General features: G+C 47.1%; 2 protein-coding genes across 2 annotated transcripts; one reads left to right on the forward strand and one right to left on the reverse strand.

The window, feature by feature from the left end:
- Positions 1-9,201: 9,201 nt before the first annotated feature.
- LOC128327465 (regenerating islet-derived protein 4-like) lies at positions 9,202-30,424 on the reverse strand. The gene is made up of 4 exons (XM_053256261.1): positions 30,349-30,424; positions 18,733-18,827; positions 16,609-16,749; positions 9,202-9,264 (listed from the first exon to the last, which is right to left on the reverse strand). The coding sequence occupies exons 1-4, from the start codon at positions 30,422-30,424 to the stop codon at positions 9,202-9,204; spliced, it is 375 nt and encodes a 124-aa protein (XP_053112236.1).
- Positions 30,425-37,871: 7,447 nt separating this feature from the next.
- LOC128327466 (C-type lectin-like) lies at positions 37,872-41,922 on the forward strand. Its single transcript, XM_053256262.1, has 3 exons — positions 37,872-38,012; positions 38,297-38,411; positions 41,844-41,922. The coding sequence occupies exons 1-3, from the start codon at positions 37,872-37,874 to the stop codon at positions 41,909-41,911; spliced, it is 324 nt and encodes a 107-aa protein (XP_053112237.1). The 3' UTR covers positions 41,912-41,922.
- Positions 41,923-71,494: the final 29,572 nt, after the last annotated feature.

Genomic DNA, 71,494 nt, shown 5'->3' on the forward strand with positions numbered 1-71,494 from the left:
TTGAGCTGGATGCTGGTGGTGGTGAGGAGAGTATTTAATCATATTCCTATCTGTCCGGGTGCTGACGTTTGGGCATGTTTCATGAATGGTTCTTCCTCTCAAATTCTAAATATGATTTTTATTCCTGTCCTATTAAGACCACCCCTTCCACAACCTCAGCCACATAAGGCAGAGGCAACTTAACCCCTTCTCCCCTCATTCAGGACGATTCTGTATAGTTGCTTGGTTTGATGAGATGGGGATTACTCTTTACTTTCCTGGGATCTATCCTCAGTAGAGAGATTGCTCTGATCCCAATTTAGGAGCATGCTGCTCCTTTGAGGTAGGATACCACTAGTTGAAGACTGATCTAAAGCCACTGACCAGGCTTAGACACGGCTTCAACAACCTAGAACTGTCTGGTTTGGGACTTACAGGCACTGTGCAGCCAGACACAAACCAGCTCTAGGCAGACAGTAGAGGTGAACCTCCATATTCACAGGGGTTCCATTCTCAGCAATTCCTGTGGATAAGGAAACTGCTAATACTGGGTTATTAGCAGGCCTCTAACCAGCCTCAAAAATTTTTGGGGGGAGGATTTCAGAAGTCAGGGGAGGCAGGTTATAATATGATCAGTGAAAACAGTCAGTGAGGCTGGGGAGGAAAGAGAATTTTTTGGTGTGGCAGGTACACACCATACCACCAGCTAGCTATGGGCCTGGTTATCAGGTCTATGAGATCACAGGGCTTACGTTCCCGGAACCATGAAAATCATGGGGAAGACGGCCAAAAAACTTTAAAACAGGCAAAATAGAGTTCCATGTCATGCTCTGTGGGCCCAGCAATGCCCCCCAGAAGTCCAAATTGCTGCATTTTCCCATGATTTTTCATGGGAAATAAAGGGGATTTTTTTGTCCCAAATGAGCCGCAAAATGGCTCCTCTTCATAAAATGGTGGCCAGAAATGACCTTGGAAGTCATTTCCATCCATCTCTAAACTGTGGATATGCAAAATTAAACCCATTTTGGCTTGTTATATTTCATGTATGCCAAGGTCGGGTGTCAGTCACCCAACACTAGATACACAAAACCTTGGATGGTGAGTTCGAGGATATTGAGGTTCACCTGTATATTAATCTAAAGATAATTCATCAGTAGTGCATGACCTTATTGTTGGAAATTCTCTGTGGTGAGAGAATTCCTTTTCATTATAGCAGAGTGCACAGAGGCACAACACAGCAGAATTTGCTTAGGCATGCGTGTATGTCTTTCCAATTGGCCAATTATACTGCTATATCTGGGGGGTATGCTTAGGAACAGAGCTTCCAGCTTCTGACTCTCTGTAAATTCCTCCCCTGATGCTTTAAATTGAAAAAAGAAATCCTCCAGAAATCCCATATATGTAGCAAAACAGTCCCCATCTTTATACTGGAGAGCCTGCATTTTCTTTCTCAAGTTAAAGGTGTGTGCCCACCCCTTCTTCATATGCAAGGAATCTAGCTTGCTTAGCATTTCCCTTGAGGTTCCAAGATCACATATTGTGTAAAGGTAATTTTTACTCACAGAAGCTACGATCAAAGCTCCAGCTTTAGAATCCTTGAGTAGCCATTTTTCTTTGGCAGTCTTCTCAGCAGCTGTGGTTCCATCGGGGGTGGGTGGGGTGGGTGGGTGTTCCTCCTTAGTAACTTTTTTTAGTCCTTCAGCTTTCAGTGCAAGCCTCAATCTGGTTTTCTATTCCAAATAATTGTCTGCATTCAGGATAGTCAGCCTGAGTTTTCCCTCTAGGTAAGTAGCCATCCTCACTGGCTCCAAAAGGCAGTTGCTGCAGGTTAGCAATTCAAAGTGTCCATGCTAGAACTCACTGGATTTCCTGGAACAAACCTAACTCTCTAGTTGCAGTACACGCAGCTCAAAATACTGGGCCCCCATAACCTGTTGGAAATTCTCTGTGGTGAGAGAATCCCTTTTCATTATAGCAGAGTGCACAGAGGCACAACACAGCGGAATTTGCTTAGGCATGCATGTATGCTGAGAGGAAAATAACTTGGAGCCAATTCATAGTTTCAAATCAATATATAAGGCATTTATTAAGGAACTCCATTCTATATAGGAAAGTGAGGAGTTAGGATCTCTAATCTATCTATCTAGCTGGATGCAGATGGATTCTGCATTTTCTCTGCACACATGGTGCAGGGAGAGGAGCTTGCCATGTTGCAAGGTAGACGGGCAGGTAGGGAAGAGAGAGAGGAAGGAAGTTAATCCCTGAGATTAGCAATCTACATTTCAAAGGCATAGTATCAGAGCAGTGGAGAAGGGATGACCAATGTCTTGACCCTCTAGCCCTCTGACTTACTAGTCTGTCCTCCACTGTCTGAGACAAGAGACAGCGCGAAGTCCTTTAACTTCCAACACTTATGAGGCACACAGGGAAGAGTTTTTTGCACGTAACCTCCAAAACCTTTTAAACCTGACTGAAGCCGCTTCTCAGTATATGAAATTTATTAAGAAATAAGGTTTGCACACAGAATAGGGAATTGGGGGAATTTATAGTAAAGAAAGGCACACAGGAATTCAAAAGAAAAAACAAAAACATTAACCAGCCAACTAGCCCTGAGTTTTACCTTAGTCTAGCAGTAGGTAGATCCTGGCTGAAAGAGCATTAATCTCTGCAGTTTCTCCCTTTCTGGGCACTAGTAGCAGCTGGTGACATGGTGCCTGGTTGCTGGCAACCCATGACTGTACTGGTGACAAAGTGGTGGGGTTCTCGGCTGCTATTTTATAGTGATTAAAGAGAGGGAAGGGTTTTCCATTCTTCCAGAGATAGACAGCTCTGGGATCCAGTGGAAAGAGCCAGCACATCTAGGATGTAACGCATGCCTTAGCCAATCCAGGGTTGAGGTTTTTCCCTCAAAACTGGAGACTCCTCCTCCTTAATGGGTCCGAACCTGCATCTCTAAAGGCAGATCTGGTTTGAGCTGGTCTCCTTTTGTGAAAAGGATTTAAGGCTATAACTTGATGGCTCTGTCTCTTCAATGAGAAAAGCAAGGATTGTCCTCATGCAGTGAGAAAAGGCAGGAATGTCCCCCCCTTCAGAGCACTCACAGTGGAGTGAAGTATCAGGCATTCTTGAGCCAAGGTGGAGATCTGCATTTTGTCACACTTTGGGGAAAACTGAATAACTGCTCAGCATCTATCCAAGACAGCTACCTATTTTTAGCCTACTTTCCAGTAGGCTTATGAGATCACCCAGCCTTCTGTGTGTGTCTGTCTGCCTGTGTGTGTCCCCCGCCCCATCAACTTTGCAATGCTTGGACCAATATGAACCAAATCAGGTACAGATTAGGGACACATAGATGCCTCAACGGCATAGTTTGTGATGATGTCATCCGCCCCGTTCAAGATGGCAGACATGTGAAGGTTTGAGGCGCAAGTGGACTAACATTGTGGTCTGGCTAAACTATTTGAACCAAATTTGGTACAGTTGTAGTGAGTGACACATAGGGACAGCTCAATGGCATAGTTTGTAATGATGTCATCCATCCCGGTCCAAGATGGTGAACTCATGAACGTTTGAGGTGCAAGTGGGAACCCATTTTGACCAAATTTGGTACAGTTGTAGGGACACATAGGGACACCTCAAACAAATAGTTTGTGATAACATCATTCACCATAATTCAAGATAGCGGACTCATGAACATTTGAGGAGTAAGTGGGCTAACTTGTGAACTGCCTAACCAATTTGGACCAAATTTAGTTTAGTTGCAGGGATAGTGAAAGGAAAGTAGGTATATTAGTTATTACCAGCACTTGTTCCTACTATTAAAATAAATTCAACACCACCAAAAGTTTAATGGGCATTTGTCTGCTCCTTGCAGGTGAATCTTTTCCTAATTCAGTTGAGAAGGTGTGGCCAAGTTCCCATTTTAAAATTTTATTGGCTTTTACAATAGCTTAACAATCCAACTACATTCATGTGGCCAAGTTCCAATACCTGATACGGTGCTTCTGTTTTCTTTTAGGGCACCATCAATTCAGTGATGAAGACTGTGGTGTTACACAGGCCTACTTGTGCAAGACCTCCCGCTTTGGGGACAGTGCTTAGTCGGGGCTTACACAGGCCCAGCACCTTGGAGGATGGGATGGAAAGAGAGGCCCTTCCCTTTCAAGTTCCTTCTGTCAACTACATTCCACTGCTCTAGTCTCTTAGACTGGGTATGGATCAGACTTGCTGTTTTTTTAACCTGTGATGCAAATACACTCTCTTCCAAATATAGAAACATGTCTCTGCCTTTGTCTCTTTCTCCCCTAATCCCTCTATAGGGGTTGCTACCTCGATGTTTGTGGTAGCAAGCATGAATTGTCCCCCTTTGCCAAGCAGGGCCTGCCCTGGTTTGCCTTTGAATTGGGAGACTATGGAGTTCTTCTCACAATCAATGAGAAGAGCTCCTTTGAGGTCTGCAGGGAAAGCGGGTTTTGCTCACCCTCCCCACAGATGATCACTTACCCATCACTGGGCGGGCGGATCGCCCACCCAGATGAGCGGTGGCTTCCCCTATGGCTCGCCCAGCAGCTGCAGGGGTTGGGTGCAGGGAAGCGCCGCCGTGTGGTGCCCTGCCCCCCCCCGAGCCCCAATAATGCACCGTGTGGGTGGGCTGCACATTACGGGGATCCGCCTCCCCCCTGAGTGTGCCTGCCATGGCTGCAAGCAGCCGCAGCAGACACACAATCAAGAAAATGCAGTTAAGAGGGTGCTCGATCCTGGTGGTTCACATGAGCATGCAAAACCAGGCTAGGCTCCCTTAGCCCAGTTTTGCACGCTTGTGTGAATAGCCTCTATATGTGTGAGCACTGTGAGATAGTCCCCTTAGGGGATTGGGCCACTCTGGGAAGAGCACCTTGCATGCAGAAGGGTTCAAGTTCTCTCTCTGGCAGGACCCCCAAGATAGGACTGAGAGAGAGAGAGAGAGAGAGAGAGAGAGAGAGAGAGAGAGAGACTCCTGCCTGCAACCTTGGAGAAGCCGCTGCCAGTGAGTGTAGACAATACTGAGATAGATTGGCCAAAGGCCTTGACTTGGTATAAGTCAGCTTCCTAGGTTCCTATCTTCTTTGGCAAGAGTTTACCAGTGCAGGTGCCTTGGCAGAAAAGGTCCCTTGAGAATTTCATCTGGGCACACAATGGAAACTGGTCGTGCGGGGCTTCTCCAGTGGTTTTCTACTACATGTGGATGCTTTTAAACACTATGCACAATATCCAGGGGCAACAAACAAACAAACCTGTTGGATTTGGGGGGATTTTGTGTAACATCTTACATTCCCTTGAGATGTTTATCTAAATACACATACAGTATAGGGCAGGGCAGGGTGGTCTTCCAGTTTTAATACAAGCAGCTAACTTATAGGGACAGTGGCCGACATGCAGAGCGAGGATGCACCAGTGCCCCGAGAGAGCAGCCTAGCAGGCCTTCCCAACTGACTGCACCTGCATTTTCAATGCCCTCCCCTTCCACAAGAAATCCAGGGGAAATATGGTCCTGAAGGTTGTGCTACCTGAAAATATGTCTCTGAAGGTTATGCAGGTCGCATTCACAGGACTATGGTTTCCAAGTCCCGATAAGTAATAGTTCCCATTTATTCTGCATGGTACAGTGCCCAGAGAGAGCAGACAATCCATTCTCTCTGCAATGACAGAAATAGATCTAGTGGGCATAAGTTACAAGGTAGATTTCAGCTGAAAAGCAGAAACTTCTTAATGGGAAGTGGTTTGAAAATGGGACCAATGAGCTGTGGGGTGGCAGAGGTGATTCTATCTCCTTCACTGGAGATCCTCAAGCAGAGGCTGGCGATCCATCCACTGGGAATGACCAAGCTTTGGATGTCCTGAACCAAATAGGGGGTTGGATAACGCATCCTCCAACTCTGTTTCTTTGGTTGTTTCTATCAGCAAAAGCTCCAACCACTGGAAATTTGTAACTCCACTGGCAGGTAAGTTCCTGACAGCTAGGCAGGCATTCCTGCACTGGTTTTGAAGGGCTTCCCAAGCCCGGCAGCGCCTTTAAGCATGGGTGTTCGGAGGGGATTTTCTTGGGAGTCGGGAGGTTGACGTCTGTTCTCAGGGGGTCTTGCAATGTGTGCGTTTGTTGGAGACCTGCTCTTTGAGTGGGACTATTAAAGTTACGGCTGCAAAAGGCCCTGCAGCTTCTGATGGGGGCATGGTGCTTAGTTTTGGAGGTGCTCTGAATGGTTGCTGGGAAGGAACCCCTGTTGGGGTTCTGGTGAGGGTGGTGTGGAAATGGGTTGTTGCTCAGGGGAGACGAGGGTGCTACTTGGGGGTCCTGCAGCTAGGAGACCCTCATCGGAGGACATGCCCGCTTTCTGTGCCTGGTCCTTGCTGGTCTTAGAGCTGGGATCAGTGTGGAGCCTGACACCTCCCCAGACCAATCCTGAGCTGAAAGGCCAAGGCATGGACCCTCAACTCTACAGCTGCATATGAGATGCAAGATATGCATGTGGTTAAATTTTTTACCACTTATATGATGTGGCAGTTATGACGGGCACCTTTAATTTGCCTTAAACACACACATTTAATTTGCCTTTTAAATGCACACATTGCAAGACCTTTAATTTGCAATTCCTGTGCATTTTAGAGCATTAGTGAAAATTCATGCTGGCTAAGTGGAGCCTCCAAATTCATAGGCAGTATATTGTTATAAAACCAACAAATAGTTCATGTTCAAAGATGGTCTGCTACCGCCTTGTGTGCTCTTGCAAGGTCCCTGGCCAACTCACCCCCTCTGGGGCGTAGGGAGCTTTGCTGAGGCCGGAGGACAGATGTCATTAGCACATGGACGGAGTCCGAGGAAGAAGAAGAAGAAGAAGAGACGGAAGGTATGGCAGCAGAGGTGGGAGTGCAAGGTCCAGAACTTGCAGAGGAGAGCGGGACCAGCCCATGGGAGGCTGGAGAAGAGTTAGAGCCTGTTGCAGCAGCTGCTCCTATGGAAGAAGGACAGCTGGTCTCAGCAGTGGAGAGGTGTTGCTCAAAGAGACAGCAGGAGATAAAGGACCACATGCACAGAACAGCTAGACTAACAAGCAAGGCTGCTGAGTCAGAGATCCATGATCAACAGCACATGGTTTCAGCCTTTATTAGCCGGCTTTGCCACATCTGCTGTGCTGGTATCAACGTTGTTCTTCACTGAGATACTTGGCTGTGTTCTTGTTTGCTGTGCCTGTGTGTTGACCTTGGACCGTTGGGCTTCTGTTTGTGGATTACGGTTTGGACTCTGTTCGACGCAGTGGTGATATTATGACTTGGACTGGCTCTGGTCTGAAGAAACTGCTTACTGCCTGGCTTTGTTGTTTGACTTCTGCCCCTGTCTGTTTCACTCTCTGGTGGCTGATATTTATAGCTCCAGATTAGTGGGACAGGTTTACGACAACAGAGGCCTCCTGTGGCTGCCCCACCCCTTAGGTTTTATCATAATGTGTATGAAGCGTGTGCATGCCCAGGCCGTGCCCCTGCATCTCAAGGCAGGGAAAGGAGCTTCCTGTCAGTGATTCCACAGACCGCTGACCGGAGAAGGGAAGCTCTGCTGGGGCTGCTGGGCCCCATTCGTGGCACTGGCACCTCCCCTAGTGTCTGACATCATATGCAGCAGCGGGGCCAATACCCCGGAGAGGCTCTATCCAGACCCTCTCCCATCCCTCCCCAGTCAGCATTTCAGTGCCTCACACGCCCAGCTGGCAAGTGATTTGTGGGAGAAGGCAAGGGGGTGCCCTGGCCTAGGTGCCCTGCCCCCTTAAAAAGGTCTCTAGGGGGAGTCAGGAGATTAGTTCAATTTCTGTCCCAGGACAATGGTTGGGAAACGTAATGGAAGGCAGCACCTTTGAGAGCACCTTTGAGAGCCGTTTGCTGAAGAAATGTTTTATAAATAAATCAAATAGGAGTGACAGTTTCATGAGTCTATCTATCTATCTATCTATCTATCTATCTATCTATCTATCTATCTGTCTATCTATCTAAAAATACATTTCTCAAATCAGTACTGTAAGTTAAAACACTCTGTTTCATGTTTTGTAAATCCCACCCCCCATGAGTTAGGAACATAGGAAGCTGCCATATACCGAGTCAGACCATTAGTCCACTCACTCAGGGTTGTCTACACAGACTGGCAGCAGCATCTCCAAGGTTGCAAAGAGGAGTCTCCCTCAGCCTTATCTTGGAGATGCTGCCAGGGAGGGAACCTGGAACCTAGATGCTCTTCCCAGAGAGGACCCATCCCCTAAGGGGGATATCACCTAGAGACTTCGCAAACCGCCAAGAGACTTTGGTAGCGGTCAGTCTACAAATATTTATTTATTTTATTTTTACATTTATATTCTGCTTTTCGTCCAAGGAGCCCAGGGCGAGGTACATAGCTATGTTTCTCCTCACAACAACCCTGGTAGGTTAAATATGCTAAAATAATTAATAGATAAATATCTCGCGGTGCTCACAGTGTTGTATCCCATTCAAATGCAAACTAGGATGGACCCTGCTTAGTAAAGAGGAAAATTTATGTTTGCTTCCACGAGACCAGCTCTCCTCACTTCGGAAAGGAATACCTCTTGTGGGTATTTTGCAGGGAAAGTGTTTGTTCACTAGCAGCTGTGGGACAGCCGTGAGGGCTGGAGAACACAGCCTATCCTTGGAGGATGCCAAAGAACACTTCTGTGTGGCAGTGACTTCATAGAAAACATTTAGAGATGCTTCTTGCGCAGAACCTCCCATTCTGCCCGTGATTGTTCCCATTAGTGCCCACCAGGGAAGTCTGGGGTGGAGGCCCATCAGGCATGGGGAGGCATGTTATGGACAGTGTGTTTGTGTACCTGAGCGGCTGTCTCAAAGCAAATCTCCTTTGCTGGAATTATCATCCACACCTTCGACTGCAATTTGCAATATCCCATGGAGCAGCTTTTAAATGGGGCATTCCAGCATATATAATCCATCGGTTTTGCATGTAGCTGCTTTTAGACACATGACAGAAATGGACAAATATATCACAGGAGAGGAAGAAAGAGAAACCCAGGACTCATTGGGGTTTTTACAATGGTTTATTGCTGTCAGAGCCAAAGAAAGTTGAGTCCGTTGACACCATACACAGCAGTAGGACTCTGCATGAGAGTGGATGGGGAGACTTGAGGGTGGTTCACGAGATGATCACTAGTTCAGCTCACATGATGATTGCTAGGCTAGGAGAAGCCTCATGTCATCACTGGAGAGCTGCGTGAGCTCCCGATATTTGATCGTCTGCAAGGGGAAACAGGGGTGGGAGCTACTGCTGTGATTGTTTGGTGAGGAGCAGCTGAGTCAAAGGGCTCCCTCCTACCCAACAGATGTTCACGGCTGAAGAATGAAGTGGGAGGAAACGCCCTCCGCCCCAGCTGCTACTTACCACACGGTCGTGGAAGGAGCCTCCTCAGATCTTGTCCTCCCTTTGCAGACGATCCGTTATCAGGAGCACGCACAGCTCTTGGGGAAGGGTCAGAGGCTTTGCCCACCTTGTAATCACCCTGTGAACTGCCCTACTGTATATCAAAAGAAAAGAGCCCCCCAGTCACTCTGAGATGCTGAGCTTGTTGACCTGGAGGAACACCAGCTCTCAGGAGGCTGAGAACTTGCATAGGTAGGCGGAACTCCAATCACAGTCAACGTCATCCCATTCCAAATAACCTAGGAGGAAGCAAAGAAACCATGTCAGAAATCCCTGCCCCTCCAAGCCTTTCGCACAGAAGTTCCTGCCCTTCATTAAGAGACGTGCTGCTCCTGCCCATTCCTGGGGTGGCTCCGAGTGCTCTCCTCGGGATACTACCTTCCAGATGGATGGGTGGCACTGCTCTGTCTCCAGCCCCATGGAGGACAGAGGCCCTAGCAGGTGCTCCATCTGGGGTTGTCACACTTTGTTCAGTCCTCTTAGTTGAATGGAATGAGCCAGGAACAGGAACGTAAGAGCAGCCCTGCTGGATCAGGCCCAAGGAAGCCTATCAAGTCCAGCATCCTGTTCCACACAGTGGCCCACAAGAGGCCTGCAGGGCCTGAGACAAGTATTCCGCCTAAGGAGAAGGCATCTCTCGCTGTCATATTCCTGTCACATATTTGATGGTGCTCATTGCGATGAAACGCTCCTAATTGAACTCTCTCCATCTCCCATGCAAAGAATGCTCTTGGGGGAAATGCATGAAGGAGCTGCCAAGCTCCACTGACAAACAGTCTTTCCAGTCCTGGCCACAAGGTTGTGAGGGCTGTGTCCAGAAATTCCCCCTGATAAAAGTAGCATTCCTATCTATGGTCCAAACACACACTTATTCATAAGAAAGAGGCGTTTGCTTGATCTTGACTCTCTGCTGTGCATTCCCTAAGCTGTTCTGGTGGCATGCCCTCAACTGGGTGGAGTGTGAATGGCATCCTTTGTTTCCCAGTTAAGGGCTGAGGTGCCTCAGCCAAAAGGCCCCGGCCAAGGCTTTCATCTCTGCCTTTTCAAACAAGGCAGAGGGTCCCATGGCATTAGCAGCCCCTCTGAAAGCTGCAGACCATTTTCTGCATGCTCTGGCCATGCTGTGATCTCAGATCACAACAAGATTCCACACTGAATTGGACACCTAGTGCTGGGTCACGGTCTAAGAACATAAGGACAGCCCTGCTGGATCAGGCCCAAGGAGACCCATCCAGTCCAGCATCCTGTTTCACACAGTGGCCCACCAGATGCCTCTGGGAAGCAGCCCTCAGGCAAGAGGTATGTGCATGCCCTCCCTCCTGCTGTTGCTCCCCTGCAACTGGTATTCAGAGGCATCTTGCCTCTGAGGCTGGAGGTAACATATAACCATCAAGACATTTAGCCATTGATAGACCTGTCCTCCATGGATTTGCCAAGCCCATTTAAAGCATCCAAGCTAGTGGCCATCATCACATCCCCTGGCAGAGAATTCCACAAGTTAATTATGCGCTGTGTGAGAAAGTCCTTCCTTTTGTCAGTCCTAAATGTCTTGGCAATTTCATGGGATGACCCCTGGTTCTAGTGTTTTGTGAGAGGGACAGGACCTCGACTGCGCCAGTGAGGGGCTCTGTCTCTTTTTCTCAGCCTCCTTCATGGGGAAGAGGGGGATTTCTGGCTTGCGCAATCTTGGCACATACAGGGCTAGCAGAATGCCACTAGCTGTTGCAACAGGCAGCTAGGGGTGTGCACAAAACTGGTTGGCCTGGTTCAGTTCAAGTCCAAACTGGACCTGAAGAGGGCCGGTTTGGTTCTGCACCCCCTTGAACTCCCCCCAGTTTTTTGGGGGGGGGTGGTTCCACGATTTTCTTTTAAAATTTTTTACTCACCTCCCGCGGGGGGGGGGGGCTTCTCCGAGGCCATGGGGGTGGGGCCTCTGGAGGTTTCTCCTCCTCCCTCCGGCCTCCATTATGTGGCAAATCACCCCGTTTGGGCAGTCTTGGGTCTGTTCTGGGCCTCACCCCTGTGGCAGTGGCCGTTTTGGAGGCCAAATGGGCCTCTGCATGGCTGGGTAGGGGGAGAGGCTGCTATGGGGGTGAAGCCCAGAATGGCCTGAAGGCTTCCTGAATGGGGCAATGTGCCACATAATGGAGGCTGGCGGGGGGGGGGGGGGACGACGGTGGTGGTGGTTCAGTATTATACCAAACCATTAAACCAAATAGGTTTGATGTCGAACCTCTTTGACATCGAACCTGTTTGTACACCCCTACAGGCAGCCGCTGCAAGTGGGAAAGCACCCCAGTGTTGCTTAGGCACCTCCTCTCCTTCCACTTGCTGATCCCGGCCTTGCGATGCAGGCAGGCTGCACACGTGGGACACTCCACAACTCCCCTGCGGTGCTCCGAAGTGATGCTGCTGCTGCTACATTTGTGTGGCGAGGGGCCGGCCTTTCCCTCGCTGTGAGCCCCAGCCTGCTTCGGCACTGCCAGCTCAGCCCAAGCAGGGCCTGCCTGTGCCTGTGCCTCCCCCTCCCCCCCTCTACACAGGCCGCAGGCAGGAGAGCTTGGCCTAGGGGAGCTGTGGGGGCTGGGGTGCAGAACACCAGAGTCCCCTTTTGCTCTAAGGAGATTCTGCTCCAATGCAGGAATGCCTAGAGTAGGAAGCTCCAGCACCCCCCTCTTGGCAGCCCCACTTGTACCTGCCATGACAGGGGTGAAAACAGAAGAGGAGTCTGTGTGTGTGTGTGGGGGGTGGCCTCTAGAGTGGGCGCACTGAGTGTCGCTGCTCTTTTCACCCTCAGAACTGCCCGTGCCAGCAGCAGGGAGAAACGCTGCAGGGTGCAACTGGGAGGCTGCGGAGGAGACACTTCTGCCTCTCCTCTGCCCTCGCCTCCCTTCCTTGCCAGGACCTTTCCCCGGATCCACAGGAAATACATCTCAGATTTTACTTCTTAGTATTTTGGGAAAGACACATGTTGTGCTTTTGCATACTGTGGGAAATGTGGGTTTGGAGAACAGATGTGCTGTTTGTGTGACTGCACAACACCCACACCTGAGACTCACACATTTGGGGTTGGGGGGAGAACCTGAATAGGATAGGCACAGACACAGAGAACCAATTGGAAGCACACGGATGGCTATAGAATGAAACAACTAGCAAAAGGAATCTTGGAATATGAAATGAATTAAAAATTAAAAAGACCAAACATAAGAAGAAACAGACTAATACTAAAAGTCATCAGGAATACAATAATCAATACATCAAATAAATCAGAACCAATAAATCAAATCTGTGTATGTGTGTGTGGGGGGGGGCAAAGCACCTTTGCAGGAGAGCTGCTGGTAGCAAGCATGAATTGCCCCCTTTGCTAAGCAGGGCCCACCCTGCTTTCCATTTGAATGGGCAGCCATATGTGAGCACTATCCCCTGAGGGGATGGGGCTGCTCTGGGAAGAGCCCCTGCCTTCTTGCATGCAGAAGGTTCCAAGTTCCCTCCCTGGCATCATCCCCAAGACAGGGCTGAGAGAGATTCCTGCCTGCAACCTTGGAGAAGCTGCTGCCAGTCTGTGAAGGCAATACTGAGCTAGATAGACTCAGTAGAAGGCAGCTTCCTATGTTCCAGTGTGTTCCTCTAACGACAGGGTCACTCACAAGGGTGGGGTTTGGGCCTGAGATGCCTTGTGGGATACAAATCTATGTTCTGCCCCACAAGCCCTGTGATTGGAAGGTAAATGAACCAATTGCAGCATGCTATGAGCAGCTGCAATCCCAAGAGACTGAAGCAGAGATGTCAATCGTCTCCTCCCCACTCCGCACTTTTCATACTTGGCACATCATCAGTTCTGACAACAAGCAAGTTTTGTGACATCTTCAGTTCAGCAACAGAGAAAAGCACAAAAACAGCATGTGACCATTGGCTGGAGTTCCATACAGTACGATGCAGGAAGTATCGTATTGGGTTGTGCTCAATTTTGCAGTGAAAAGAATTCGAAAACAAGACCCCTGCTTGCTGACAGAGGCTGCATCAGATTGGATCGGAGCATTGTTCCGATGTGATGCACCGCCCTGCTCGTTGTTGCTAAACGACAGGATAAGTTACAGTACCTCTCGCCAATGTATTGTAAGCTGTTCCGAGATGTATGTATTTATTGAAAACATTTCTATCCCATCCCTCCAGTGCGATGCTGCTGGGGGTGGCTAGGTCTGCCACTAGATCCTGATGGGTCTTCTGCCTGTCTCCTTTCTGTCCCTCTTCTTACCTTTAAAGTCTATCAGGTGGACACAGAACTTTGACAGCGTAAACCAAGTCGGCTCCCCGTCAGTCCATGCTTTGTATTCGAAAGGGGACTTGTCTGTCCAGCTCCACCGTCTGAACTGCAGAAGTTAAAAAAAAGTGTGTGGGGGGAGGGACTCTGCTGAGGATGAAGTAGCTGCCACCCCCCAACACACTCGTTCCCTCAAGGCTGAGGGTCACAACCATGTAAATGTGGAAGGTGAGCCCTTACCAGGCATCCGAACATTCTGAGGTACCAGGACAATTCACAAGACTTTTGGAACTGGTCCTGAATGCTAAGCATGAGATTTCCTATCTCTATTTGCAAAAGAACTGTAAATAGTAGGGTCCTTAAACCAGAGCACTTGTGGGCAAGTGGGGGGTACTGGTAGACTCACAGTCAGATACATTGGCGTTCAAAAGATCTGAAGAGGGGGGAAATGAAGAGGGCCCCAAACACTCAAATGGCCCTCATGTTAGTCAATGGGATGGAATGTATGTGGGTTCAGAGTACAATTAACAGACAAGCAGGTGGATTGAGCAAACAGATCTCAGTTGCAAGGGGAGAAGAGAAGAGGGCTGGAACAAAAAGAGCAGGACATTTCTCATCTGGAAGGATACTCCTCAAGATATGCACAAGCCCTTCTGTTTCTGAAGGGGAAAGGTGACTAAAACGCTTTTGTTTTTCTCACCAGTCATTTCACAGCTTTGTGTTTCTGAGGGTGACGTAGTTTGAAAAGGAGCAGGGACTGAGCCCCAGTGCCCACCCCCCAAATAACACCCAGTAAACAGGGTGTGTGTGTGTGTGTGTGTGTGTGATGTATATGAAGTAAGCCCCAAATCGCAGCAGGGACTCTTGACTTTGAGGCTAGCGTTTGCTTTGCTCCCAGGCTCAGGTGACACCTGCCCAGCAGGGATCTACAGCAACGTCCACACTTGTGAAGCTCATTGCTCTGATTGACACTGAAGATGAAGATGATGAATCTGTCTATACAGGAGGGCCTCGGTATTTGCGGGGCTTCCGTTCTCAGCTAAGTGGCGGGGAGACTGGAACCGCAAATACTGAGGCATTGGGGCAAAGGGAAATCTGGAGGGGAGGTCCCTGGATGCTTGGAAAATGGCTGGAAACGGCCCTAAAAACAGCTTTAATGCTCCCTACCGTGCTCCGCGGGTCCCCCGCTTTCCAGCAATGCCCCCCTTAAAGTGCCGAGATCAGGTTTTTTGTAGTGAAAAAACTATCTTTTCAGACTTCTTTGTGAAAATAAGCCATAAAATGGCTCCCGATCTCCTTGGAACACAAAATGGCAGCCGGAAATGACCTCCACAGTCATTTCTGTCTGCCTCCGATCTGCAGATATGCAGATTTAACCATTTCCCCGCCAGGTTTTCCTCATTTGTATCGAGGTTGGAATAGCCTCCTAATGGCGCAGTGGGAAAATGACTTGACTAGCAAGCCAGGGGTTGCCGGTTCGAATCCCCGCTGGTCTGTTTCCCAGACTTTGGGAAACCCCTATACTGGGCAGCAGCGATATAGGAAGGTGCTGAAAGGCATCACCTCAGACTGCGCGGGAGATGGCAATGGTAAACCCCTCTTATATGCTACCAAAGACAACCACAGGGCTCTGTGGTTGCCAGAAGTCGACACCGACTCGACGGCACACTTTACCTTTACTGAGGTTGGTTGCCAATTACCCAGCCACAGATATGTGAAACCACGAGTGCCGGACCCCTGATTAATGCGGTCCTACTGTACCACTTTTCAACAACAGTGCTTTACATAGATATAAATAAATGAATTTGTATTTTATGTTAGGGCCAGAACATGTTGTGTGAGACTCTGTGAGCTGAGAGGGTATTGGATTCTTGAGACCTCAGACTCAGGAGAGTATGAAGAACTAAAAAAGCACAGGAGTGCAGCCCTGATCCTGCTCTGGACTAAATGCCCAGGTGAATACACTCCACCCGGGTTACATAGGAGCACAGGAAGCCCGTCTACTATTCATCCATCTAGCTCAGTCTTGCCCACACTGACTGGCAGCAGCTCTCCAAGATTTCAGGCAGGGGGTCTTTCCCAGCCCTACCTGGAGATCCTGGCTGGGGCTGGACCTGGGAGGGACCCACCTTCCGCATGCCAAGCAGATGCTCTTCCACCGAGTTAGGGCCCCATCCCCTAAGGGGACGACCTGAAGCAGAGAGTGCTCACAGGATGTCACCCATCCAAATGCACACCAAGATGAATGCTGCTTAGCAAAGGGGACCATTCCTGCTCACTGCAGCAAGACCGATGCTCTGCCTCTTTGTGATGGGCGAGATCCAGACGAATTAGTCATTGTTTTGAGCCAAGTGAGACATGACTGGCTTGGTTTCCATTGCATTTCAGGGATTCCACCTGGGGCCTTCTGCAAGCAAAGGGCATGCTCTGCTACTGAACTATGCCTGGTCGGGTACATGGGTCTCCCATCCAGGCACTGACCAAGACCTACGTAGCTTTAGCAAGGTGGCTGTATTGTGTGCCCTTAGACCGTGCTCTGGGACTGTTGGGGGCGATGTGGGGAGAGGGGAGGCCACCAGTGCATTGAACACGGGCCCCCTCTCCCCTCTCCATTCCCCCAGAGGGAAGGGGAGAGGAAAGCACAAGCTGTTGCTCAGCTGGGGGGCTCCCTCTCCCTCAGAGGCTCAGGGACAATTCCCCCCCCCCACCGCCCCCATTCAATTACAGCGATGCCCCTGCTGTTAGGAAGGAGAAGGAGAAGGAGAAGGAGAAGGAGAAGGAGAAGGAGAAGGAGAAGGAGAAGGAGAAGAAGAAGAAGAAGAAGAAGAAGAAGAAGAAGAAGAAGAAGAAGAAGAAGAAGAAGAAGAAGAAGAAGAAGAAGAAATAATTGGATAGTCACCATCCAGGGGTCTTTCAACCCAATCCAGACAGGTCCAATGTTTTTATGGAAGCTGGTAATGTAGCTGGCCACCACGTCCGTTTCTGCCCAGTTGAGGACGGAGGCAAGATGGCCATTGTGGCCATAGCTCTGGCATTCCTCCTGAGGGAAGCAAAGAGGAAGGGCTGTTTCCACAAGAAGCAGAGGAGGGAGCAGGATACGGCCAGGAGTCGGCTTCCATCCCCTGCTGTGGTGCTGCTGAGTCTCTTGCTGGCTACATTTATGGCTGCGGAGCCACAAAGCCAATGCCCGGCCCTTGGAGGGACTCTGGCTCCAATGTTTTCCCAGAACCGATGACTTGATCACTACACAACACTGCAATGGAGCCAGGGCGGATGGGCAGGGGGAGGGGTTCACTCCATTTTCCTGAGCCTTTATTGCGACTGACTATTCCCACAATCACTGGGAAGCAGACAAAGGGAGCTTAGCCCGCTTGCCAGTGATCGTGGGAACCACAGGGCCTCTAGGCGAGCCCGGTGCTCCCAAGGCGGCTAGCCCGCCTAGTGCCCCCTCCCCTCAAATGAGGTAAATGGAGCAAGCACTCAGTTAACCTCATTTCTTTGCTCGTGTGACACATGAGTAGACCCCTGACCGGGAGGCTGCAGCCAGCCTCACAGGCTTGGGGGGTCTCTCCAGGACTTGCGCGGGGCATCCTGGGACTTCCGGAGTCCCCACGGCTCCCGATCCCCGCAGCCCCCTCCGGCTCGGTGACAGAGCCGGCAGTCGTGTGGGTGGCCGATCCGACTGCTTCAGGGCTGCTCTTTGCAGGAAGGGAGGGCTAAGCCCTCCCTCCCTACAGACCCGACAGGAACTCTTCTCATGGATCACGAGAAGAGCTCCACTGTGTCCAATTGAAGCCAACAGAGGGCCAACACGGAAAGGTCCAGAGTTCCAGCTGCTTCTGGCCTAGTTAATGTTATTCCCCAACTACCAAACGGGGGCGGGGAGCTTTGCACATCTCTTTTGAAAGGGCGAATGTGCACTTGCAAGGATAGCATTTGGATAAGCACCCATTGTTATGGCCAACATGCTTGGCCCGGTGATGCATGCCCCAAAGGCAAGACCCAGGCCAGTCTGACCCTGCCAGCATGGCTAGAGTGCTGGACGGACCGGGGAGACCTTAGTTCAAATCCCCATTCAGCCATGAGACTTGCTGGGTGACTCTGGGCCAGTCACTTCTCTCTCAACCTAGCCTACTTCACAGGGTTGTTGTGAGGAGAAACTGAAGTATGTAGTACACCGCTCTCGGCTTCTTGGAGGAAGAGCGGGATATAAATGTAAATAATAATAATAAATAATAATATTGAGAGAGAGTAATCAGTGCTGGACTATGAGTGAATTGTACTAAGTAGGAGAAACTGATTGAAACCTGTTTGTTTCATGCTCAAGGCTTCGGACCTTGATAGAAGTGGAAAAGAATGAGTTTGAATGACTGCTGGCCTTGTTATGTTCATGCATTTCTTCCTTGCCAAATGCAATCACTATATTTGCTTCCGACGACAATAAGAAAGCTGACCACAAAACTGTCACCCTTGAGGAGACAGGAATATTTTAGTACACTGAGAGAGAAACAGTTCCGCCTGCAGTCCGATGGAAGACCAAAGGTTATGAGGAGCCTAAGGTCCTCCCCAGTAGACTGGCTACTCCGCTGGCGGCAAGCCGTAATGGGGACATGAGTGTGGTTTAGTCTGCTTTGCTGGGGTGAGCCCTCGCAAGATCATTCTTGGTCAGACCCCAGGATCCTTTGCCATAAGCACATAATCCTGAGATCTTTTGTAAGGTAGGATTCAAAGCTGCATTAGGAGAAGGTGGTGCAGAGGCAGCTGATTATTTAATTTATTTTAATTACTAAAATGGGAGGTGCCAGGCTTCTGCCTCTCCGCAAGTTACACCTTCTAAATGAGAAATGAATCCCCTAGTACCCCACAAGTGGGCAAGTGTATGTGGTCACCATGTAGGGTTATGATGTTACAACAGGAATACAACATGTATTCCTCTATGGAATACATTTAGCATGTATTCCATAGAGGTAAAAAGCATCCTTGTGCTTTGGGTTTGAGAATGAGATACAGAATTACTTCTTACCTCTGCATCGTTCCAGGATAACCTTTCATAAAAGAGTCCATAGCAGTTACTTTGGTAAGCTATCCAGCCTCCAGGACAAGTCGCGGCACCTGTGTCTGTCCGAGGAGAGGAAAGGCATGGTCAGGAATGAAGCACGGAGTGGCACATTGAGAAAGGCCCGTCTGGATGCAGATATTTATATGAGCAAAGGATGGAGGAAGTGGAGAATTGGGTAGGGAAGGGCTGCAGGGGAAATCCTCCTGCATTCCCCCATATATAGGCAGAATGTCACATCTCCAAAGCTCTGTTCAGAGAATGAAGAGGGATGTTGTTCTCATGGGCAGCATTTCAGATGCACTGAGAAGGTGTTTCTCTGAAGAGGCAAACATGGTAAGCCTGTTGTCAGTTGCTAGCGTGATCAGAATGTGGGAGCACCCCAGCTTTCTGATCCCGGAAAATCATGCTTACAGCCGGAAAATCATGCTTACTGTAAGCATGATGATCCCGGCCATCATGCTTACAGTGTTTGCCCCTGGACGCCGTCAATGTGGAGAGTGCAAGGTGGGTGATGCTTCTCAGCAAGTCAGCACTGAGGCGAGACTTCCAGGTGCACTGCCAGGAGACTGTGCACTTGTCAAGAACCCCCTCCCCCCTTTTTTGACTGTCTAAAGTAGGGGTGTGCATGGAAACAGTTTGGCTGGTTCGGTTCAAATCCAACTTCAGACTGGAGGCAAATGGTCTCCATGTGTGCAGAGGCCTGCACCAGGCCACACTGGTGCATTTGGGAGGTCAGGTGGAGGCTTGGAGGAACATAGGAAGCTGCCATATACTGAGTCAGACCCTTGGTCCATCTAGCTCAGTATTGTCTACACAGACTGGCAGCAACTTCTCCAAGGTTGCAGGCAGGAGTCTCTCTCATCCCTGTCTTGGAGATGCTGCCAGGGAGGGAACTTGGAACCTAGATGCTCTTCCCAGAGTGGCTCCATCCCCTGAGGGAAATAGCTAATAGTGCTCACATGTGGTCTCCCTTTCATATGCACCTAGGGAGGACCCTGCTTAGCTAGGGGAACAAGTCATGCTTGCTACCACAAGACCAGCTCTCCTCTCCAAGCCCCTGCCCACCGCCATCAATATCTCCACCACCTCTGCTGCGGCTACTGCTAAAGTACTCTTTCTCTCCCTCGCCCGCCACCCAGCAGCCTTTAGGATAGGGACTAGGTAATGTCCCTGATGCCAATCCTCACCAGATTCCCTTTTACAAGTATGCATGAACCAAACCATGAACCATTTCTTAGAACCGGGACCAGTCTGGTTTGCACTCGGACCAGCACCCCTCTTTGGTGGACTGGTCTGGTTCAAACTCAGACCGTTTGAATCAGGCCAGTTCAATTTGAGCTGTGGATCGGATCGAGCCTGCTCGCACACCCCTGGTCTAAAGAGGGCTCAGATCAGGCTGATTTCAAGGAGAAGCAGTCAGAACTGTGAGGAGGAAAGAAAGAGCAGGAGTTCAAGCTGATCTGTGCCATAAGGCAAGGGAGTCTCAAACTTGGGGTCACCAGACGTTGTTGCACTACAATCCCCATCAGGCCCAGCTCCAATGGGCAGCCCTGTTTGCGTAGACCCGGAGCTGTGGGAGAAAGCTCTGTTGGCCTCTGCACAAAGTGAGTTGGAGGTCTTGTAGCACTCCCTTGAAATGGGGAGCAAAGCCAGTCTTCTTGCAGGCCTCTGCTCTGTTAATAGCCCAGCCAGGGACTTGCCTTGCAGAAAGAAGCTGACAGCCAACAGGAGAAGAAGCGGGGGACGGAAATGGGAGATGGGCCACATTTGCTCCTGGGGAGAGAGAAGAAAATGCATTTGCTCCTGGGGAGAGAGAAGGAAAAGTGGCTCAGAGGCCCCCTTGGAACCAGTTTCTTGTTGCACTTCCAAATGTATTGCTGAAACTCTGCTTGGGTTTAAAACAGAGAATGCCAAAGGTACGGCCAGAGGGGTTCTCCCACACATTTATTTATTTATTTATTTATTTATTTATTTATTTATTTATTTATTTGAAACATTTGATATACCACCCACTCCGAAGACTCTGGGCGCTGTACAAAAACATGCAAAACAAGACAGCATTAAAATTACATTCTAAATAAAACTAAAGTAACGAACAGAAAAGAAAAAAGCAAATAGGTAAACTACAGGGTAGAAGCCTGGTGAAAAAGAAAAGTCTTCAATAAATGTCCTCCCAAGAATTCCATTGTAACTTAACACCAGCATTTGGGGAGTGCTGTAATTCTTATGATCGTGGTGTGTTTACTCATGCTTGATATAACACTGGAAAAGCGACAAAGGGTGAAAGCTCCAGTTTCTTACACTTTGAAATAGGGATGTGCACAAAACAGATTTTGTGTTCTGAGTTCGGAACAAAACGCAAAAGCCCTAGAAACCCCATTTCGAGTCAGAAAGTTCTGAGAGCCATTTTGGATTCCAGATAATGCCTCTGCATATGCACAGCAGCCATTTGTGTGGTGGTGCTGACCATGCAGGTGGCTTCCGTGCACGCACAGAGGCCAGAAGAGCGCCATTTTGGAATCCAAAATGGCACTCAGAACTCAGAATGTTCCAACTCAGAGCAGGGTCATTCCAGTCCAAACTTGGAACAGGCCCTTCATTTGAAGGGCATTCTGTTCCAAGCTCGAAACACACGAAATGGCCCATTTTGAGTTGGAATGTTCTGACCGCAGAATGTTCTGCACATTCCTACTTTGAAAATTCCTCCTGAATTTGGCCAAGGGATCCAAACAGAAATGTTCTGAAATTAATTCCCCAAGTATTTTCCAAGCAAAAACTTCCCCAAAGATGCCTGCACCAGTAGAAGGAACAGGACATGAATTGTCCGCTTTGCTAAGCAGGGTTCACCTTGGCTTCCATTTGAATGGGAGACTACATGTGAGCAATGTAAGATATTCCCCTTAGGGTGTGGGGTTGCTCTGGGAAGAGCATCTGCATGCTTGCATGCAGAAGGTTCCATGTTCCCTCCCTGGCACTTCCCGATAGGGCTGAGAGAGATTCCTGCCTGAAAGCTTGGAGAACCTACTGCCAGTCTGTGTAGACAATACTGAGCTAGATCGACCAATGGTCTGACTCTGTATATGGCAGCTTCCTATGTTCCTCCTCTCAAATGGCCATAAGGATGCATTGAATTTCCAAATGGCCAATGGCCATTTGGAAATTCCATGCATTCCTATAGCCCTTTGGAAGGAACCAGGGCTTTTCAGAGGGCATTCTCTGTCATTCATATCAGTACGTTTTTAAAATAACTGCTTCCCTCATAAACACAAAGTAATCTTAGGTAGACGTGACTGGAATTTCATTCAGAACAAACTCCATTTTTTCCTTCTCCGTTCCCTCCCTTGTCTTTCTGACTCCACCCTGCTGTCGCCACCCCCCCCCCACAGTCTCTACAGGATCCCCACTGGGACAAACATCCAAACAACACAACACAAAAGATTACTAGACAGAATACAACGCATTCCCCAGAGCATCTGCTTTGCATGCAGAAGGTTCCCAGTTCCCTCCTTGGCAGCATCTCCAGACGGGGCTGGGAGTGACTCCTGCTTGCAGCCTCTGAGAAGCTGCTGCCAGTCTGTGCAGACAATACTGAACCAGATGGATCAAAGGTCTGATTCGGTAGAAGGCTGCTTTCTATGGTCCTATGTAAGCATCTGGGAGCACTTTACTCTGAGGCCCTGTCTGCGTTTTGGGATTGGTACCTTTCTCTGGGAAGTTCAAAAGCTGTACAGATTTCCAGGCAGGGCTCCAGGTGTACAAATCCTTGGATAGTTCTAACGGCAGCATGCAGGCACCTTTTTTAAATGTGCTCCCCGTCCTTCCTCTGCTGTCCTGATTAAGTGTCCTGCATATGTCCATCACCAGAGATGAAAGAACAACAGGTCACATAGGAAGCTGCCTTACTGAATCAGTCCAGGATGGTCTACATTGACTGGCAGCGACTTTCCAGGGTTTCAGGCAGTGATTCTTCTGAGCCTTACCTGGAGATGTCAGGAACTGAACCTGGGACTTTCTGCATGCAAAGCAGATGCTCTTCCACTGAGCTACGGTCCTTCCCCACAGTTTATTGATTTTATTGATTTTATATTTATATCCCACTCTTCCTCCAAGGAGCCCAGAGTGGTGTACATGGTTATGTTTCTCCTCACAACAACCTTGTGAGGCAGGTTAGGCTGAGAGAGAAGTGACTGGCCCAGAGTCGCCCAGTGAGTTTCATGGCTGAATGGGGATTTGAACCCGGGTCTCCCCGGTCTTATTCCTACCACTACGCTGCACTGGCTCCCAAAGTCTTAGACCAACACTCTAACCACTACACCACCTTGTTTCACAAAAGTGTGCCCCTCCTCCACTCCAAAGGCTTGTCTGGGAGTTGAACCCAGGACCTTTTGTCCCCACTAGAGGGAGAATGATACCCCTAAACCAACAAGCCAGCTCAAGATTTTAACCGACAGGGAAAAGCCAGATACTCTGGGGGAACTAACACCTTTTGCGGATTTTAAGTGTGCTGGGTTAATACTGAAATTAATTTGAGGAATAAATTCTCAAAGAACACCCCCCCCTTCAGATTTGCCTAGAGTTCCCCCTCTTAGCCAAATTTTATGTGGCCATTTCCCTTAAAAACAGCATTATGGGAATTACTGACCTCTAAGCACCTAATGGCGCAGCAGGGAAATGACTTGGCTAGCAAGCCAGAGGTTGCCGGTTCGAATCCCTGCTAGTCTGTTTCCCAGACTATGGGAAACTCTTATATCGGGCAGCAGCAATATAGGAAGATGCTGAAAGGCATCATCTCCTACTGTGCAGGAGGAGGCCATGGCAAACCCCTCTTGTATTCTACCAAAGACAACCACAGGGCTCTGTGGCCACTGGGAGCCGACACCAACTCGATGGCACACTTTACTTTACCTTTAAGCAGCTATCAAATGGCTGACAGGGGGAGTTCAGAAGAAACCAAGCAGTGAAGATTACCTACCTCTCAATCCGTCCTTCTCTCTCTGTCGCTCTGTGTGTCTAGCCGGAAGAGTTGGAAATGCTGGCTCCTCCTGTGAAAAAAGCCAGTCACCCTGGGGCACTTCTTGTTCAACAGGTGGAGAGCGGAGCATGTGTGAGAAAACACTGTACAGCAACTGCTTGATTGAAAAGCAAATGCAGAACCTTTTGTCTCTAGGGTGGCTTAGCAAGCAAGGATCCAGCCATCAGGAAGCACAAGCAAGCCATGGCTCACTGGGAGGCAATAGGGGAAACCACCCCCCTCACACACACACACCCTGCCCCGATGAGCCTGATCAGTGAACCAGCTTCCTGTGAAGACAGGCTATCGGGAATATCCCAAGCAGATGTTTGTACTGCTTGATATGGAAACCAGCAACTAGGAATCAGATTCCACACCCTTCATCAGCAGCTTAGCAAGTTCTTCATATTTAACCAGACAAATTCCCGCACACAATTCCACTCAGTTGCTTCTTCCCCGAAGAAGGCAGGGCAAAGTGTGCTCTCCCTCTTTCTCCTGACACCAGCATAGTTAATATGAGGGCTGTTCACACAACTGAAGTGGTAATTCTCTTTATTGAGTAGGGGGAGAGCAACTGGCCCTATCCATCTCCAGCACAGCATCCTTCCAGGTGCTGTTGCTGGTGTCTATCTTAAGTTTCTTTTTTAGTTGGGAAGTCCTTTGGGACAGGGAGCCATTTTATTTATTTATGTCTATGTATCTATCCCACAGTCCAGACAGAACATGGTAAAACAGACTGGTTCCAGATCGGCAAAGGAGTAAGACAAGGCAGTCTACTTTCTCCTTTTTTATTCAACTGATATGCTGAACATATACTGAGAGAAACTGGATTGGAAGAAGATGAGCGTGGTTTTAAAGTTGGAGGAAGAAACCTCAATAACCTGCTCTATGCTGATGACACTCCTCTGATAGCTGAGAATGTGGATGATCTGCAACCTCTAGTAATGAAAGTCAAGGAGCACAGTGAAAAAATGGGACTATGAGTAAATGTGAAGAAGACTAAACTAATGACGATGGGTACAGCAACCAGCCTCTGAACTGACAATGACGACATTGAAGTGGTGTATAGCTTCTGCCTTTTAGGATTGGCCGTCAACAGTAAAGGATCCATCAGTCAAGAAATATGCCACAGACTAACACTTGGTAGGGTCGCAATGAAGGCCATGGAAAGGATATTTGGATGCCATGATGTGTCTACACCTACAGAGATTAGAATTGTTTGGACAATGGTCTTCCCTGTAACACTCTATGGATGCAAAATCTGAACTTTGAAGAAGCAAGATAGAAAAAGCATTGACCCTTTTGAACTCTGGTGCTGGAGAAGACTTTTGAAGATATCATGGACAGCCAGGAAAACAAACAAATGGACCAGAGAACAAATAAATCTAGAATTTCCACTTGAGGCACAAATGACCAGGCTCAAACTATCATACTTTGGGCACATTATGTGAAAACCCAGCTCCCTTGAGAAGCCCATAATGCTGGGGGAAGTTGAAGGAAAGAGAAGAAGAGGACAACCAGCAACAAGGTGGATGGACTCGATCACGACAGCAATGAATGCACGACTGAGAGACCTTAAAGGCCAAGCAGAAGACAGATCCTCCTGGAGAGAATCTATCTATGTGGTCACTAAGAGTCAACAACTTGACAGTACGCCATCCATCCATCCATCCATCCATCCATCCATCCATCCATCCATCCAATTCTTCTTTGAACTTTTGTTGAAAAGTGATATATAAATATTTGTTGTATTCATATTCGATTGAGAACTGGGTAAAACAAGCACCCTCCTCAGCTTCAGGAGCTGTGGACACTGCCCGTTTTCAGCTGTGTGTGAGCAAACAACTAAGGAGGAGTGCGGGGGGAGTGATGGAGTTGGGATGGCCGGCTTTTCCTCCTGCCTTGTTAAAATGCTGGGCATGAGAGCTGGGAAGGAAGGCATTGCCTTCCAGCTCCTCTTTCACAGAATATCACTCTTCCCCTTCTCTTCCCTTGATTTTTGTTAGCACAAGATCGAAAACTGGTAGCGCACACACAGCTCCCAGAGTTGGGTAGGATGCTTGTCCTACTTAGTTTTCAATTGGGTGGACTACCTTATTCGTTTAGTTGAACATACTTGGCTGTCCCATCTGTTTTTCCTTCTAGGACCTGACCTCTAGGTCTTTCATCAACTTTGTAACTCTCCCCGAAATCATTTCCAGATTGGAATTCTCCTTGGATGATGGTGCCTAGAACCAGATGCAGGATTCTATGCTGCACTTTATCAAGGCTGAGTAGAGAGTGAATGGCCAACATCCAGTGCAGCAGAGCACAGGCAGGGCCCCTCCACCCACACTGCTGTAGTGAGCTTGCAGCACAGCGCCAGAAGGCTTGCACTGTCGCACAAGAGAGCAAGTACTTCAGGCAGCACACCTGCAGTTTGGAAGCACTTCTTAGGCTGGAAATATGCTGCCTTACCATCAGCAATGTGTTTATGGTCTCAGTTGGGCTTCCATAGCACAGATGTGCTGCTTCAAGAGCTTGCTGTCTTGTGCCAAAGGGCAAGGCAGCCAGTGCTACACTACAAGCCCATGGCAGCATGGCTGGATTGGCCCTGCCTGCACTCTGCTGTGCAGGATGTCAGCCGATAGGATGCAGTTCATCCGGCGATTTTTCACTCATCAAAGGCTTGAGAGTGTTCTTTCCCTCGTCCTCAGACTTGGGGGAAGGAGACCTGGGGCTTTTTAGTTTAGAAAAAAGATGACTGCGGGGAGACATGAGAGAGGTTGATAAAATCATGCATGGTGTGGAGAAAGTGGAGAGAGAGAAATTCCTTTCCCTCTCCCATAACACTAGAACCAGGGGTCATCCCATGAAACTGATTGCCAGGAAACTGAGGACCAACAAATGGAAGTACTTTTTCACACAACACATAATCAACTTGTGGAATTCTCTGCCATGAGATGCAGTGACAGCCAAAAACTTCAATGGCTTGAAGAGGGGTTTGGATAACTTCATGGAGGAGAGGTCTATTGATGGATACTAGTTGGAGGGCTGTAGGCCACTTCCAGCCGCAAAGGCAGGATGCCTCTGAGTACCAGTTGCAGGGGAGTAAGAGCAGGAAAGAGGGCATGTCCTCAACTCCTGCCTGTAGGCAGGAGTGGGCCACTGTGCAAAACAGGATGCTGGACTAGATGGGCCTCCTTGGGCCTGATCCAGCAGGGCTGTTCTTATGTTCTTATGAAACCATTCTAATGGGCAGGGGGAGAAACATGCTTAGGTTATGTGCTTCCAATTAAAACCAACCCCAGCCTCCTCTTCGTTCTCCTTGATCTTCCTACTCTGCTTGCTAGAGACAGTGGCGAGATCACTGTCATAGCCAGGGGGATGGGGGCCCATGTTTGTCCTCATCTCTGCAGCCCTTCTGGGTGCACACAGTTCACACACCAGTGATACCCCTTGCGTGTGATGTCACACACAAGGGGGCTTGACTACAGCCTTGGAAGGACCGCATGACCGCGTATCCCCCCTCAGAGGCAGGATGGGAGGAGAAGTGGGCAGGCAATTGGTTACTTCAGTGCTGGTCAGCCCCTCCCCCCCACCTAGATTCAGTTCTGTAGACCACATTTTGAGAACCATGGATCTATATATTTTTAAATCAAGTAAATGTTTTCATGCATGTTTCTTGGGTTAGTTCCTCCACCAAGTTAATGGCCTGTTTTTATTTTAAGAGGTTTAAAAACTTACTTATGGCCTCTGGAGCATGGAGAAATTTCCTTAAGAAATAAAATGCTTGAACAATGAGAACAAGATGGGGAGATAAATGGTAGCATTTTCGGGAATCTGATTGCAATAAACAGGACAGTCTCAAGAGTCATCAGCTTGACCCTGGGGCAAAAACATACAAAGTAGTGTGAGGCTATGTGCCATTCACAAGATTCAGAAAATAATATGGACATTTTATGGAATACAGGTAGCGCAGCAAGGAAATAGAGAGCTGGTCTGGTGGTAGCAAGCATGACTTGTCCCCTTAGCTAAGCAGGATCCACCCTGGTTGCATATGAATGGGAGACTAGAAGTGTTAGCACTGTTAGGGGATGGAGCCACTCTGGGAAGAGCAGAAGGTTCCCAGTTCCCTCCCTGGCAGCATCTCCAAGATAGGGCTGAGAGAGATTCCTGCCTGCAAGCTTGGAGAAGTCACTGCCAGCCTGCTAAGACAATACTGAGCTAGATAGACCAATGGTCTGACTCAGTATATGGCAGCTTCCTATGTTCCTATGAAATGCTTGACAAACAAGCAGAAGGTTGCCAGTTCAAATCCCCATTGCTACTATACCAGGCAGCAGCGATGTAGGAAGATACTGAAAGACATCATCTCAAAGAGGAGGCAATGGTAAACCCCTCCTGTATTCTACCAAAGAAAACCACAGGGCTCTGTGGATGCCAGGAGTCGAAATCGACTTGATGGCACACTTTACCTTTACAGGTTATTATGAGTTCACTTGGAATCCTCTCTTCAATTCTGAATTGAAGAAAGATGCTGAAAGGATGGAAAGTGGGCAAACAGCTATAAAAATAGAAGGGAGAAGGGGGAAAGTGAATCCTTTGCATCCTTTATTGTCTCCTTGCATTTCTTTTGCCAGAACTTATGTCCCTTTCTGTTTTCTTCCTTTGGACAGGACTTCCATTTTCTGAAGGATTTCTTCTTCTCTTTTATAGCTGTTCCCAGACAATCTGTGTTTGGGGGTAGCACAGAAAAGCACCTCTCTATGTGCATGGGATAACAGTCTCCATTTTGGATGCTTCAGTTCATGGGACCATGAACTTTTCCCCTGCCTATATATAGCAAGACTTATAGCTGGTTGCTCAGCATGAGCAAAGCATGAGGCAATGTGCCCCCAAGGTCAGAATAGCAAAGACTGGATGGAATAACTCCACTCCTCTCTCCCTTTCAAAATAGAAGATATTGAGTCAAGCAAGCAGACCTTAATTCAAAAGATATAGCAATCAAGGAAGTTATCCTCCATTCCACAAGAGATAACAGCAAAGTACTCCTTGAGAGTCACACAGATAAGCGGTGCATTTCCTAACCAACCTTTGAATTAACAATCTAGCTGGCAAGGACTCAGGGAGGTGAGTGCATCAAAATTGGAAGTAACTAATCTATCCACCTAAAGGCATCCTCCTGTTGGATAAGCAGCTCAGGAATTCTTTATTCAGACACATCCAGGAGTATTTACATAGCTTCCTCTTGTCTTTGTCAGGCAAGATCCTCAACAGATTACGCTCAATTAGCAATACACTCTTTTGTCTTTCATGGAATCTTCAGGGTGTAGAATGGCTTGTAAACTGCCCCAGGGCATGTTTCAAGCTATAAGTACATCTAGCCAAAGCACATGGGCTTGGGATCTGTTTGGATCACTATCCTATGGACTCTCATACCGGTGGGTTGTAGCCCTTTGCTCCTCACTGTGCTTTCCCCACCTTTCTGCCCATTTTCCCCATGAGGAGACCTACAAGTGCCATGAACGCACCACCGGACCAAGGACAGGTAAACTAGACCTCTCTGAGTCTCCTTGCCCCCTTGTTTTCCTTTCTTCCCACCCTCAAGCAGTTTCCAGGGCAAGCCTTAAGCCAGGTTTCCGTCAAGCACCTTAGCCATTATTTATTATTTTCATTTATTTATTCAATTTATATACCACCCTTCCCAAATGGCTCAGGGCGGTTTACAACAGGATGAAAACAAAACCAGTTAACAATTAAAATCAGAACTATAAAAACAGAATAAAACCAATTTAAACATTCAAACAGCTAAAAACCCTGGGAAACCAGGGAAACCATTTAAAACAATTTTAAACAGTTTACAGTAGTTTAAAAACCCTGGAAGGCCAGGTCAAACAGAGAGGTTTTAAGGGCTCTCCTGAAAGATAGTAATGAACGCAAATTACGGATTTCTGCTGGGAGTGCATTCCACAGCCCAGAAGCAGCTACAGAGAAGGCCCGCCTCTGAGTCGCCACCAGACGAACCGGTGGTAACTGGAGATGGACCTCCTCAGATGACCTTAACATGCAGTGGGGATCATGCAGAAGAAGGCGCTCTCTAAGATATACAATTAGGACTCTAAGCTAAACTAAATATGATAGATAAATAAATAAATAAATAAATAAATAAATAAATAAATAAACTCTCTCCAGAATATAAGCTAAGATTTATTGCCTTGCCTAACTGTACCCCCATTTATCCTTAATAAAACTGTTGCATTGCATCTTTGCCTCCTCATCATTTCCAAAACACAAAACCTGTTCAAATTGATACTGGAGCCACACTGCTCCCTCTAGCCATGCTAATTCCCCATGCTAAGCCAAAGCATAGCTGGAGTGTCCAGCCAGCACTCCTGGGCATTTCTAGTAACACTAGCAATTTTCAGCCCGTTAGATTAACGGGCGCTAGTAGACCACCCCCACCCCCCCGAGTCCGGCCGCCAGCGGGCCCAGTCCTTCCCAGTCCGCCCCGCCACCTTCGGCCTCCTCTTTCTGGCTTCCCCCGCCAGTCGGGGCCAGTCGGCCCGCCGCGGCCGCCGCGGCCATACCCGCACTTTTGCCGTGGCAGCGGCCGCCGCCATTGGGGTCAGTCGCCCACTGCGGCCACCGCCGCCTCACCCGCATTCTCACTGTGGCGGCCGCGGCGGCCACCGCCACCTCTGGCTGAGGCCACGGCTCTGCCGCCGCCTCACCAGCACTCTTCTCCCGTTGGCGGCGGCCGCTTCTCCTAGGCGGCCGCTTCTCCTGCTCCAACATGGCCGCCCATGTCTGGGCGGCCGTATCTTTTTGGGCCGATCTGGGCATGCGCGGAGCGCATGCCCAGAACGGCCCAAAAAGACACGGGCAGCACGGCCGCACACTGAAGGCTTTTATGGTATAGGATAGCTTCCCTGCCTCTGTTAGCCACACTGGCGTCCTCCTGTACCTGGTGGTACCTTTCCTCCTTCTTGGTATACATTCCAACTAAGCTTATATGATTGTGGTTTTGAATAAGTTCCATGCTTTGCCCCCAACCCCTCAAACTACAGCAGAGGACAGGAGAAAAACATCTGTTCATCCTCCTTGCTCCTAGCCATGAAGGAGAAAGCCATTGCCTTTGGTGCCTTGACTTTTTAAAAGGTCATCACTGCAGCCTCTGAAAAAACTACAAAGCCCAGGAGCGCCCATGCCATTCCTCAGACTCCATGGGAAAGCGGAAAAAGTCTTTTTATAATCCAAGCTGCAGGAGGTGGCTGTTAGCTACCTTGTGGTGGGGAACGGGGCAGAATAGGGGCTTTCCTCCTGGCCTCTGCTGGTCTTGGGGGATGTGAAACTCTGTTGCCAGATTTGGCTTTTTTAAAGCCAAATTTTGGGTTACAGCCCATTTGACTCACGAGTATACCCCTTAGGTTCTGGCCACAGTGGAAAGTGTGAGAAGCAGGGGGCCTGAAGTGAAGCTTCAAGGGGCCAAAGGGTTCTGCTCGAAGCAAAGCAGGCCCCCCTTGAAGCAGGGCCCAAAGGGGCCAAGGCGAATAGGGGGCCCTTTGGAAGCCTGAAGCAAAACAGGACTGCAATATAAGCCTGCTAGCTGTCACCACCACGTTAGGACAATGACACAGGTAAGAAGAACTACACACTTCCTGGTGCTGGTTGCTGTTCCGCCACAGAGCTTTTAAATGAATGTGATTACTGAATTGTTCAGCAATTGTCATTGTGTTTGATGTCTGCATCACGCACACACACCACTCCCCACAAGGTAGTCTATAAATAGCCCAAGAATGTTAATATCCTGCACAGAAGGAACAAAAGCTGCCATTACTGGAGACCAAGCAGCCAACAGGGCAGACAGACAGACAGACAGACAAGTAAGTAGCCTTCACAGTTCGGTCCCTTTTTGGTGCTCAGCAGCATCAAATTCCCACAGACACTCTGAAAGGGAATATGGATGAACTTCCATTGGAGAAAGGGAACTAAATATGGCTGTATTTGGACAGTTGTTCACTTCTTTTGGAAGACTGCCCCAAATGACCCCTTCCCTCTAAAGCTTACATGTTTCCAGTAAATGTAAACTGATGATTAGTATTATCTTGCCAAGCTCAATTCTGTCATTTCTAATCCCCTAAATTCAACCGAAGACGAGTGCCTTCTGCCAGCTTCAAAAGGAAGTGGAGATTCCAGCTTCAGAGAGAGAAGGGAAGCTTGCAAATAATCGTGTGTCTCCTGCAACGGAGCAAATTAGGGCCAAATCTGAGCTTCTCTAAAGCTTTGCTTCCAGTTCAACCCACTTGGTCGGTCATCCGGACAGAACAGGCTGGTCACTTGCCTATAGGGCTGAGTAGAAATGTTGAGGTTTCCGTCCCTAAATCTGCTGCAGGATAGGAGGCCTTTTCTCTGCTTTTGTGCTTTGTTCTGTCCTATTGGTTCAATAATTGGTTGGATTTGGATGTAGGCCCTACTCATTTCACTAGATTACCAATATCAGGTTCAGTGAGGGTTGAAGGAAAGAACAGCAGACAACCATGGAGACCCCTTAGGTACTGGGCAGTTGAATGGTGGCTTATCAAGAAGCATGTACTTGGAGCCTGATGGCCAGGATGACTTCCAGTGCTCATTGGCCAGGGGCTGATACGAGGCTGTGGTTGCTGCCTCCATTGCTGGAGGACAGTCGCAAAGGGAGGCTATTGTGCCCGTGTCCTGCCTGTGGGCTTTTAAATGGCATCTGGCCACTCTGGGGAGGAGGATGCTGGGCTAGATGGAATTTTGGCCTGTTCTTATGTACTGATATAGCTGGAACCAGGTTGAGATTGCCCAGAGAAGGCAAGTAGCAGAGGGTCCAATCTTTCACTTTGTCAGTAAGGTGAGCTGCACTGAGGAAGGGGCAGTGTGCTTCATTGATAAGGTGGAGATCAGACCAATCTCTGGTGGCTCTTTAATAGCTTTTGGTGGGGGGTGGGGTGGCCAATGCCTGGGGTCCGCTCTATAGGAACATGGGGTTTTGCTTCTTGTGAGCAAATGTCAGTAGAATCTTGATTCTGTTAGCAATAATTAAATGAATTTATCAGCTAATTAATCTACTGAAGCTTGTATAATTAATAATCACCAGTGATGTGTCAATTATATATAGTCAGAATAATATACACATAACCAAATAAATTGTGTGAAGTTTGACTTTTTATTATTATCATTTCGGGTGTTTGCAGCCATTGGTCCTACTGGCAAAGAGGGCTGATTCATCTGGTGCAAACCAGAGATTCATGAAGAGTGTGGGTTTAGACGTAGCGTGGACCTCAGGGAGAGAAGCACTTGGTTTGGCAAGCCAACTTCACTTCTGGGGTTCTCACCCCAGGAAACATCTGCTTCCTGTCATAGGGTGGGTTCACATGATCATGGACAACTGGGTAACCGAGACTGCAAGTAGGTTCTGCAAAGTAGCCGAGACTGCAAAGGGGCACACCCTCAGCTCCTGCCTGTGGTCTTCCAGCGGCATCTGGTGGGTCACTGTGTGAAACAGGATGCTGGACTAGATGGGCCTCCTTGGGCCTGATCCAGCTGGGCTGTTCCTATGTTCTGCATTATGTGTGAATCCACCCCCACTTCTTCCTCTCTCTCTTTTTGTTCTGTCCCCAAAGGTGTAAATGGGGCCAGTCTCCTACCTCCACTTCTCCTTTTTTGGCCTCCAGGTCACCAACATCTTGTTAAAAGGTGAGTCCCTGCTGGACTTCTCAGAGTTCAGCTTCTCTTGCTCAAAGCAGCCACGGCGTGTCTTGAGTCCAGCTTCTGGGAGTAGATCCACCCCTCCCCCCGCTGCTTCTTCTAGGCTCACTGTTCCCTTTCTACAAGGTCCATGATGAAAATGGACATTATGGAGACTCTGGCAAATATTTTGCCACTGTATTTCTAGAAGAGTGCTCATAGATCATAAGATGAGTTGGAGTCAAGTTTTTTTTAAAATCACTTTCAACCTTCTATGCACAGCTTATAGCCAACAGGAGATCCCGTTGCTCCATGTTGATCAATCAAAAGAAATCTGCCATTACCTGGGTCCAGTTGTACATAATGAGGTCCTTCACACTATCAAAAACTGAGTTCTACCTGGGTTTGGGAGCTGTGTATGCTCCCAATTTTCAGCTGTGTGGAAGCAAGGTAAGGAAAACTTGGGTAGAAGTTATTGTATGGAGCCTCTGCTAAATGGGCAAAGGGGCAACTTTTTAACATGGTGAAGAGCATAGGGGGGAGAGCAACTGGCCCTATCTGCCCCCAGCACAGCATCCCTCCAGTGACTGTTGCTGGTGTCTATCTTATGTTTCTTTTTAGAAACATAAAGCCCTTGGGGGACAGGGAGCCATTTTATTTATTTATTTATTATTTCTCTATGTAAACCAGTTTGGAAACTTTGGTTGAAAAGCGGTATATAAATATTTGTTGTTGTTGTTGTAAGCAAGGTAGGAGGAAAAGCTACCCAGGTTTTCCTCCTACCTTGCTTCCACACAATCACTTCTACCCAAGTATTCCTCCTACCTTGCTTCTACACATCTGAAAACTGGGAGCACACACAGCTCCCAAACCAAGACTGAACAAAGATTGTGTGAAGGACCCCAGTTTATCTTCTGGCTTCCTCAGCTGAATCTCCCCCAGGAGAAAAGTTGTTAGCCACTTTGAGTGGCCCATGGCTGCCCATTGCCCTACCATCCAGTAAGGAAGGTGGCATCTGACTAGGTTCAAAAGGGCCACAGCTTTATTAAATAGCAAATCCAAATCTTCAGTGGGTTTGGTCTTGCTTGGCTGTCCTCCACCCCATCTACAGTGTGGGCATCTGCAATATATTCTGGAAGAAAGCCAGGAGGGCAACAGACATCCTTCACTCAATCTTGTTGAGCAAGATTGCTCCTGGTTTCTATCAGCAAATCAGGCACAGTCTGGTTCCTGCTCCTTCCTATTGCAAAAGCCCCAATCAATTTTTCTTTAAGCACTGGGAACATACCTCAGAAATAAGAATTAAATTCACTGCTACTTGGTTGGCAGTGAATTGCTACTTGGAGATTTATGCACAAGTGTCCAGATTTTCTAACATTTCTTACTATCTTTTAAAACACGCCAGAGAATTACAGTTTCAGTTGACTCATCTGTTCAGCTGGACAATCTCAACATCGCATCCCCTACAGAGCCTGGCACACGTGACTTCTCTAATCCCTCAGTTGCTCATGCTGCCTGCCTTCCTCTGTCATGCCAAAGACTGCATGGTTTCTGATGAGGCTTTCCTATTCCTGGACAGGCACTAAAGCTTCAACGTGTCCCTCTCACTGGTCAAAAGTTGGAAATAAATGCTTTGGAGTCTTTACTCAAAGTCTACCATGGTCAAAAGCAGAGGTAAGAAGTCCTTCTTGGGGCCTGGCAGTGAGGCCCACCAGTCATCCACCCTCTGGCTGCAGATAGTAGGGCTCACCCTTGGTCAACCAGGGAGCCCCATTTGCACTGGATTTCACTGCTTTTGGATTTCACTGCTCAGTCTCCAGGGAACAAGAGTGCATTTCCGCTCCATTAGATGCCCCCCCCCGGCTTTCCAAAAGGTCCCCTCAAGACAAGGAACTGGAAACTGACACCAGGTCTGATCTTTTAGGGAATGGACTACATGCCTATGGTGCTGCACCTTAAGTGCTGTCACTCTGGTGGATGGAAAGGATGGAAGTGAGGAAGGTCACAGATCTTCTTATGCACAGCTGTATGGAGAAGACAAGGCTGTGGTCTTGCCGTGTAGGCAAAAGACAAGGCTGCCCTCCACACCACCCACAAGAAGTTCTCCTTGTCATGTGTAATGACAGGCTACGTTGAAGGAAGAGTGTGGCTGGACTCTCCTCTCCTGTAGCCTGCTCCTTGGGACAGCTCCTCCCAGGCGGGTGCTCCGGAAGGCTTGAGGGAAGAAGAGGGTGGCAGGGAAGCCCAGGTTGCAGAAGGAGGCCCTGGACAGGGCCACAGGGGAGGGGGGATTTGTGACAACTCTGGGGATTGGGCTCTGTATCCGCCTCTCTAGGGACAGAGGGGAGAAGGAGAGGTTGGCTGTTGGGGGAAGCACCGGGGGAGAAGGTGGCAGCAAGAGAGCCAGCTGGGGAGAGGCTTAGCAAGCTGACTTGGGAGAGCAAGGAATTCCAGTGGAGAGCAAAACGGAGGGACCTGGAAAAGAGGGAAGGAGAGGCTCCCTGGCATCAGTCACTAAGGGATGCCTCTGCCCCTGCCAAGGGAAGAGAGCAAATGAAGGAGGAGACGGAGGGAGTGGGGAACTGGGGGGGCGGGGGAAGAGCAGCAGGAGGATGCCGAGTGATGGCCAGTGGAGTACATGGGAGCCATGGCTGTAGGGAAAGATGTAACAATACCCTTATTCTCTGCATGAACCCAAGAGCCACGTCTCCTCTCTTGCTCCTCAACCTGAGAGAAGGGATGGAGCATGAGTGGCTGTCCTGTCCCAGCAACAACAGCTGCCATGGCCATGCATTGTTCTCCTCTTGGGTTTGTGTCCGAAGCCTGCCCAGAAATGGCAGCTGAAGCCAAGTGCTGCTATCAGTCTCATGGTGGGTGTCAGCAGACAAGAGCAAAGAGTATTCATCTTCAATCAGTTGCACTGGGTATGATTCAGTGTGCCAGTTTTCAAACTGACTGGCTTTTGTCTCGTGTACCTCTGGGAGCTACTGCTGTTCCCACCTGACTCTGCTGTTGAGAGCATCAGGAGCAGGTCGGCTTTGCATCTCATCTAATCAGGAGGTTAGGTTGACAGGGATGCAGGAGGCCAGAGCCTTTTCATTGATGGCCCCTGTTCTGTACAAGTCTCGTTTTCCGGTTAGCTAGCTTTGCATGGTTTTAGGCAGTAAAAAAGGTGTGTTTGGGTAACTTGAATTTAACCAGTAAACTGGCTTTAAGTCTCTCTTCTGCGATAATTAAGCATAAAATTGTATAGTTTGGTTGCTACCACTGTATTGTTTTTATATTTATTTTTCAAATATGTGCAAAGTTTTTGAAAAATCGTGGGACATACTGTGAAAGAAATCAACTTGTCAGCAATTGGTTTGCCCATGTGGAATGCACATTTCTCATGTACAAACCACACCGAGTTCTGCAATTCATGGACAAAATAGGGAGCTCCAGCGATTCCACCCCCAAAGTCTGGCAATGAAGCCACCATATGCAGTTAAGTCACTGGGGAGGTAGCTTAGCGATATGGCATGTGCCAGAGAGCAGTAACCTAGGCCACGTTCTCATGACCAGGACAATCACAGTTAAATAGTTAACTGTGGTCAGAAAGGCTCCTGTGCTCCCACACAGCAGGTTGTAAGAACCTGGACTTTCTGGGCAATCCCAGTTAAATAGTTATGGTTAACCAGCATTTAACTGGGACCACTGACCAGGATTGGCTCCTGGTTGTTTATCCCAGTTAAATGCTGATTAACTGCTGTGATTTAACCGGGATTGTCCAGAAATGTCAAGTTCTCACAATCCACTCCGTGTCATGTGTGGCTCACCAGTTGTGGTTAGCTATTTACAGCTGTGATCATTCTGGTTGTGAGAAAACACCCTTAGTGGCAGAAGATATGCTTTGCATGCAGAACGTTCCAGGTTCAGTCCTTGGTAGCATCTCCAGGTAGGGCTCAGAAAGCCCTAGTTCAGAATTCCTGGAGAGCCACTAGGCCCATTCACACATTATGTTCAACACTCATACAATGAATGTACAGTGTATGCAGGTACAGAGCTGTACACTGGTACTGTTATTCATATGTTAGGTTGAACACAGGTACAGAAGTGCACTTCCTCTCTGTTCCATGCATTTGAAAGGTCTGTATCCAGGTTCACTTTTAAAACGAACACAGGTACAGTCATTCACACAAACACAAGTATGAGTATACAGACATCTGTACACTTGTACAGCATAATGTCTGAATCTGGCTACTGTCAGTCAGTGTAAACAAGATAGACCATGAGGGACCAATTATCTGACTGAGTAGAAAGCAAGTTCATATGATATAAGCTCACATTACTAGACCATGAAATACAGGAGACTGATTGATTGATTGATTGATTGATTGATTGATTTATCTATCTCATTCAGATGAAATGCCAGAGCTTTGGCAGCAGTAGCCACCTCGCCTCCTTTCTCAGTTCAAAAGAGAGTGAGATTGTGGCTGGAAACATTCTTGATGAATACCCAACTATGAAAGATGCCTGGATTGGACTGCATGATGCCAAAAAGGTGAGCTCTTGGTTCCCTTCTTTCTCTGCATGGGACCCCAGCGCCATCCTGGAGGAAGGAGCAGCAGACCCTTGTGAGTGGCAGCAGCGTGGTGGGAGTGAGTGGGCCTGAGACCAAGGAAGTATCTGGATAAAGGAGAGGGAGGAGGCAAAGAGCTGGGCTGAAAGGGTTCCTTGATGTTTGCTTGGAATGGATCCTGCTCACGCCTTACAAGACAAGGGTAGAATTGTAGTCATCATGTTTAATTTGCCACGCTTGATGTCTTCTTATGCCTGGTGTCTCAGACAAGGAGGTGGAGATGGACTGATTCCTCAACCACCAACTTCAGACCTTGGAACCGTGGGGAACCCAACAACCAAGGGGGGGAAGAATTCTGTGTCTATCTGTCAGCCTCAGCAGGTGAGGAGCAACTCAGGCAACCTGGGAACAGAAATCAGTGACATGTGAGATCTCTTAACTCATGCTACCTACCTAACTGGTAGCCTTAGAGGGAGAAGGGCCTGCTGCCTGCCTGGCAGCTTCCTGATCTGATCAGTATCCCTCTCGTGGCAGATTTCAAAGTCAGTAAAAGAGCTTGACCTGATCCTGATGCTAGGCTTTTGGGTAGAGGGGATGATATAACCCCTGACCTGATCTTTTAGAGCATGGATTATCAGACATGAGTAGACTCTCTGGCATGAGTGGTGAAAGTGGCAGCACTCAGTCACCCCATTCGCATGACCTCGTATACCTGGGTACAGCCTCTGACCTGGGTTTGCATGATTGTGTGAATGGGCATGTGTGTACGTACACACACACACACACACACAACCATGCATACCCAGGTTCAGAGGCTGTACACATGTATATATAGTCGTATGAATGGGGTGAGTATCTTTTGTTCTTACATGAATCACTGTGTCTTAGGGAGTGACAGCAGTGGCAGAACTTGAAGCTCTGCCACTGTTCTCAGAATATTATTTATTTATTTATTTATTTATTTAGCGCAACCCAAGGTCTCAGGGCGGTTCACAACAAACAAAAACAAAACATTAAAATCAATTAAATACTAAAAACAGTTTAAAACAAATCAATAAATAATCCAAAGTTTAAAAAGTTACAAAGTTAAAAGTTAGAATACAGAATACACTTGGGGTGGGTATCATTCCCAGCACATTACACACACACACACCCCAGCCAGAAGAGCCAGCGGGTAGGAAGTGCAACCACACCTCAAATGACTCACAGCAGTATGGCACTCCCACATCTTCAAAATGTTGATAGAATTTTGGGCGCCCTCCATCTGAACAAGGAAGGTCCACACACAAAATGGAAAATTGGAGTGGGCTGTTTGGATCAGGCCTAAAATCGTAGATTTTTAGATCGTGAGCCCTTTGGGGGTTCATTTTTCTATGTAAACCGCTTTGAGGATTTTGATGAAGAGCAGTATATAAATATTCGTAGTAGTTGTAGTAATACACACAACCAAATTTGCGGGTGGGGTGGAGGGCAAGCACTTTTGGCCTCTCGAGACTTTGCTGCTTGCCTGAGACACGATTGGTGCTGCAGCGAGTGGCAGAACAGGGAGCTGGAGGAGGAAGTCAATGCCGGGAGAGTGGGGGCATGGGGGGGGGGGGTCCTCTGCCCAGCTCTGTGAGCGTGCAGGCTGTCTGGCTCCAAGCCCTGGCTGCCTGGGGTTAGGGTCACATTCCCAACAGTCTCATATTATAAGGGAAGTCCCCTATCTGAGGCAAAAATCTCTTGTCCCGAATGGGATGCTGTCCCCCCACCCCGCCCACCCGCCATTATTGGCAGAGCCTGGGGCTCTCCCTCATCCCTCAAGGCACCTGCATTGGGCCCTTTGAAGTCTGGGTAAAGACCAAATCATAATGTAAAAGAAACAACAAAGTTCACAAAAGAAGCTCCAGTTGCTCTGCAAACTTGCAGGAGCCATGGCCTGCGTTTATTTGCATCTGGCAAGTGGCTAATCATTTACTTATCAAATGTAAATAGACCCACAGACTCCAGCTAACTGACTCACCACTTTCGGCAGGTACAAAAAGCCTTTCAGTGAGGCTTTCAGTGGGGAAGGTGCAGGGGTGGGGTGTGTGTGTGTGTGTGTGTGTGTGTGTGTGTGTGTAAACCTAGGAGATTCTCTTCATTTTTCACCTGACATTTGCTCTATGTCTACGTGTCTATGTGTAAACAAGAAGCTTTGTGAAATCACAGGGCTTGTTTTGTTGTTGTTTTAAAAATGCATTGCTACTCAGGCTTCTAGGGTGACCCCACTCACAGATGACCCCCCGCCCGACACCCCCCCCACCCATTTGTGTCACAGGGCTCTGTGATCACCAGAAGTCGACACCAACTCCACGGCACAACTTTACCCTTAGATTCAAAGGAAATGCTTCAGACATCACACCTGAGCGATAAACTTAATGCTGCCAGGGGGCCAGTCTTTCAGCCACAGTTTGTGAGTGTGGCACATTCCTAATATCCCACCCCTAACAGAGTTCCAGTGGTGCAAAGTCCACCTTAAATAAAAATAGGCTTTACAGATCCAGATCTTCAGACACCTCCTGTACATTAAGTGTTGCAAATAATTCTGAGGGCAGAAGCTGCTTCTGGAATAATGTTGTCTCATATGTGACTAGTAAATGTTTATCAAAAACACATTCAGAATCTTGACTCCCAAGCCCCAAACGTATCTACCTGTTCAGCCTCTGCAGAGCTGAATATTGTACCATTTAAATAGGGGGCACAGCCACCCCCCACCAGTAATGCACCAGGAAAAAGGCTCATTGCTTCCTGGTGCGTTATAGGGTGCGGTAAAACAAGACAAAGTGGCAGCCGATTTCTTCAGAGAAGCTGGATCTTCATTGAAAGGTAAGCCTCCCAATCCTATACGATTTGGTGTTGTATCAAATTGTCTGCTGATATCAGAGACATTTTCCTCGGAATCCTTTCTAATGAACACTGCCCTGATGGGGTGGGCATCACCTCTGACCAGTGTGATGCACAGCCATTATATCTTTCCCTAAAAGCTGCATATTTTCCATCCTGGGCAATTTTGTCAATGACTTCTGTTCATCATTACGGCAATATGCTGCCTCCAGGATCAAAAGAAATACGTTCACCCAAAAAACCTTTGTTGGAAGATGAGAGTTAAGATGCTTTAAGTTTCCATGCTTTTCAGAGCACAAATGATAATGAAAAGCATCTTAACTAAAGGTTTTTGGATGCACAGAGTCAGTTAGATTTTACCTCCGGCTTTGGTTATATGATCAATAGAATGTTCAGGGATTATAATGGTAGAAAGTTGAAACAACTCATTTTAACTATGCTTGCACTACATTTCCAGTAAAATATGCCTTCAAATACACTACCCTTTACTAGAAAGCATAAGAAGAGCCCTGCTGGATCAGGCCCAAGGAGGCCCATCTAGTCCAGCATCCTGTTTCACACAGTGGCACACCTGATGCCCTGGAGAAGCCTATAAAGAGCTGAGGGCATGCCCTCTCTCCTACTGCTATTCCCCTGCAACTGGTATTGAGAGGCATCTTGCCTCTGAGGCTGGAGGTGACCTATAGCCCTCAGTCTAGTAGGCATTGATAGACCTGTCCTCCATCAATCTAACTAACTTCAGGAGAAAGCCATTTGCTTCTGTGCTTCTGTTGTGAGCTTAACCACTGTGGGAGAGAGGAGGCCGGGGGATTGGATGGGCTTCTTATTCTCCTCTGAGGAGCACACAGGATTTTGAAAGAAATCTTTCTTGGAGAAATAAAACCGTGTAAAGATCTGGACCTCTCTGACTCTTTCAGCCTCTCTGACTCTTTCCCTCTTGTCTTTTAGGGTTCCAGAAATGGAATGATGGCGACTGCAGAACAGAAATGAGCTATATCTGCAAGTTCAGCCTCTAATAAGGATAGCAGCCCATCTGCCCCTGTAAGAAGGGGTATGTCGGAATGTATGGTCCGTATTCCTGAATAAAGTGTTCCTGGTTCAAACTCCAAATCCATACTATGTCTAAGGCGGGGGGTAGGTTGGTTTCAATTCCAAAACTTCCAAGCCACAATTGCTCCCTAACTCTGCCCTTTCCTGGCCTGGCAGCCAATCAACTACTGCCTGCCCCCACCTGCCTCATGACTCATTCAAACTGAGGCTGAGGCATACAAGCCACACCAGGACTGAGGACACCCCTCAGAGAGGAGCCAGGAGAGGGCTGGCAGGCGGAGCGTCTGGCCCACGTCACAAATGACAAGGTGTGCCACTGACATAGATTCTCTCTTGCCCTCACCTTCTTCTGACACCTCCCTTGTGTCAATATCTAGACTGTAACTCCCTCAGGGAAGGGACCTTTCCTTTCTGTCCATGTAAAGTACCCTCCATGTGTTTGGATGGTGCTATGTAAGGAAGCAAGGCTGACGATGTGCAGCGTTAAGTCTCCAGAACGCTGCCTGGTGGGGCTGCTGTGCCCTTCAAGGACCGCATCAGGATTGTGCCCATGAGGTGGTTGTGCAGGCAGCACTTCTGCAGATTTCCCCATTTGGGACAAAGGGCGGGGGGGGGCGGGGGCAGTCTGTGGGAACACTGGCCCATTGGCAGCACCCCAGTGCTGCCAGTGAAGGCTACGGCGACCCTGAAGCCCATCAGGATGGTGACAGAACACTCTACATCATCTCAGCTAAAGCAGCGAGCGAGCGAGCGAGCGAGTACATGACTCACTAATTGTAACTCTAGTGAAGTCATATACATCATCGGATCTGAATATGAACCAATCTGGAACAAGAGATATCAGTTCCAGATCCTTTGGACCCTTCAGAATTCAGGCCTCAGATTCAGTACCTGATTTTTGGAAGGAAATCCAATACCAAATCAGAGACTGGATCCCCCCCCCCCCCGCCTTCCCTGATGGAAAATCCCCATAGAAGTCCATGGAGAAAGGTTTTTTTAAATACCTGAAAGAAACAGGCGACATGGGAAGCAATGAAAGTTGGCACAAAAGGGCGTAAGGGCAGCAGGACGGTGTATTTAATCACAAGAGAATCCAACCAGCCATTGTTTTTTAAATTGTTTATTTAAAGCAACCTGGAAATTGTGCTCAGATCAGAGAACTGCAGAAGAAAATGTGATGTAACACTAGAGAATCTCAAGGGAAGCAATGTAACATCCGATAATCTTCCACTTTTATCTTTTAATTTTTAAGTAGATTAGTCAGCTAAATGAATGCATGCATGCATGGACAGGCAGCTAGATGGCAGGATATATTTTTCCCCCAGCTGTGATGCGGGGGGTGGACCCCCATTTGGTATTTCTGCCACCATTTGGAGCTCTGGAATCCTAATCGTTTTCTGGAGATGCTCCCGAAATTCCCAAACCACATCAGATAATTCCAGACAAAAATAGGCTTCACTGTTTCAGATCCAGTTTATCTCCAGTACCCTCTGGAATGCCCTCTACACTGAGATCTGATATTGCATATCCTTAATGATTGTTATATTTGGTATCTGCAAAATCAGACATCAGAATTAAAGATATACCTCTAGTGAGCAGACAATGAGCATATTGTAAAAGAGTTCAGATTGCTGGAGTTTATTCACACTTGGCTTCAGGGTAAATGTTGAGCGAAGGACACTCGCAGCATTGAGGGAAGCAGCCCCTCCCCTCTGCTCTCAGTTTTCTTTGGAAACAAGTCCCCATGGCAGGCATCAGTGTTTTCCTTCCTAGCCAATGGGAGGGGGGGAGAGTTCCCTGCAGATTTAGATCTGCATTTCTGAAGAGACCATGTCTCTTATCATGCTAATGATTCTACGTCAGTGCCTCTCCCTGTTTGCTCCGGGTTTTCAGAAAAAGTAGCTTAAAACCAGCATTTAAAAAACCCCAAAATACATCGAGATAAGCTAGAATTTGCATCACAAAGCCCGACTTGTGTGTGGAGAGGGTCCAAGGATCTCGAAGGGACTTCAGGGTAAGTGTGGCTGGTGTGTGTGTGAATGCATACACTCTCTCGCGAAGGAGATTTGAGACAGAAGCCCTGTGTGTAATACCTCCTGGTGGAGATTTTATGGAAATGAATCCAGTGTCTGATTACTTATTTGTCATCAGCACTGAGTTTGGTTTTCATTGAATAGTTTGCCTACCGTGTCTATTTATTCTATGGCAAAAGTCAAATTTACCATATGCACATTTTGTGTTTTTGTAGCACAATTATTCCTGTAATCCTTTACATTATATCCTCATATACTGTTAAAAAAATTGACTATTCTAATATTGTACCTAATTAAAAAATCATTTGCTGTTGTCTCTTGACTCAAGCAGGCCACGTGGAGTATGTTATGCCCATTCTTGTCACTTATTTAAATTTCAGTTTGCATATCACTTCTCAGACCTTAAATGACCTGGTAAACTTTGGTCTTCTACATGCACCTGGACATTCTCTGAGGTTGCTTTGTAAGACATGTCTCTAGGTACCATCTGTTAGAGAGATTAGATCTGCAGGTTAATAATAATAATAATAATAATAATAATAATAATAATAATAATAGCAATAAGAGCAAAAGTAGAAAAATCAACAACAAAAGCAAGTGCCGCCTTTGTAAAGAAGCAGATGAAACAGTGGACCACCTAATCAGCTGTTGTAAAAAGATCACACAGACTGACTACAAAGGCATGACAAGGTAGCAGGGATGATACACTGGAACATCTGCAAAAAATACAAGCTACCTGTAGCCAAGAATTGGTGGGACCATAACATTGAAAAGGTTGTAGAAAATGAAGATGCAAAAATATTATGGGACTTCCGACTACAAACAGACAAACATCTGCCACACAATACACCAGATATCACTGTAGTCGAGAAGAAAGAAAAACAAGTCGAAATAATCGACATAGCAATACCAGGGGATAGCAGAATAGAAGAAAAAGAAATAGAAAAAATCACCAAATACAAAGATCTACAAATTGAAATGGAAAGGCTGTGGCAGAAGAAGACCAAAATAACCCCAGTGGTAATTGGCGCCCTGGGTGTAGTTCCAAAAGACCTTGAAGAGCACCTCAACACCAGAGGGGCCACAGAAATCACCATCAGCCAATTACAAAAAGCAACTTTACTGGGAACAGCCTATATTCTGCGACAATATCTATAACAGCAACAACATTGACAATAAAATTCAGCCATCCCAGGTCGTTCAGAAGGACTCAATGTCTGGATAAAACAAACCTGTTTTATCACCCTGTATCAATAACACCTGTCTGACTGTGTAAGCAAATACTAATATTTAAAAAACAAACTTTATTTGTTAGCCACCCCATAACAAATTGTTCTCTGGGCAGCTCACAACAGAGGATTGAAACATACAATAAAAACACATACCACATTAAATCATAACAGACAAAACAAGATGAAAAGAAAATACAAGCGACAATACAAAGCAAATTAAAAACTCATTTTACAATTAGTTAAAAATCAGATCAAATCTGAAAACTTGGATTTAAAAGGCCTGGGTGAACAAAAAGGTCTTTACCTGGTGTCTAAAAGAACAAAGCCAAGCAAACCTCATTGGGGAGGCTGTTCCATAAATGGGGTGCAAGCTGATGGTGGTGGTGGTGGTGGTGATAAGTGGCTGAAATGGCCTGCAGCCCTCTTGCGATGAAAGGAGAGGAGATCTACAGATCTGCAAACCAACATCCCTAGGCTGAAGGTTGCTTTGTGCAGTAGGCCAGGAGTGGAAATTGGGTTTTGAGCCTCCCTCCCTCCCTCTCAAAGCCTTTTCTTTCTGTTTGCCTAGATGTGCTCCTGAGGGCTGCACAATCTTCATGTTGTTGGCCATGAGGCTAATTATTGCTATATTACAAATATCTGAAGTTGTTCGCACGACCTTGTGGGCGGGGAGGGGAGGGTCAGGTGCAGGACGGAAGGCACTGGACCTTGCTGAGAGTGCAGACCATGCTCCCAGACGATCACATCTCAGCCTTCAGAGATGCCACAATGCTCCATGTCACACGCACTGTGCATTGGGGGATTCCCCCAAGAGATGGGTGCTCTAGGTGCCTCTCTCTGTGTCCAGTGGGGCTAAACATAGTCCCAGTGAACACACAAACAGGGAGCCTGGGCTGAGGGAGCAGTTGCCCCCTTAACCTTGGCTAAAAGCCAGGCTAAAATAGGGATGTACACAAAATCAGTTTGACCAGTTCAGTTCAAATTCGAACCGGGTTCGAACAGGGAGGGGGAGGTTCGGTTTTGGTTTTGCTCGACCCCCCCCCATCCCGGTTCAGTTAGAATTCAAACTGGTTCCAACTGGTATGAACTGGTTCAAACCTCCCAAAGTGTGTGGAGTGGTAGTGGGCACCCATGGGTGCCTACCACCCAACCCCCAAAGCAATCGGACACTCATAATTTTTTTTACGGATTTTTGAAAAAAAAAAGGTTCTAATGGGAGTTGAACCAGCCCATTATTCCCTATTGTGGAGCACCCATGGGTGGCAACTACCACCCAAACCCCAGAGCAATTGGACATTTTTGAATTCCCCATAGAGAATAATGGGGATTCCAGCAAATGTATAGCTTCACGTCAGGGGGACCGGGATGTCTCAAAGTGGGGTGGGGTGGGTGGTAGTGCCCAATGGGGGCAAGAAAGCAACCAGAATTATTTCAAAGGGATTTGTCAAAGGGCTGATTTTTAATTGATTTGTAAAGTTTACGCATCTTTAAGCTTTCCCCCCATAGGGAATAATGGAGTTCTCAGCAGCCCTATAACTCCATTTGGGGGGCACTGGGGGTGGCCCAGAGCAGGTGGTTGTGCAGTGCACATAGGGTGCCAACCACCCCCATACCCACAAACCCCTGGGGTATTGGGTTATGTTCCTGAGGTGTTGAGAGTGTAGATTCTCTGGGAATTATTGAAAATCTCATAGGCTAGGCTGCCAGAGACCCCCCCATCCACCCCCACCCCCCATGGAGGTCTCTAGGGAGGTAGCATTTCCCATAGGGAACAATGGGGATTTGGGGCAGCCGTGAACCCTGCTTTTGGGTGGTGGCAGGGCACCCAAAAGTGGCTCAGGGGAGGCATGGTAGGGATGGCCTCTACTACCCCCAGCAAACCCCAAGTGGATAGGATTTATGGTTCTGGAGATATAGAATTTTAAAGGTAATATTTTGGACTCAGTAGAGTAGAATTGCCTGCACAGTGACCTACTGACCTAAATTGGTTGATGACTGACCTGAGGTCAACAATTAAGTGAAAGTAGTACACCATGCATTTCTATTGAGTCCAAAATATTACCTTTAAAATTTATTAAAAGATTTAATAATCTTTTTCTTTTTCTTCTTCCTTGGGTTAGGGTGGTATAAAAATGTGCTAAATAAATAAATAAATAAATAAATAATAATATACTGCCCAATCCACAGACTCAGGGTGGTGTACAAACAAGTATTGCCAACGTGCCAATACTTCCTGGCCATAAACATGTATTTTACATATCAAAAGTTATCTAGACTCAAGGATGGGCCATGCCAGTGTTTTTGGTGAGAAGTTCTTATCAGCAGTGAATGTATCAGCCTTTTCCCAAGAGAGTCCCTTCAGATGCAAAACATGCTAATTCAGAATGCTGTCTCTGTGAAATTGCAGTTTCAATCACAGAGTGCCTCCAATAAATCATGAGAAGAGAGGTGAAGTGTGAAAGACAGGAAGAGGGGGATTTGGGGGTACTTGCTTCTATGTGATAAGATCTAAAACATATATCTGCCAGCCCAGAATACTTGGTTATAAAACAGGCATAATAAAGGATGTGCTCTTACAAAGAAATATAGGTAACCAAGGCACTTGTGTCTGGCAACTACAAACAAAGCATACATTTCCCCAAATAAATGCAAGCAATAAGATGACATTACAAATAAATTCCACTTTGTTTCCCGTTCAGACAGAGGCTCTTGCTTAATGTGGGGGTATACTTCACTGAGGTGGTGGGGGCGGGGCATCAGTGGAGGTTCCTTTTTGTAAAAATCAGCCAGTTCAGCCATCTTTGGCCCTTTCCTGGTCTATTCCCCATCACGAAGGCCATTTTGGAGGCTGCTGCACCTATGCAGTGGGACCCTGCGTGGCTGCGTCATGACCCAGTCATGCAGAGGCCCATTGTGCATGTGCGACTGCCTCCAAAATGGCCGCTGCGATGGGGGGTGAGGCCTAGAAAGGGCCAAAGATCACCCAAACCAGGTGGGGGGAGGGGGAATCTCTGGGGGACCCCCCCCAATGGCCTAGGAGAAGTCCTCTGTAGGGGGCAAGTTAAACAAACAAACAAACAAACAAACAAACAAACAAATATTTGCGAATCTCCTCAAACCAAATTGAATTGGAGGGGTTCGATGGGGGCAAAACCAAACTGGTCCGGTCTGGTTTGGGTCCAGTTCAAGTTCGAACCAAACCAGGACAGCTGGTTTTATGCACATCCCTCATGTTGGTAAACCCACATTAATCCTCAATCCAAACGGTTTTGTGAACAAACCTATTATTTGCTAAACCCCCATCTACATTTTCCAAACTTTCAGGTTTTAAGACTTTGGTAACCTTCTCTTCACTTTAATATGATAACTTAGGAACATAGGGTCTGAATGGCTGGGTGAGACCATAATATCCTTCTAGTTCATCTTTGTGTCAATCAAAGTCATGGGAGTCCACAAGCAGGACATGAAAGTGATGGGCCACCCTTGTTCTCCCCACCCCCAACATCTAGAAACCATTCCTTGAATCTGGAGATTCCATTTTTAGTGGCTGGTTGCCGCTGATATTGTCCTATCAATCTGCCTAATCTTTCTTTACAACTATCTGTGAATGATCATCATCACATCTTCTGGCAGAGGGGTGCATGTCAATAAGAAAATTCACCACTAGAAGACTGCTCTCGATTTCCCCATCTCCATTTTGTTTATATTTCCTGGTGGCTCAGTCCAGTGATCATTTGTGAAGCTCTCAAACGAAAATGATCTAGGTGTTCTTTTGGGCTTCTGATGACTCATGGTGTTTGATGGCTGCATCACAGATAGACACAACCTCCAACCACCCATCCATCTATAAATGCTCCACAGTATTCAGAGTCCTGCACAAATGCACAGAGGGATAAAAGTTGACCTATCTTCCGATACGCAGACAGAGAGAGACACGGACAGACAAACAGACAGAGAAGTGAGTAACTTACCAAGTTTGTCCTCTGACTCTGCCAGTCTTTTAAGAGGAAGCAACTAAAGGCTTACCCCAAAATTGGTTTTTTCAGTGAGGCGGTTCTCACAAGCAGTCATGCCCAGGCTTAAGCAGACCAGTCTGGGCTTGGCTGCCAATGAGAAACGCTGAGATTGACTGGGCAACAGGCTGATCTGTGGTCTCCTCCTCCCACCTCCCTGACACGCTACTGGCTTCTGATTGGAGTTCAGCTTCAAGAGACACGAGTCCTCTCCAGGTGGTATACATGTAGATATGTGTGTATGTGAGTGTGTCTGTGTTGATGGGTAGTGTGTGATATTATTTGCATAGGAGTCTGAGAAAGAGTATCCCCAAAATGTCCCTCTTTTCACCAAGTCCTGCCACTTCATCTGCAACAAAGACACAGGTGGGACGGGGAGTAGATCAAGGTGATCAAGGTGGGGGGCAGGGGTCCCTTCTCACCCCTGTCCCAGGGCCCACTCCAGCCTTGCTATGTGCCTGGGTGGGAGCTTGACCAGAAATGGAATAAACGGACATGCCAAAATGGAAGAATTCTCCTAGCCGCTTCAAAGGGCAATGAATGCCTCTCTGCTAGGCAGATGAAACAAATTATGAGTAGATTTGATATCTGGACAAGTATTTGAAATTGTCTGAGCAAAGACTACATATTCTTTGACATTCATGGGCCTGGGCTTTGGACTTGTTAAGAGAAACAGTTAAGAAAGATTCCCTATCCAGCTTTTCCTGTCATGGTAATACAGACATCCCTTGCCAACCTCAAGGGTTCCATTCCAGGGAAACGTCGTGGTTGGTGAATTAGTGGTTGGCAAGCCATTGAAATCAAGGGCAAACAAAGGGTTAGAGGAATCATGGTCGCGAAAGGACCACAAAATACAGTAAAATTTAGAAAAAAATCCCTCCATATCCTCCCAAATCACCATGAGGAGTGAAGGGGACCCCCCCAATCACCCCCTGACCCCCAGAAACCACCCTTGGCCCCCGGAAATAGCAGAAAACCCCACCCCCCAAAGCCAAAAAATCTCGACAAACCATGGATACTGGGGTCGTGGTTGGCGAGACCGGCCACAATTTCCCAGTCGCGGATGCTCAAATCTGTGATTGGATAACCCATGATTGGCAAGGGATGACTATACTGTAATGGGGAAACCCATTCAAGGGATATTCCAGCTGCTGCACCAAGCAACCAAGCATGCCACCCCTAGCACTGGTGAAACCAATCGAAAAACCCTAGAAAGGTGCAATTTAGCCAGGCACTCCCCACTGTCTGTTGCCCAGCCATTCCCCTCAATTTTGAGATTGATCTTAAATCTCATCGATGCCCCAAGAAACTGCTGCTTTGAAGTAAGCTGGGATCCTAGGATGAGCAAACTGTCCATTAGACCAGCTGAGCATCCTCGAATGCAAACAGAGCCACTCCTTACCACCAGTGTTGTCTCTAAGGTGTGTGCACTTGCGCATGCTCTCAAGTTTTTTTAATGTTGGCTCAATTTGTTTTAGATCCCGCTCAGGTTGAATCAGGAAGCCCCACTCTGAATGCAAGTGCGCACACACTGCCTGGATACTGCCACCCAGAACAAAACTCATTCTGCACACAGGTGAAAAAAAAATGCAAGTGTACACTGCTCACCGCTAGCTGAATTTAACCTTCAGAGTTGTTTTATTTTCAGAGTCATTTTATTTTTGCTCCTCTCACTGAATAATGTTGTTTTGCCATTATCACTCCTGTGTCAAAGGAACAGAGGAAGCTGCCTTATACTGAGTCAGACCATCGGTCCATCTATTTCAATATGGTCTACACAGGCTGGTAGCGGCTTCTCCAGAGTTGCAGGCAGGAATCTCTTCCATCACTATCTTGGAGATGCTGCCAGGGAGGGAACTTGGAACTGTCTGCATGCAAGGATGCAGGTGCTCTTCCCAGAGCAGCCAATCCCTGAGGGCAATATCTTACAGTACTCACATGGTCTCCCATTCAAATGCAAACCAGGGCAGACCCTGCTTAGCAAAGGGGACAATCAATGCTTGGCACCATAAGACCAGCTCTCCCCACCCCCTGTAAAATGATATATCTGTTTCACACCTTTGAAACCCCTGGATTTATCAGCCCAGAAAAACCTGAAATTTTCAGTGTTCCTGTCCTTAGAACCCCTGGACTTTACTCTCCAGGAAATTCCTGTATTAAAATCCTATAAATGACTCAGGATCTCAGCCTTGTGTGTGTGGTTCTAGGTATGGAACTGTGGCAGATACTCTACTCTCATGATAGACTTTTCACATGCTTTTATCTTCATTTGTTTTTTCCTCCAAAGGTGTAGATGGGGGCAATTTGCTACTTCCATCTCCCCCTTTTTGTCCTCCTGGTCACCAACTTCCTTCTGCAAGGTGAGTGCCTCCCAGGCTCCTCAGGATTCAGCCCATCGTTGAAAACTAGCCATGGGATCTCTTAGCATCAGTCTTTGGTAGAAGAGAGATGGACAGACAAGCCCATGTGTAGGGAAGGAATGGCCTTCATCTTCTTGTGAGTTTCCCCTGAGGGGTCCAGTTGGTTTTAGGGATGTGCAAACCAGCTCAAAATTGAGCTGGTTTACACTCAAACCAGACCAGTTCAAGGACTTGATCTTGGACCGAACCTCTCAGGCCAGTTTGGTGCCAGTTCGAGGGTGGCGAGTGCAATTAAAATTGCTTTTTAAAATATTTACTTACCACCACCTAGGGCTTTGGCAGCCTCGGGTTTGTGTGTGGGCTGTGGCAGCCACATAGGGGTTTCTTTGGTGGCTCCCCCTCCCCCCACCGGCCTCCCCCCAAGTCTCCCCAGGACAGTTTGGCCCTTTGGGACCGTTTCAACCCTGTCTGAATGCATGGTGGCCATGTGAAATGTCCCAGGGAGACTCAGTGGGAAGTCATCAGGGGGAGGGGGAGATGCCAGAGACCCCCCACAGCTGCTGCAGCACCCCCCAAGGCCACCGAAGCCATCAGTGGTGGTAAGTCAATCTTTTTTAATACCAATTTTAACCACGTTTGTCACCTTCGAACCAGGCCAGAACTGGTTCTAATTTGAGTCGAGCTGGGCCCCTCATTCAAGGGTGCAAAACCAAACATGCCCATTCCGGTTCAACTCAGATTCAGATTTAAACCAATCTGGGCAAACCAATTTTGTTTGCATGCCTAGTTGGTTGCTGGGGGGAACAGGAAGATGGACTAGATGGCCTTTGGCCTGACCAGTGGAGCTCTTCCAATGGCCTTGTGTTCTGGGCAGGCTTCACTGCTTCCTGTTCATCAACAGGTTGTGTTGAGCAGCACAACCCTGTACTCTGAATTAATCAATCCAAGCCAACAGTTTCCCTGGCTCTATTCTCAGGTCCAATTTTTGCATCCTATCTGAAGTTTTCGAACCCGTCCTAGAGTGAACATAAGAACATTTGTTTATTATATTTACATTCACATACTGCTTCTCATTAAAATAACCCTAGTAATGTACAACAGATATAAAACAGAGAAAAAAGGCATCAAATGACTGTAGCAGAAACCCATCATGAGGAGAGATAATATCAGCTGACACATCAGTCCCCCAAAATACAAACAAACCACAAAACTAAACTGGCTGTTGTGCAAAGGCCTGAATAAAAAGCAACATTTACAGATGTTTACAGAAAGCTGTGAGTAACAGTGGAGTGTTGCTCAGTGGAGAGCAGAACCAAGGGTCCATTGGACCCACCCTTGAGGAAACCAGTATTCACTTAGCTATTGCATTTTGCACAAACTGCAAGTTCCAAACACTGCCACCAACCAGAACCACAGGCCCAATGGACCCTTGGTTCTGCGTTATGTGCGAATGGGGCAAGAGATTCAGGAGAATCAGCAAGGATATGCTTCTAGTTCAGTTCCCTCTCACATATCACAAGAACCAAGGGTCATCCCATGAAACTGATTGCCAAGAAATTTAGGACCAACAAAGGGAAGTGCTTTTTCATACAACACATAATCAACCTGTGGAATCCTCTGAAACAAGATGTGGTGGCAGCCAACAACCTGGATGGCTTTAATAGAGGTTTGGATAACTTCATGGAGGAGAAGTCTGTCAACGGCTACTAGTTGGAGGGCTGTGGGCCCTCCAGCCTCAGAGGCAGGATGAGTCCAAGTTGCAGGGGAATAACAGCAGGAGAGAGGACGTGCCCTCAACTCCTGCCTGTAGGCTTCCAGCGGCATCTAGTAGGCCTCTGTATGAAACAGGATGCTGGACCTGGACTAGATGGGCCTTGGGCCTGATCCAACAGGGCCGTTCTTATATTCTTATGTTCTGGGTGACCAAGGCTGGCTCAATGAAACATTGGCACTCCCAAATGAAATCAGAACCTTCCCATCGCTAGCTGTTTTTAAGCGAAAACACACCTATTTTCATCAGGCTTTTAATTTGTAATGTTTTAAAGTTTTGTTGATGGTTATTTAAATTTGCTTTATATGGTGTAAGTTTTTAATTGTTGTTGGGGTGATTTTCACGATCGGCAAAAAGCGGGCTAAGGGAGCCTCACCCTCTTTTTGCCGATCGTGTGTTTCAACGGGAGCTGAGTGGCTCCCGGCAGCAAACCTCCCAAAATAATCCTTCCCTCGAGCGAGCACTCCGTTAACCTCATCTTTTTGATTGTGTATTGCCACGGCGTGGCTCCGTGCCGTGGCAACACATGAGGAGACCACCGGCCGGGAGGCTGCAAGCAGCCTCCTGGGCTCGAGGGTCTCTCCAGCATGCCCCCCTCGCTTGCGTGGGGCATCCTGGAAGTTCCGGGGGCCGCATGGCCCTCGATCCCCACAGCCCCCACCGGCTCCATGACGGAGCTGGCAGTTGTGTGGGTGCCGTTCCGGCCGCCCAGGGCTGCAATTATGATCGTCTGCTAAGCCCGCTCTCTCCGCAAACCCTCTTAAGGCAGGTCTCACTGATCAGGAGACTCGCCTCATCGGCTTTTAATTTGTAAACCGCCCAGAGATTTTATGTGGGGCGGTATCTAAGTGCAATAAATAAATACAACAAATAAATAAATGCAATCAATCAATCAATCATTTCCAAACCTTTGGCGGAAGCCAGACTGGAATAGTTTACAATAATGTATCATTCAAGACCCCCTGTAGCTGAGATGCCACCACATGCTCTTCTCAGTTTGCCCTCAGTGGAGGGATATGAAATTGACCTATTGATCAAGTCAGAGAACATAAGAACATAAGGCCCATCCAGCCCATCATCCTGTTTCACACAGTTGCCCACCAGATGCCCACAAGCAAGAGGTGAGAGCATGGCCCCTCTCTTGCTGTTGCTCCTCTGCAAATGATATTTAGAGGGATCTTGCCTGAGGCTAAAGCTGGCCTATACCCACCAGGCTAGTAGCATTGATAGACCTGTCCTCCATGAATTTGTCTAAAACCCTGTTAAAGCCATCCAAACTAGTGGCCATCTCAACACATCTTGTGGCAGAGTATTCCATAGATTAATTATCCATTGTATGAAAAGGTACTTCCTTTTGTCGGTCCTAAATTTCTTGGCAATCAGTTTCATGGGATGAGCCCTGGTTCTAGTGTTGTGAGAGAGGGGCTTCCGGGACTTCCTGGACAGAGGCACTGAGTGGGGACTCATTTATCAGAAATCTCATGGACCAGATTAAGGCTTTGGTTTGGTGTGCCTGGGGCACTTAAGGGTTTAAGGGAGCCTAGCCCGATTTTGGCAGACCATGAGAACCACTGGGCTAGCAACCGAGCCCGGTCTCATGGAAGTGGGTCACCCGCTTAACTACCCCTCCCCTAAGCTCAGGTTAGCTCTGCTAACCTGGGCTTTCTGATCGTGAGTTGCTGCAGCGCGACTCCGCACCGCAGCAACTCACAAGTAGACCCTTGACTGGGAGGCTAAAAAGCAGCCTCCCGGCTCAAGGGTCTCTCCAGCATGCCCTGCGCACTTGTGCAGGGCATGCTGGAGCTTTGAGGGGCCATGCGAACTCCCCAGTCCCTGCCAGCTCTGTAACGGTGTCGGCAGTCGTGTGGGCGGCTGGTTCAGCCATCCACAGTGGACTGACGGGTTGTCTGCGGGAAAAGTGGGCTAAGCCGATATACTAAGCAATATACTAAGGTGCTGAAAGGCATCATCTCACACTGCATGGGAGGAGGCCATGGTCAACCCCTCCTGTGTTCTACCAAAGAAAACCACAGGGCTCTGTGGGTGTCAGGAGTCAACACTGACTCAAGGACACAACTTTACTTTACTTTACATTTTGGATAGGAAAGACCTAGCCCTGTCTAAAGGCTACATAATGGATTGGTGGAGAGAGAGAGAGAGAGAGAGGGAGAGGGAGAGGGAGGGAGAAAGAGAGAGGGGGAGGGAGAAAGAGAGAGGGGGAGAGAGAGAGATGTTTCCATCTACTCTCTAAGAGGAAAGGAAGAGGACTGACTTGGCACAGGAAGTACCTGAGGAGTCAAGGCAGGGGTCCTAGAGCAGAGATCAGCTGGGGCAGGTAAGGAGACCCTCACTGACTACCTCTACTCCCAGTGTACCTAGTGGTCATTAGGATGGTTGGTGCAAAAGGTCAGTGCACTGGAACTCCATCTTCAACATCAGTGTGGCTGCCTCTGTCTCACCTAATCAGAAAGGCTCATGGCTGCAGGGCTGGTGGCAAGCTCACCTTCTCTGCCGATCTGTTCTCTGGCTCCATCATTCAGCTTTGCTCCCTGAATTCTTATGTGTTCACCAGAGCACTGCATAGCCCCTGACCCTGCTTTGCTTTCCTCCTCCCTGGACAGGTGTCAGAGCACCTTGCCCCAGACCCTGGATGCAAATTGGACATCACTGCTTTGTAGTGCAAACACGAAAGACAACATGGGCAGGAGCAGAGGTAAGATGTTCTTCTTAGGGCTTAGCAGTGGAGTTGGCACTAGGACGAAGGAGCACCCGTTCATGCGGGACTCTGCATCTAGCTGGGGAGAGGCGTAGCAAGGTGAATGGGGAAGGCAAGGCACTCCAGTGGAGAGCAAAACTAAGGGGCCTGGAATGAACAGACAGAAGGAGGGAAGGAGAAGCTTCCTGCCCTCGTGAAGAGACACAGATGCCTCTGATTGTGCCAAGGGAAGAAAGAGCAAGCGAGGAGAAGAAATAGGGACAGGGAAACTGTGAGGAAAGAACAGAAGGAGAATGGCGTGTGATGGCCAGTGAAGTACAACATAACCATAGTTCTAGGGAAAGATGCACCTATACCCTTATTCTTTATGAGCCACATCTTCTCTCCTGGATCTTAAAGATGGCTCCTCCAAAGGAGAGGAGGGATGGAGAGCCTGGCTGTCCCATCCCAACAATCACAGCTGGCCTGGCCATGCTTTGCTTTCCTCTTGTGTTTGTGTCCAAAGCTTGCCCAGAAATGGCAACTGAAGTCCATGATGGAAGCCAGCAAAGGGCACCAGTCAGTTGCACTGGCCTCCAGTGCTTTTCTGGGCATGCTTTGAGGTGCTGCTTATGGCGCCCTGATAGGCTTTAGTCCAGAGTAACGGTAAGACCGTCTTTGGCAATTTATAGAAAGATTGCCAAAGAAGGCCATCTTTCCAAAACAAATGGAAACAATAAAGAAACATGGCATGACTTTAGTCATGCCACATTTCTTTATTGTTTCCACTTGTTTTGGGGAAAGTATTCAAAAGGTGTGTTCTTAGTCATAAGACCGTGGGAACCTTGGCTCATATTGGCTGACCAGGAGAAATCTTCTCTGCCAGCTCCAGTCTTTATTGGTGGACTGAGCAACCACCAGCCCTGCTCTCTGTGGCCAACTTATAATTGCCTCAGTTTCCCCAGAATCCTATGGCTCTTGCATAGCTCTGTCTGGGCTGTACATGAGTTTAAAAAGCCCAAGGCTGGACTGTTTAGTGTAGGAGTCAGTCTGTCTATCTATCTATCTATCTATCTATCTATCTATCTATCTATCTATCTATCTATCTATCTATCTATCTATTAAATCCTGTTCTGCCTGCTTTTTCCCTCTAAGCCAAGGGTCCTCAAATCTGGGCTCCCAGCTGCTGACAGACTACAACTCTCATCATCCCCAGCCACAATGGTCTGTGAGGACCCCTGGTCTAAGCCACATTCCCTGTCCCTAGTTTCCCATTAAAGCCCTTCCTCCTGTTTGAGCCATGGAGTTGGCTGAGTGTATTTAACCGCTCTGGAGATTGTTTTCTCTTGGTCGTTTTCCCGTTGCTCAGTCAACCCTTTCAACAGAAGATGGGGGTGGGGCAAAAGCAGCTGGCTCCACCCCATGTCTTCGGAGGAGGGCAACATGAGCTGATTCTGCATAAGACCACTCAGAGAGACTTCGAGCCCCATGCAGAGTCTGCAAGATGGAATGAAGGAAAGGGTGGCAGTTGGAAACCCTGGGAGAAACGGAGGGGTCAGGGCCTCAATATATATATATATATATATATATATATATATATATATATATATATATATATACACATATACATATATATAAATATAAATTTATTACATTTATTAACTGCCCCATCCAAAGGCTCTGGGCGGTGTACAACCAATTTAAAAAGACATAAAAACACACAGCATTTAAGACACAGTGTTAAAAACAATATAAAAATGATTCAAAAACAATTAAAAACCATTTAAAACCAATTAAAATACATTAAAAAAAAACAATTTACAAACCTTGGAAGGCCAGGCCAGACAAGTAACTTTTTAGGGCTCTCTTAAAGGCCGACAGCGAGCCTGAACTATTGTGATCGTTGCAAGGCCGTGACATCACGCGCTTGCGATGATCTCTAAACTGCGCAAGTGCGCCTCGCAGTTGCTTAAAGACACTGGGCCGAAGGGATGGGGCCAGCATCTCTCTGGCTCCCACTCCTCCACCACTGGGGGATGGGGGAGAAGGGAAAAGGGCTGCTCTGTCCCCCACCAGCCACCCCTCGGCCAGGGTAAGACCTTTTTTTAAAGCGGATATTTGGCAGGGTGGGGCCCCCAAAGGAGTTTTTGGGGCCTCACACACTGGGGGGGGGGAGCTCACAGCTGGGCAGTTCCGGTACCCAAATTACCTTGGTGCACTCCTGCTTACTGTTGTGTAAGCTGTAGGTACCCATTTATTTACTTAGGCTTTATTTCTAAATGTTGCACATCTAGATAAAAACTGCCATTCTCATTTAGAGTGCATGTCAGCGCATTGGTCATGGGGGCCATCTTGCTTCTCTGAACTCAGCCCAAGAGGCAAATCTGCTGGCTGATTACATTCTGAATAATTTCAAATCAGATGAAGTCTGGATTGGCCTGTTTGATGAACTGATGGTGAGTACCCAGCCCTTGGCCCTCTTCTTTCCCCATTACAGTGCCCCATTACCAAGCTGGTGGAAGGAGGGGGTCATTGGGAGTGGAAGCAGGGCTGTGGGACCGGGTGGGAATCAGACCAGAAGGGCAAGTGGATGAAAGGGAGGAAGAAGGAAAAGAGGAACATAGGATGCTGCCATATACGGAGTCATATCATAGGTCCATCTAGCTCAGTATTGTCTGTGAAGACTGGCAGTGGCTTCTCCAAGGTGGCAGGCAGGAATCTCTCTCAGCCCTATCTTGGAGATGCTGCCAGGGAGGGAACTTGGAACCTAGATGCTTTTCCCAGAGCAGCTCCATCCCCTAACGGGAATATCTTACAGTGATCACACTTCTAGTCTCCCTTTCATATGGAACCAGGGCAGACCCTGCTTAGCTAAGGGGACAAGTCATGCTTGCTACCAGAAGACCAGCTCTCTTCCAGAGGCAGCAGGAAGGTCAAGAAAAAGAAGAAAAGAAACACATGCCCTTGACCTGTTTCTTTTGAACACATTCTGCTGAGTCTTAAGGGCCCATTTGGATGGAGATATGAACCACGGTTCAGTGAACCTGTGGTTCTCTTTGCCATCCCCCGATACGCTCCCAGACGAGCTGTGCTAATGGAACCTGGAAGGGGGTTGAAAATGGCTGCATGGTCTTTCTGGGACCCAGGAAGGAAAGCTGCGCCAGCCAGTGAAATTTAAGCAGCAGGAGAAGCTTCCTCCCTTAATTGTGGTTTGGGCGAGTTGCCCAGACCAAATGACACATTCCAGCCTCTGGACCCTTGGTTGGTAAGGGAACCTTACTTAAAACTGAGGGTTCATCTGGAGATTGGGGTAGGAATTGGAGGGAGGAATTGGTTGGATCCCAGAACTGCGGCTTTGACTATTCAGACATCATGAGGTGCCAACCAGAGGTGAGTTTGCCTCAGGTTTCTCGTGACGTCCAAATGCGGCCTAGTCTGTTACAGTTTGAGTGTTGAATTGCATGTTTAGCCTGCCAAAGTTTATTTTTGTTTTCTATGCATGGTTTCTCAGATGGGGATGTGGGAATGGACTGATACGACTCCATTCAACTTTGTTGCTTGGGATAATGGGGAACCCAACAATTTTGGAGGATCAGAATACTGTGTCCAATTGTCACGGATGAATGGTGAGTAGCTTCTCAGACTACCTGGTCAATGAGGATTAATATAGGACCAGGGTCTTGTATGTGCAATATGTGCACAGAGGAGAGACTTTGTTCAGCTCTCTCTCTCTCTCTCTCTCTCTCTCTCTCTCTCTCTCTCTGTGTTTGTATGTGCATGTGTCTAAAAAACAGTTCTAATCTCCTTTTCTTCACTCCTCAATATTAGAGATGCAAGAGGCTGTTCTCATCTATCTTGTCACCCTGCTGATAACCACCCTCCTTCTGTGCTCAAAATGCTTCAGACTGAATTATTCCTACCTATTTGATACTGTGAACTTTCAGCTCTAATTTCATGTTCCTGACATACCTCTAACAAATTCCCAGAACAGGATAATTGGCCAATGCCAATAGATCCAATAGATCCCAAGTTCCAATAGAACTTGGGTCCCCAGGTGTTGCTGGACTCAAATTCCCACCATCATTAGGGACCTTTGGACATTGTGGCAGAGGTTGATGGGAGTTGTAGTCCAGCAATATCTGGAGATCCAAGTTTTAGGATCCTTGCAGTAGATAATTTCTTCTATCATGTGGAACTTTCCCAGATAGATGGCTTTATTGTGGCAGGAAGTGCCTACATTTAAGCCATTGGTAAAGTAGTACTTTTTTAGGATGCATATAATACACAGTAACTGCAAATCGTCAGGAAAAAAGCTGAATGATGCCATTGGCTGTATGAACGGCACCTTCTGTCGCCATCCTGATGTCACTGTAAAGGGTTCCTCATATGAACTCCCCCTCCACCTCCATGTAGTGAAGCTGCATTCAACTGCTATTTGGAAAAGCTCCTGGCCTGTCTTGGATGCAGAGGGTTGGTTGTGTATTAAGAACACAAGAACAGCCCTTCTAGATTAGGCTCAAGGCCCATCTGGCTCACCATCCTGTTCCCCACAGTTCCCCACTAGGTGCCTCTGAGAAGCCCACAGGAAAGAGGTGAGGGCATGGTTTCTCTCCTGCTGTTGCTCCCCTGCATCTGGTGTTTAGAGACACCACTGAGCCCCTGGTAGCGCAGTGGTAAAACTGCCGCCCTGTAACCAGAAGGTTACAAGTTCGATCCTGACCAGGGGCTCAAGGTTGACTCAGCCTTCCATCCTTCCGAGGTCAGTAAAATGAGTACCCAGAATGTTGGGGGGCAATATGCTAAATCATTGTAAACCGCTTAGAGAGCTTCCAGCTATAGAGCGGTATATAAATGTAAGTGCTATTGGTATTGCTATTGCTATTGCTAGAGACGTAGGCTTGGAGGCGGCCTATGGCCATCAAGGCTAGTAGTTACTGATAGACCTGTCCTCCAAGAATTTATCTAACCCTCTTTTAAAGCCATCCAAACTGGCGGCATCACTGGCACAGAAGAGGATATTCCCCATTGTTCCTCAGAGGGAACAAGAGGAATCAGAGGAAATGGGGCTCTCTTATGAAATAAAATTGTTGGATGTCGGGTACATTTCTGATTGTGTTTTTTGGTTGCATTTCAGGGTTTCGTAAATGGAACGATAGAAACTGTAAAGCACAGCTGGGGTTTGTATGTAAAGCCTTGATGCTTTAAGGACTGTGGTTTTTTTTTTTAATTCCGGCCTATAATAATAAAGATGTCCAAATTTATGGTGTGTTTTCCTGACTAAACCTCTATCTATCTATCTATCTATCTATCTATCTATCTATCTATCTATCTATTTTATTTATCTATCGCCCATCCTTGAACACCTCAGGGCAGTTTATATTAATAATTCAAACCATTTAAAATATTAACAGAAAACATAAAATGAAAGCAGCTAAAATGTTAACAAAACTCATTTCAAAACCATTTAAAACCAGTTAAATATTATCAAAAGCCAGGATGAAAATATAGGCATTCATGGTTCTCTTGAAGGCCTCCAAAGATGATAAGCCTCTTATAACCATGGGATGTCTGTTCTACAACCTAGGAGTGACAATGAAAAGGCCCTAATGTAATGAGTTACCCCAGAGACCAATCTGGCTGTTGCATTTTGGAGTCACTAAAGTTTCTGAACTATGTACAAAGGCTGCCCTCTTTACTTACTTAACATATTTGTGTACTGCCCAAAACGCGGGTCTCTGGGGGGTTCACAATTTTTTTAAAAAAGGAACAAGTAAAAAGGTTAAAACATTACAACAATTTAAAATGTAAAACAATGTCAAAACTATTAAAAACCACCAAATTTTTAAAACAGTATCTAATTAAAAGTCTGGGTGTCTTGACTGCCTTTTTAAAAGTTGTAAGAGATGGGGAGGCTCTTATTTCAGCAAGGAGTGCATTCCAGAGTCTCAGGGTAGCAACAGAGAAGGCCCGTCCCTGAGCAGCCAGCTACCAGATGAACCAGTGGCAACTGCAGAAGAACCTCTCCTGATGATCTTAATGGGTGGTGTGGCTCATAACGAAGAAGATATTCTCTTAAATACCCAGGGCCTAAGCTGTTTAGGGCTTTATGGGTTATAACTACGGCCTTGTATTTTGTCCAAATCCAAATCGAATCAAAGCAAATACAAATCGAATCTTGGTTGATTTGGGGGGGTAGATTTGGATACAAAACAAATCAGGGGTGATTTGTTCTGGGCACAAATCAAATAAAAAAATCAATTTGTGCACATCCCTACTCCATATACCAACTCCTGTTTTGATGAACAATTGTCACCAAATGCCACCATCTGAAATTTCTTGAAATTGAAATTGAAATTGTTCTTTTGAGCACAGAGAAATAGGGATGTGCCCCAAACTGGCTGGGGTAGCTGCAGGCGAGGCAGGGATCGGGTCCTTTAAAAATGAGGTTAGCAGGTGCTTACCTGCTCCTCTGCCACCCCACTGCTTTTCTGGGCGCGGCGCTCACCTTTCAAAAGGCTGTGCGCGACTGCGGCTCTGCTCACAGCAGCTTGCGTGGTGGCCATGTGAGTGCCAATGCCACGCTCAAGCTGCTGGGAGCAGCGCTGCAGTTGCACACGGCCTTTTGAAAAGTGAGCGCCGCACCCGGGAAAGCGGTGGGGCGGTGGAGGAAGGACTGCATCCCTGCTCCGCTGAATCGGTTAAAATGCGGGTGCCTGAACCAGTTCGGTGCTTCCCTAAGGAGGTGTCAAACCAGTTTGGGCATATCCCTAACTTTAAACAAAACCCCTGGCTTGGCTACAGTAGGTGCAGTGCCAGCACTGAATGAAAGATTTATGTTTTTTTATATTTTAACTTAGTATTTTAATTGTGTATTTTTATAGGCTTGTTTTAATTTTTCTGTGTGAACTGCTTTGGGATTGTTTTAATGAAAGGTGGTATATACATTCAACAACAAAACAAACAAACAAATAAACAATGTGTCCAAGAGGCCTCCAGGGGCAACCCAGCTGCTCTGAGGGAAGAGGGCATGTCATACAGCTGCCCAAAACTGAAACAGTGTGACTGCATTACCTTCAAGATGTTTAGAGAGCAGACCCCGGCAATCAATGCACTCTTGAGCAGGTCATGGAACAGGAGCTCTTTATGTGGCTGGACAGTCCCAACATATGACACCTTCCTTTCTGGCTGCTATCAGACCACCTAATTATCATTAGATCCTCAACTGCCTTAAATACAAAGTCAGCCATGGATAAACCTGTTCCTGGCATGTCTGAAGGTGAGAGAAGCTGGGCAACATCCAGTTCAGCAAACACCATCCCTTAAGGTGTGAGGGTGCAAATGTTACAGATGATCCAGAAGGGGACAGAGCAGAACTAGGAAGCAAGCTAACTGAAGGATCTGATAGCAGGTCAAAGAGCTCAAATGGCCACATGGGATACAGGACACACCAACATATGGAAAGGGACACCATATATAGGTGATAGATAGATACACTTTATTACAGTCTTCGACCAGTACAGAAACAAGAAAAAGAAAAACACAAAGTCAGGCCCATACATCAATAGCAACAACATAACTTTACGAATATACAGTAGCATAGTAAATTACTCCAGTAGATGACTCATTAGATGCCATCATATTCATTGCTATTATAGGTGCTTGTATGTCAATGTCAATGTCAAAAGCTCTGAGCCAAGATGGGCGAGCTGGTGTGTTTGGTCATAAATGAAGACATAGATATAGTGGACATAACAGAAACATGGTGGAACAGTGAGAACCAGTGTGACCAAACTCTATAGAAAGGACAGGGAAGGGCCGGTTGGCCCACTAATTTCCAGTAGCTAATAAAATAGATAAATGAAGCCATGATAGGGCCATTTCCTTCACCCACACCACACAGAGGCAGCTGATCTCAGGGCAATTGCCCCAGGAAGTAGGGTAGCTGCAGAGTGGAGGGTGTTCTTGAATTCCTGATGCAGCACTGGCACAGGGGAGGCTGAGCAAGTGTAGGGAATGCTGGGAGGGCCCATGGGGAGACAAGTACAGGGGAGTCTGGGAAGACTTTTCTCAAATGGGAAAAGCTCTGCGAAGAACGACAGTTCCCAGGCATACCCACACTTTCCCCCAGTCTCTCTGTGCTCCTTCCCAGCCTCCCCTGCCATCCCCACGGACCCTCACAGCATTCCTTGCACCCCACAGCCTCCCATGTGCCAGTGCTGGGTCAGGAATTCAAGAACCCTCCCTCCCTCGGCAGCCACCATTCTACCTGGGGCAATTGCCACAGAATCGTCTGCCTCCACGTGGTGGGGGGAGGGAATGGCTTTATTGGGGCTTCTGAGATTTCCAAAAGCCCGGGCCGAGTAAAAGGATCCACAAAAGCAAGGCAGGGGAGTTCTCCCTCCTACCTTGGTTAAGAGCAGGGTACAAATGCTTGGCTACCCTGCTTTGAGCAGCCTGGGTTGGAGAGATTTCAGTGAGTTCACAAAACCATGTAAACCAGGACAGAATGAGGCTATTCACACAATGGGGCTAGCCCGATTTTGCCCCATCGTGTGAACCACTGGGCTCAGCTGCGAAACCGGTGGTTCCTAGGCAGGTAACCTGCCTAAGTACCCCTGCCCTTAGCCCGGGTTTGCGGAGCGGGCGCTCCGCAAAACTGGGCTATCTGGTCGTGAGTAGCCGTGGCTACTCATGAGGAGACTCCCGGAGGGGAGGCGAAAAGCTGCCTCCCGGCTCTAGGGGTCTCCCCAGTATGCCCTGCACACTCGCGCAGGGCATACTGGGGCTTCCTGGGGCCATGCGGCCCCCAAGCTCCCCAGCCCCCGCCATCTCCATCACGGAGCTGGCAATCGTGTGGGCAGCCGATCCAGCCGCCCAGGGCTCCCTGCCCGATCATCTGTGGGGAGAGTGGGCTTAGCCCACTCTCCCCGCAGTTTTGGAGAAAGCAGGTCTCACGTATCGTGAGACCCGCCTCATAGTCTTCTACCCTGATGTTGAAGGTTATATGAACAGGCCTAAGGTTTCATGGCCTCTTTGCAGAGATAACTATGAAGACATGCCATGTAACACAGGAACAGAGCTTGTTGTATGAAGGCCAAAGAGGAGAATGAGGGAGAATTAATATCTATGAGAACTGCCCTGCGCCATTTTTGGAAGGGCGGTATATAAATCAAATCCAAATCCAAATCCTAATCCTAATCCTAATCCTAATCCTAATCCTAATCCTAATCCATCCATCCATCCGTCCATCCATCAAACAAACTTCATCTTGAAGCTCATCCAAGAGATGTTACAGCAACTATGATGGCCTTCTGGCTTTCTGTAATGCATTAAATAATGGAACTGAATCCATACCCCTGGAACTCAGGGGCTTGTATGTTTGTTTCCACCTGGAGGCTCCAGTGAGTTCATTCTATCCCTCTCCCTGCAGGTAATACTTAAATGAGGTACCATGCCAAAGGCACAAGCCTTTGGCACATGTATATAGGTGGCTATAGGCCACCTCCAACCTCAAAGGTGGGATGCCTCCGAGGACCAGTTGCAGGGGAGTAACAGCGGGAGAGAGGCATGCCCTCACCTCTTGCCTGTGGACTTCTCAGAGGCATCTGGTGGGCCACTGTGTGAAACAGGATGCTGGACTAGATGGGCCTCCTTGGGTCCGATCTAGCAGGGCTGTTCTTATGTTCTTATGTTCTTATCATTTGTTTAGGCTTTTACCCCTTAGAGGCTGGCAGGTCTCTCCGTTCTCCTGTTTTTGTTGTCTTTTATGGTTGGTGTTTTCTGGTGTTTTCTGGTTTTTATTGTTTAACTGATTTTAACTGATTTTTAAACTGATATTAATAAACCACCTTGGGATGCTTTATGAAAGGCACTATAAAAACGGAACAATAAATAAATAAAAATAAATAATACAATATGCATCTGAACAAGCCTTAGAGGGGATATTCTCAAACCAGACAGAAGTGGAGCAAAATCCATAATGCAGCTCCTCTGCATGAATGCTATGAAACCAATGAAGAGAGCGTCTTCTTCACTACGAGCCCCACAGCCCACTGAGGTAATCTAAGGAGGTCCATCTCCAGTTACCACCAACTCGTTTGGTGGCTACATAGAGATGGGCCTTCTCGGTCGCTGCCCTGAGACTGTGGAATGCTCTCCCTGCTGAGACACGATCCTCCCCATTTCTGTGGCAATTTTAAAAAAACACTTGAAAACCTATCTTTTCGCCCAAGCTTTCTCAGCTTCCTAAATTTTTAGGTTTTAATTTCTGGTTTATTTTTAAATTGTTAAATTGTTTTTAGTTTTTGTATATGTTTTTAACTTGTTTTTTGCTATTGTTAACCGCCCAGAGACGAAAGTTTGGGGCAGTATACAAATTTGATAAATAAAATAATAAATAAATAAATAAATCTAGCGCTGAGATGAACGGCTGCATGCTACTGATACAGAAAAGATTAATGATACTGGTAACATAAGGAAACAAGAAGTCAAAAGCTTGTTTATATCTTCTGGAACATGGAGAGATTTCCTTAAGAAATAAAAATTCTGAACACTGAGCACAAGATGGAGAGATAAATGACTAAAAAACAGCCTGAAGGAAGTTGTCCATATGGCTTTGTTGATGACCTGGGCAACATGGCTCTGGAGTCTGGACTGAGCGATAAAGGAGGCCGTTCACACGACTGGGTGGGCAGCATGGCAGGTGGGTGGGGGAGAGGAGGCTTGTTTAACGTACCTCCCCCACCACTGGACCTTGCTGGGAGTGCAGACTGTGCTCCCAGAAGACCCGTGCTGTGTGCTGCAGTGCAGAGCTCCGGAGACCACTCAAGCCGGGACAACGTTTCTAGCCTCTGGAGATCCCACAGTGCATCACACAACCTATGTCATGCATTAGGGAATTCCCCCACTGTACAGGCACTTTAGGCTCCCATCTCTGTGTCTGCTGGGACTAAACATAGCCGCTGCACACACTCAAGCAGGAAGCCCGGGTTAAGGGAGCACTCACTAAATGTCGGTCTAAAAAACCAAGCTAGGCAGCGTTGGCCTGCTGGGATTAGGCACAAGCACAGTGGTTCTCACATGCCCAGGTGGGCGTCCCTAGCCCAGGTTAGGCTGCACATAAGAACAGCCCATCTGTATGTTGTTCCCATTATACTGAATATAATAGCATTGCTCTGTAGACTGCTGGTTAAGTTTTTTATTGGAATTATTGTGGTCAAGTGGGGGTCATATCTTCATATGGGGTGGCCTTGCCTGCAGTGTGCATTATTTTGGCACAGAGTGGTTAGATGAAAGAAAATTACATCTGTGTTGTTGCCATGGAAACCTAAAATAATTTTGCTAAATGCCTTTCAGGAGCTCCAAGTGCCTGCTTTATGCAGGGAATGGATTCTACTTCCATTACTGGCATCCAAATTTTGTATTTTTATTATTATTTTATTTTTATTTAACACATTTGTATACTGCCCAAAACTCAAGTCTCTGGGTGGTTTATAACAAAACAATAAAAACAACAAATAAAAAGGTTAAAACATTACAACAATTTAAAATTTAAAACATTAAAATGATTAAAAATCATCAAACTATTAAAATAGTACCTAATTAAAAGCCTGGGTGAACAAATGTGTCTTGACTGCCTTTTTAAAAGCTGTAAGAGATGGGGAGGCTCTTATTTCAGCAGTGAGTGTGTTCCAAAGCCTTGGGGCAGCAATGGAGAAGACCTGTCTTTGAGTAGCCACCAGATGAGCAGGTGGCAACCTTTCCTGATGATCTCAATGGGTGGTGTGGTTCATACCAAAGATGTTCTCTTAAATACCCAGGGCCCAAACTGTTCAGAGGGCTTTATAGGTTATAACTGAAACCTTGTATTTTGCCTGGAAACTTATCGGCAACCAGTGTAGATCTTTTAAGATAAAAGTGATATGGTCTATCCAAGATGACCCAGAGATCAACCTGACTGCCATATTCTGGACCAACTGCAGTGCAGCCCCACATAGAGAGCATTGCAGTAGTCATAAGAACACAAGTACAGCCCTGCTGGATCAGCCCGTCTAGTCCAGCATCCTGTTTCACACAGTGGCCCACCAGATGCCACTGGAAGCCTACAGTCAAGAGTTAAGGGCATGCCCTCTCTCCTGCTGTTACTCCCCTGCAACTGGTACTCAGAGACATCCCACCTTTGAGGTTGGAGGTGGCCTATAGCACTCCGACTAGTAGCCGTTGATAGACTTCTCTTCCATGAAGTGATCCAAATCCTTCTTAAAGCCATCCAAGCTGTTGGCTGTTACCAAAAACCTGGTCACCAGGTCTGGAGGTGACCAGCAGATGTACTACTGTTCTTGCCAATAAATGGAAAAGGAGAAAACTTCCGAAAATAAAATATTGTTCTGATAAAATCTGGGAGTTGGTGGCACAGGACATGCTCTCTTTCAAACTAAAAGCTTCTGCTCATCCCAGCTATAAGTCCCTCTTTGGGGAACATTGGTTACTCATCAAATTTTATTGCTGACAAAAAACATGTGTGTACGAGACCTGAAAGTCTGAACATGATTTTTTAATATATATTTTATTCACAAATCTTCTATAATGGAAAATGGAGGTCCAGGTTACCTAAGAGGAGGCACAAGTCCCACTACTCAGTGAGATCATCTGGGGAGGTCTGCTTGCAGCTGCCACTGGTTCACCTAGCAGCAGTGACACAGGTCCAGGCCTTCTCTGTAGCCACCCTTAAACTTTGAAACATGTTTCTTGCTGAGATATGTGGCTCTTCTTTGGCAGCCTTAAAGAAGGCCTCGGAGACACTTTTTTTGTACAGACAGTTGATGTTTTAAATTATTTTATTTTAATCATTTTTAACAACTTTAATTGTTTGGTTGTAAACGACATTAATTTCATTGAGTGGTGGTATACAAATTTAATAAATAAACTAAACTAAACAAGGTCACTAGACCTTCAGAAACCCCTCAAATGCTTTGAAACGTTAGTAGTGGACAATCCTTCACAGGAGATTATCACAACAGTGACAGCACCTGTAAGGGAAACCTGGGATCTTATCTTGTGGAACACTTTCACAAGACCGCTATCCCATATGAAGAATGAAGATGAACGTCAGCTGCTGGTGACGTGGTCTTTGGAATGGCAGAAAGGAAAGATTAATTTCTCAATGACTTTCAGTACAAGTGAATTGATTAATGCACATTTCTTTAGTCCCTTCTCCAAATAACTGCATTTTTATTCTGGCCAAAGCAGAACATCTAAAGCTTGCTCATGTCTTCTGGAGCACGGAGAGATTTCCTCAAGAAATCAAATTCCTGAACAATGAGCAAAGATGGGGGAAATAATGATATGTACTTTAGGGATTTGATGGGCCATAAACTGAACAGGTTAGCTTAGCATGACCAGGTGGCACAAATGGAAAATATAACTTTAGGTTGTGTTACCTAAGCGCACCATTATCAAGATTTGGAAAGTGATTGTGCTACTTTATAAAGTAATGCTTAAGACTGCACCCAGTCCCTAATTACAGACAAAGATGCATGTGGTGGGTTGAACTCACGCCACAATTTATTTACTATTTATAAGATCTGCAATAGGAATAAACTAACTAGGGAGGGGTGATAACCTCCTGGGCACTCACCCTCTGGTGCAATAACGACACTCTTCCTGCTGGTAGGGCCGGATTATGACATGTTGAGGCCTAAGCTATGTCAAGCTTAAAAAGTGACCCCTTAACATTACAAAATGGGTCTCAAGACCCACCCTGCTGTGTCACTCACCAGCCTGGCCCTGCCCTTGCCACACTGCTCACAATTACAGCAGTGTTCATCTGAAGAAGCAAATGCTTCTTCACTCTGGGCCCTGCTTTAATAAGATTTTGATATAATTTACAGTTATTTCTGCAGAGACTTATAAACGAAATATGGTAAATAATTGTGCAGCCATATTAACTACATTTTTGTCTTATCAGAGTGATAATGTCTGTCTTAGAGTATTTCCCCCTTTTCTTTCTTATTTTTCAACCAGTTATGTAAAACGAAATGTAGTCCATTTTGGGTGTTCAGAGGCCTTTCAAAATGTGGCCGTACGCTGTAGCTTTCTTAGCTTGCACCTAAATCCAGCCATCTGGTCCATCTGGTCCATCACCAAATGTCCATCTGGGCCATCACTGGGTCTTCCATGAAGACCAGATAAATGTCCCCAGAAGCCCACAAGCCTAAAGAGCAAGCGTGCTGGATCAGATCCTAGGTCATTGGGTCAAGCATCCGGCCTCTTCATGGTGTCCAACCAGCTGCTTGCAGGAAACACACACCCGCCTCCTGAAAGCAATCACTGTCCCTCAATCACCTTCCCCAAGCCATTGATACCCAATGGCTTCTTGCTCCTGCCGCTGCCTAATTGCTGTTGACAAGCCTCTCAAAATGGCATGGAAACAAATGGTATTCCTTGCTATTTCATTTCAATATACGGGTGTATGTTCTCTCTTACAGGGGAGGTCTCATCTTTAGAGATCAAGATTAATGATTCTTTACAACCAGCTAAGCTACTTCTTATCACCACATCTTCGAGCAATAATGCAGATAAGTTAATAGGAACATATAAAACAGACCATCCCTGTTACTGTGTTTTGTACTTCCTGGTGGCCAGCTCACCGCTCACCCATAGAGTTTTCAAATAAAAATGATCTGGATGATCTTTTGGGTTGAGTAATTGTGTTTGGTTTTTGCTCCCTATGTCCTTGTCATTCACCACCATCAGTCCATAAATGCTTCAGGAGGGTCCAACATCTGGCACCAAAGCAACCAGAGCGGACATTGCTTCAGACAAGCCAGAGAAAGGCAGACAGACCCACAGGCAGACAAGTGAGTAACTTTCAAAGGGGCAGGGCTCAGAAGAAGGCAATTTCCACAGCAATGTTGAAGGGGAATTTGGATACATACTTGAATTTATCTGAAGGGTTTATTTCACAACATAGACTTTAATTTGCTTAATTCGCCATAACCAGTTCTATATCTCTTTTTTAACAATGGACTTACTATCTGTACAAGGTTAGATTTTTTTTTTTTTTGCATTTTAAATTTTTATTAGATTTTACAATAACTTATACATTCAAATACATTCATTTCCTAACTCTACACATAAATAAATGTTGACTTCCAGCTCACCTATCTGCATGGTTCACATTAGCTATACATATAGTCCACTGCTATAATAATTCAAAAATATTCAAACTGCATTCAATACTGCTCAATTTTTACCCACCCCAACGTGCTGCTATTACTATATTTCAAACCCTACTGAGAAGTCCATATTGGGAAAATAATTCTTTAAATAAAGCAAAAGAGGTTCCCAATATTATTTAAAGCATTCAAAATTATCATAAATGTTGTAATCTTGCCATCTCAGCATATTCAAAATTTTTATCAACCAGTCTTCTTTCGAGGGCATT

Source organism: Hemicordylus capensis, chromosome 5 (genome assembly GCF_027244095.1).
Source record: "Hemicordylus capensis ecotype Gifberg chromosome 5, rHemCap1.1.pri, whole genome shotgun sequence".
NCBI classification, from domain to species: Eukaryota; Metazoa; Chordata; class Lepidosauria; order Squamata; family Cordylidae; genus Hemicordylus; species Hemicordylus capensis.

Bases quoted from the DNA above. Each gene is read 5' to 3' on its own strand.
- LOC128327465 (XM_053256261.1), bottom strand. From the start codon at position 30,424: ATGCGGGTGAGGCGGCGGTGGCCGCAGTGGGCGACTGACCCCAATGGC. The intron at 18,828-30,348 runs GTATGGCCGCGG...CTCCTCGGACAG, and splicing joins CTGCCACGGCAAAAGTGCGG to ACACAGGTGCCGCGACTTGT. The intron at 16,750-18,732 runs GTAAGAAGTAAT...TGCTTCCCTCAG, and splicing joins TATCCTGGAACGATGCAGAG to GAGGAATGCCAGAGCTATGG.
- LOC128327466 (XM_053256262.1), top strand. From the start codon at position 37,872: ATGAAATGCCAGAGCTTTGGCAGCAGTAGCCACCTCGCCTCCTTTCTC. The intron at 38,013-38,296 runs GTGAGCTCTTGG...CTGGTGTCTCAG, and splicing joins GACTGCATGATGCCAAAAAG to ACAAGGAGGTGGAGATGGAC. The intron at 38,412-41,843 runs GTGAGGAGCAAC...CTTGTCTTTTAG, and splicing joins CTATCTGTCAGCCTCAGCAG to GGTTCCAGAAATGGAATGAT.